The following is a 72,089-nucleotide window of genomic DNA, read 5'->3' as shown; positions in this document are numbered from 1 at the left end:
ATCTTTTGACTGTAAATTACTGTTGGATGGGAATTATTACTTTTTCAACTAACATAATTGTGTTTAAAGTCATTTCTGTGCCTGAATTTGGTCAAAATTGAAGCTTCTGAGCAAGCAAAACTCTGTAAAAATGGCAATTTTGGTCACTGTGAGGGTTTAAAAAGTGGTTGTTCAACATGAGGCACGATCCAAATTACATTTTGAATCATTTTTGGTACAGTCCAAAAAATCAATTTTCCGATGAAAAACAATGACCAGTCGAACGTTCCTAAAATGGTCAATTTTGATGACATTTTAACATTTAATCTTTTGACTGTTAATTATTGTTGGATGTGAATTATTACTTTTTCAACTAAAATCAGTGTGTTTAAAGTCATTTCTGTGCTTGAAATTGGTCAAAATTGAAGCTTCTGAGTAAGCAAAACTCTGTAAAAATGGCAATTTTGGTCACTGTGAGGGTTTAAAAAGTGGTTATTTAACATTAGGCACGATCCAATTGACATTTTGAATGATTTTTGGTACAGTCCAAAAAATCTATTTTCTGATGAAAAACGATGACCCCGGACCAGTCGAACTTTCCTAAAATGGTCAATTTGGATGAAATTTTAACATTTAATCTTTTGACTGTAAATTACTGTTGGATGGGAATTATTACTTTTTCAACTAACATAATTGTGTTTAAAGTCATTTCTGTGCCTGAATTTGGTCAAAATTGAAGCTTCTGAGCAAGCAAAACTCTGTAAAAATGGCAATTTTGGTCACTGTGAGGGTTTAAAAAGTGGTTGTTCAACATGAGGCACGATCCAAATTACATTTTGAATCATTTTGGGTACAGTCCAAAAAATCAATTTTCCGATGAAAAACAATGACCAGTCGAACGTTCCTAAAATGGTCAATTTTGATGACATTTTAACATTTAATCTTTTGACTGTTAATTATTGTTGGATGTGAATTATTACTTTTTCAACTAAAATCAGTGTGTTTAAAGTCATTTCTGTGCCTGAAATTGGTCAAAATTGAAGCTTCTGAGTGAGCAAAACTCTGTAAAAATAGCAATTTTGGTCACTGTGAGGGTTTAAAAAGTGGTTATTTAACATTAGGCACGATCCAATTGACATTTTGAATGATTTTTGGTACAGTCCAAAAAATCTATTTTCTGATGAAAAACGATGACCCCGGACCAGTCGAACTTTCCTAAAATGGTCAATTTGGATGAAATTTTAACATTTAATCTTTTGACTGTAAATTACTGTTGGATGGGAATTATTACTTTTTTAACTAACATAATTGTGTTTAAAGTCATTTCTGTGCCTGAATTTGGTCAAAATTGAAGCTTCTGAGCAAGCAAAACTCTGTAAAAATGGCAATTTTGGTCACTGTGAGGGTTTAAAAAGTGGTTATTCAACATGAGGCACGATCCAAATTACATTTTGAATCATTTTTGGTACAGTCCAAAAAATCAATTTCCTGATGAAAAACGATGACCAGTCGAACGTTCCTAAAATGGTCAACTTTGATGACATTTTAACATTTAATCTTTTGACTGTTAATTATTGTTGGATATGAAATATTACTTTTTCAACTAAAATCAGTGTGTTTAAAGTCATTTCTGTGCCTGAAATTGGTCAAAATTGAAGCTTCTGAGTAAGCAAAACTCTGTAAAAATGGCAATTTTGGTCACTGTGAGGGTTTAAAAAGTGGTTATTTAACATTAGGCACGATCCAATTGACATTTTGAATGATTTTTGGTACAGTCCAAAAAATCCATTTTCTGATGAAAAACAATGACCCGGACCAGTCGAACGTTCCTAAAATGGTCAATTTTGATGACATTTTAACATTTAATCTTTTGACTGGTAATTACTGTTGGATGTGAATTATTACTTTTTCAACTAAAATCAGTGTGTTTAAAGTTATTTCTGTGCCTGAAATTAGTCAAAATTGAAGCTTCTGAGTAAGCAAAACTCTGTAAAAATGGCAATTTTGGTCACTGTGAGGGTTTAAAAAGTGGTTATTTAACATGAGGCACGACCCAATTGACATTTAAAATAATTTTTGGTACAGTCCAAAAAATCAATTTTCTGATGAAAAACGATGACCCTGGACCAGTCGAACGTTCCTAAAATGGTCAATGTTGATGAGATTTTAACATTTAATCTTTTGACTGTAAATTACTGTTGGATGTGAATTATTACTTTTTCAACTAAAATCAGTGTGTTTAAAGTCATTTCTGTGCCTGAAGTTGGTCAAAATTGAAGCTTCTGAGTAAGCAAAACTCTGTAAAAATGGCAATTTTGGTCACTGTGAGGGTTTAAAAAGTGGTTATTTAACATTAGGCACGATCCAATTGACATTTTGAATGATTTTTGGTACAGTCCAAAAAATCAATTTTCTGATGAAAAACGATGACCCCGGACCAGTCGAACTTTCCTAAAATGGTCAATTTGGATGAAATTTTAATATTTAATCTTTTGACTGGTAATTACTGTTGGATGTGAATTATTACTTTTTCAACTAAAATCAGTGTGTTTAAAGTCATTTCTGTGCCTGAAGTTGGTCAAAATTGAAGCTTCTGAGTGAGCAAAACTCTGTAAAAATGGCAATTTTGGTCACTGTGAGGGTTTAAAAAGTGGTTATTTAACATTAGGCACGATCCAATTGACATTTTGAATGATTTTTGGTACAGTCCAAAAAATCAATTTTCTGATGAAAAACGATGACCCCGGACCAGTCGAACTTTCCTAAAATGGTCAATTTGGATGAAATTTTAATATTTAATCTTTTGACTGTAAATTACTGTTGGATGTGAATTATTACTTTTTCAACTAAAATCAGTGTGTTTAAAGTCATTTCTGTGCCTGAAGTTGGTCAAAATTGAAGCTTCTGAGTAAGCAAAACTCTGTAAAAATGGCAATTTTGGTCACTGTGAGGGTTTAAAAAGTGGTTATTTAACATTAGGCACGATCCAAATTACATTTTGAATCATTTTTGGTACAGTCCAAAAAATCAATTTTCTGATGAAAAACAATGACCAGTCGGACGTTCCTACAATGGTCAATTTTGATGACATTTTAACATTTAATCTTTTGACTGTTAATTATTGTTGGATGTGAATTATTACTTTTTCAACTAAAATCAGTGTGTTTAAAGTGGTTAATTAACATAAGACACGATCCAATTGACATTTTGAATGATTTTTGGTACAGACAAAAAAATCAATTTTCTGATGAAAAACGATGACCCCGGACCAGTCGAACGTTCCTAAAATGGTCAATTTTGATGAGATTTTGACATTTAATCTTTTGACTGTTAATTACTGTTGGGTGTGAATTATTACTTTTTCAACTAAAATCAGTGTGTTTAAAGTCATTTCTGTGCCTGAAATTGGTCAAATTGAAGCTTCTGAGTAAGCAAAACTCTGTAAAAATGGCAATTTTGGTCACTTTGAGGGTTTAAAAAGGGGTTATTCAACATGAGGCACGATCCAAATGACATTTTGAATCATTTTTGGTACAGTCCAAAAAATCTATTTTCTGATGAAAAACGATGACCCCGGACCAGTCGAACTTTCCTAAAATGGTCAATTTGGATGAAATTTTAACATTTAATCTTTTGACTGTAAATGACTGTTGGATGGGAATTATTACTTTTTTAACTAACATAATTGTGTTTAAAGTCATTTCTGTGCCTGAATTTGGTCAAAATTGAAGCTTCTGAGCAAGCAAAACTCTGTAAAAATGGCAATTTTGGTCACTGTGAGGGTTTAAAAAGTGGTTATTCAACATGAGGCACGATCCAAATTACATTTTGAATAATTTTTGGTACAGTCCAAAAAATCAATTTCCTGATGAAAAACGATGACCAGTCGAACGTTCCTAAAATGGTCAACTTTGATGACATTTTAACATTTAATCTTTTGACTGTTAATTATTGTTGGATGTGAAATATTACTTTTTCAACTAAAATCAGTGTGTTTAAAGTCATTTCTGTGCCTGAAATTGGTCAAAATTGAAGCTTCTGAGTAAGCAAAACTCTGTAAAAATGGCAATTTTGGTCACTGTGAGGGTTTAAAAAGTGGTTAATTAACATAAGACACGATCCAATTGACATTTTGAATCATTTTTGGTACAGTCCAAAAAATCAATTTTCTGATGAAAAACGATGACCCCGGACCAGTCGAACATTCCTAAAATGGTCAATTTTGATCACATTTTAACATTTAATCTTTTGACTGGTAATTACTGTTGGATGTGAATTATTACTTTTTCAACTAAAATCAGTGTGTTTAAAGTTATTTCTGTGCCTGAAATTAGTCAAAATTGAAGCTTCTGAGTAAGCAAAACTCTGTAAAAATTGCAATTTTGGTCACTATGAGGGTTTAAAAAGTGGTTATTTAACATGAGGCACGACCCAATTGACATTTAAAATAATTTTTGGTACAGTCCAAAAAATCAATTTTCTGATGAAAAACGATGACCCCGGACTAGTCGAACGTTCCTAAAATGGTTAATTTTGATGACATTTTAACATTTAATCTTTTGACTGTAAATTACTGTTGGATGTCAATTATTACTTTTTCAACTAAAATCAGTGTGTTTAAAGTCATTTCTGTGCCTGAAGTTGGTCAAAATTGAAGCTTCTGAGTAAGCAAAACTCTGTAAAAATGGCAATTTTGGTCACTGTGAGGGTTTAAAAAGTGGTTATTTAACATTAGGCACGATCCAATTGACATTTTGAATGATTTTTGGTACAGTCCAAAAAATCAATTTTCTGATGAAAAACGATGACCCCGGACCAGTCGAACTTTCCTAAAATGGTCAATTTGGATGAAATTTTAATACTTAATCTTTTGACTGTAAATTACTGTTGGATGGGAATTATTACTTTTTCAACTAACATAATTGTGTTTAAAGTCATTTCTGTGCCTGAATTTGGTCAAAATTGAAGCTTCTGAGCAAGCAAAACTCTGTAGAAATGGCAATTTTGGTCACTGTGAGGGTTTAAAAAGTGGTTATTCAACATGAGGCACGATCCAAATTACATTTTGAATCATTTTTGGTACAGTCCAAAAAATCAATTTTCTGATGAAAAACAATGACCAGTCGGACGTTCCTACAATGGTCAATTTTGATGACATTTTAACATTTAATCTTTTGACTGTTAATTATTGTTGGATGTGAATTATTACTTTTTCAACTAAAATCAGTGTGTTTAAAGTGGTTAATTAACATAAGACACGATCCAATTGACATTTTGAATGATTTTTGGTACAGACAAAAAAATCAATTTTCTGATGAAAAACGATGACCCCGGACCAGTCGAACGTTCCTAAAATGGTCAATTTTGATGAGATTTTGACATTTAATCTTTTGACTGTTAATTACTGTTGGATGTGAATTATTACTTTTTCAACTAAAATCAGTGTGTTTAAAGTCATTTCTGTGCCTGAAATTGGTCAAATTGAAGCTTCTGAGTAAGCAAAACTCTGTAAAAATGGCAATTTTGGTCACTTTGAGGGTTTAAAAAGGGGTTATTCAACATGAGGCACGATCCAAATGACATTTTGAATCATTTTTGGTACAGTCCAAAAAATCTATTTTCTGATGAAAAACGATGACCCCGGACCAGTCGAACTTTCCTAAAATGGTCAATTTGGATGAAATTTTAACATTTAATCTTTTGACTGTAAATTACTGTTGGATGGGAATTATTACTTTTTTAACTAACATAATTGTGTTTAAAGTCATTTCTGTGCCTGAATTTGGTCAAAATTGAAGCTTCTGAGAAAGCAAAACTCTGTAAAAATGGCAATTTTGGTCACTGTGAGGGTTTAAAAAGTGGTTATTCAACATGAGGCACGATCCAAATTACATTTTGAATCATTTTTGGTACAGTCCAAAAAATCAATTTCCTGATGAAAAACGATGACCAGTCGAACGTTCCTAAAATGGTCAACTTTGATGACATTTTAACATTTAATCTTTTGACTGTTAATTATTGTTGGATGTGAAATATTACTTTTTCAACTAAAATCAGTGTGTTTAAAGTCATTTCTGTGCCTGAAATTGGTCAAAATTGAAGCTTCTGAGTAAGCAAAACTCTGTAAAAATGGCAATTTTGGTCACTGTGAGTGTTTAAAAAGTGGTTAATTAACATAAGACACGATCCAATTGACATTTTGAATCATTTTTGGTACAGTCCAAAAAATCAATTTTCTGATGAAAAACGATGACCCCGGACCAGTTGAACGTTCCTAAAATGGTCAATTTTGATCACATTTTAACATTTAATCTTTTCACTGGTAATTACTGTTGGATGTGAATTATTACTTTTTCAACTAAAATCAGTGTGTTTAAAGTTATTTCTGTGCCTGAAATTAGTCAAAATTGAAGCTTCTGAGTAAGCAAAACTCTGTAAAAATAGCAATTTTGGTCACTATGAGGGTTTAAAATGTGGTTATTTAACATGAGGCACAACCCAATTGACATTTAAAATCATTTTTGGTACACTCCAAAAAATCAATTTTCTGATGAAAAACGATGACCCCGGACTAGTCGAACGTTCCTAAAATGGTTAATTTTGATGACATTTTAACATTTAATCTTTTGACTGTAAATTACTGTTGGATGTGAATTATTACTTTTTCAACTAAAATCAGTGTGTTTAAAGTCATTTCTGTGCCTGAAGTTGGTCAAAATTGAAGCTTCAGAGTAAGCAAAACTCTGTAAAAATGGCAATTTTGGTCACTGTGAGGGTTTAAAAAGTGGTTATTTAACATTAGGCACGATCCAATTGACATTTTGAATGATTTTTGGTACAGTCCAAAAAATCAATTTTCTGATGAAAAACAATGACCCGGACCAGACGAACGTTCCTAAAATGGTCAATTTTGATGAAATTTTAACATTCATTCTTTTGACTGTAAATTACTGTTGGATGTGAATTATTACTTTTTCAACTAAAATCAGTGTGTTTAAAGTTATTTCTGTGCCTGAAATTAGTCAAAATTGATGCTTCTGAGTAAGCAAAACTCTGTAAAAATAGCACTTTTGGTCACTATGAGGGTTTAAAAAGTGGTTATTTAACATGAGGCACGACCCAATTGACATTTAAAATCATTTTTGGTACAGTCCAAAAAATCAATTTTCTGATGAAAAACGATGACCCTGGACCAGTCGAACTTTCCTAAAATGGTCAATTTGGATGAAATTTTAACATTTAATCTTTTGACTGTAATTTACTGTTGGATGGGAATTATTACTTTTTCAACTAACATAATTGTGTTTAAAGTCATTTCTGTGCCTGAAGTTGGTCAAAATTGAAGCTTCTGAGTAAGCAAAACTCTGTAAAAATGGCAATTTTGGTCACTGTGAGGGTTTAAAAAGTGGTTATTCAACATGAGACACGATCCAAATTACATTTTGAATCATTTTTGGTACAGTCCAAAAAATCAATTTTCTGATGAAAAACGATGACCCCGGACCAGTCGAACGTTCCTAAAATGATCATTTTTGATGACATTTTAACATTTAATCTTTTGACTGGTAATTACTGTTGGATGTGAATTATTACTTTTCAACTAAAATCAGTGTGTTTAAAGGCATTTCTGTGCCTGAAGTTGGTCAAAATTGAAGCTTCTAAGTAAGCAAAACTCTGTAAAAATGGCAATTTTGGTCACTGTGAGGGTTTAAAAAGTGGTTATTTAACATTAGGCACGATCCAATTGACATTTTGAATGATTTTTGGTACCGTCCAAAAAATCAATTTTCTGATGAAAAACGATGACCCCGGACCAGTCGAACTTTCCTAAAATGGTCAATTTTGATGAAATTGTAATATTTAATCTTTTGACTGGTAATTACTGTTGGATGTGAATTATTACTTTTCAACTAAAATCAGTGTGTTTAAAGGCATTTCTGTGCCTGAAGTTGGTCAAAATTGAAGCTTCTAAGTAAGCAAAACTCTGTAAAAATGGCAATTTTGGTCACTGTGAGGGTTTAAAAAGTGGTTATTTAACATTAGGCACGATCCAATTGACATTTTGAATGATTTTTGGTACCGTCCAAAAAATCCATTTTCTGATGAAAAACGATGACCCCGGACCAGTCGAACTTTCCTAAAATGGTCAATTTTGATGAAATTGTAATATTTAATCTTTTGACTGTAAATTACTGTTGGATGGGAATTATTACTTTTTCAACTAACATAATTGTGTTTAAAGTCATTTCTGTGCCTGAATTTGGTCAAAATTGAAGCTTCTGAGCAAGCAAAACTCTGTAGAAATGGCAATTTTGGTCACTGTGAGGGTTTAAAAAGTGGTTATTCAACATGAGGCACGATCCAAATTACATTTTGAATCATTTTTGGTACAGTCCAAAAAATCAATTTTCTGATGAAAAACAATGACCAGTCGAACGTTCTTACAATAGTCAATTTTGATGACATTTCAACATTTAATCTTTTGACTGTTAATTATTGTTGGATGTGAATTATTACTTTTTCAACTAAAATCAGTGTGTTTAAAGTCATTTCTGTGCTTGAAATTGGTCAAAATTGAAGCTTCTGAGTAAGCAAAACTCTGTAAAAATGGCAATTTTGGTCACTGTGAGGGTTTAAAAAGTGGCTAATTAACATTAGGCACGATTCAATTGACATTTTGAATGATTTTTGGTACAGTCCAAAAAATCTATTTTCTGATGAAAAACGATGACCCCGGACCAGTCGAACTTTCCTAAGATGGTCAATTTGGATGAAATTTTAACATTTAATCTTTTGACTGTAAATTACTGTTGAATGGGAATTATTACTTTTTCAACTAACATAATTGTGTTTAAAGTCATTTCTGTGCCTGAATTTGGTCAAAATTGAAGCTTCTGAGCAAGCAAAACTCTGTAAAAATGGCAATTTTGGTCACTGTGAGGGTTTAAAAAGTGGTTGTTCAACATGAGGCACGATCCAAATTACATTTTGAATCATTTTTGGTACAGTCCAAAAAATCAATTTTCTGATGAAAAACAATGACCAGTCGAACGTTCTTACAATAGTCAATTTTGATGACATTTCAACATTTAATCATTTGACTGTTAATTATTGTTGGATGTGAATTATTACTTTTTCAACTAAAATCAGTGTGTTTAAAGTCATTTCTGTGCTTGAAATTGGTCAAAATTGAAGCTTCTGAGTAAGCAAAACTCTGTAAAAATGGCAATTTTGGTCACTGTGAGGGTTTAAAAAGTGGCTAATTAACATTAGGCACGATCCAATTGACATTTTGAATGATTTTTGGTACAGTCCAAAAAATCTATTTTCTGATGAAAAACGATGACCCCGGACCAGTCGAACTTTCCTAAAATGGTCAATTTGGATGAAATTTTAACATTTAATCTTTTGACTGTAAATTACTGTTGGATGGGAATTATTACTTTTTCAACTAACATAATTGTGTTTAAAGTCATTTCTGTGCCTGAATTTGGTCAAAATTGAAGCTTCTGAGCAAGCAAAACTCTGTAAAAATGGCAATTTTGGTCACTGTGAGGGTTTAAAAAGTGGTTGTTCAACATGAGGCACGATCCAAATTACATTTTGAATCATTTTTGGTACAGTCCAAAAAATCAATTTTCCGATGAAAAACAATGACCAGTCGAACGTTCCTAAAATGGTCAATTTTGATGACATTTTAACATTTAATCTTGTGACTGTTAATTATTGTTGGATGTGAATTATTACTTTTTCAACTAAAATCAGTGTGTTTAAAGTCATTTCTGTGCCTGAAATTGGTCAAAATTGAAGCTTCTGAGTAAGCAAAACTCTGTAAAAATAGCAATTTTGGTCACTATGAGGGTTTAAAATGTGGTTATTTAACATGAGGCACAACCCAATTGACATTTAAAATCATTTTTGGTACACTCCAAAAAATCAATTTTCTGATGAAAAACGATGACCCCGGACTAGTCGAACGTTCCTAAAATGGTTAATTTTGATGACATTTTAACATTTAATCTTTTGACTGTAAATTACTGTTGGATGTGAATTATTACTTTTTCAACTAAAATCAGTGTGTTTAAAGTCATTTCTGTGCCTGAAGTTGGTCAAAATTGAAGCTTCAGAGTAAGCAAAACTCTGTAAAAATGGCAATTTTGGTCACTGTGAGGGTTTAAAAAGTGGTTATTTAACATTAGGCACGATCCAATTGACATTTTGAATGATTTTTGGTACAGTCCAAAAAATCAATTTTCTGATGAAAAACAATGACCCGGACCAGACGAACGTTCCTAAAATGGTCAATTTTGATGAAATTTTAACATTTATTCTTTTGACTGTAAATTACTGTTGGATGTGAATTATTACTTTTTCAACTAAAATCAGTGTGTTTAAAGTTATTTCTGTGCCTGAAATTAGTCAAAATTGATGCTTCTGAGTAAGCAAAACTCTGTAAAAATAGCACTTTTGGTCACTATGAGGGTTTAAAAAGTGGTTATTTAACATGAGGCACGACCCAATTGACATTTAAAATCATTTTTGGTACAGTCCAAAAAATCAATTTTCTGATGAAAAACGATGACCCTGGACCAGTCGAACTTTCCTAAAATGGTCAATTTGGATGAAATTTTAACATTTAATCTTTTGACTGTAAATTACTGTTGGATGGGAATTATTACTTTTTCAACTAACATAATTGTGTTTAAAGTCATTTCTGTGCCTGAAGTTGGTCAAAATTGAAGCTTCTGAGTAAGCAAAACCCCAGACGAACGTTCCTAAAATGGTCAATTTTGATGAAATTTTAACATTCATTCTTTTGACTGTAAATTACTGGTGGATGTGAATTATTACTTTTTCAACTAAAATCAGTGTGTTTAAAGTCATTTCTGTGCCTGAAATTAGTCAAAATTGATGCTTCTGAGTAAGCAAAACTCTGTAAAAATAGCACTTTTGGTCACTATGAGGGTTTAAAAAGTGGTTATTTAACATTAGGCACGATCCAATTGACATTTTGAATGATTTTTGGTACCGTCCAAAAAATCAATTTTCTGATGAAAAACGATGACCCCGGACCAGTCGAACTTTCCTAAAATGGTCAATTTTGATGAAATTGTAATATTTAATCTTTTGACTGGTAATTACTGTTGGATGTGAATTATTACTTTTCAACTAAAATCAGTGTGTTTAAAGGCATTTCTGTGCCTGAAGTTGATCAAAATTGAAGCTTCTAAGTAAGCAAAACTCTGTAAAAATGGCAATTTTGGTCACTGTGAGGGTTTAAAAAGTGGTTATTTAACATTAGGCACGATCCAATTGACATTTTGAATGATTTTTGGTACCGTCCAAAAAATCAATTTTCTGATGAAAAACGATGACCCCGGACCAGTCGAACTTTCCTAAAATGGTCAATTTTGATGAAATTGTAATATTTAATCTTTTGACTGTAAATTACTGTTGGATGGGAATTATTACTTTTTCAACTAACATAATTGTGTTTAAAGTCATTTCTGTGCCTGAATTTGGTCAAAATTGAAGCTTCTGAGCAAGCAAAACTCTGTAGAAATGGCAATTTTGGTCACTGTGAGGGTTTAAAAAGTGGTTATTCAACATGAGGCACGATCCAAATTACATTTTGAATCATTTTTGGTACAGTCCAAAAAATCAATTTTCTGATGAAAAACAATGACCAGTCGAACGTTCTTACAATAGTCAATTTTGATGACATTTCAACATTTAATCTTTTGACTGTTAATTATTGTTGGATGTGAATTATTACTTTTTCAACTAAAATCAGTGTGTTTAAAGTCATTTCTGTGCTTGAAATTGGTCAAAATTGAAGCTTCTGAGTAAGCAAAACTCTGTAAAAATGGCAATTTTGGTCACTGTGAGGGTTTAAAAAGTGGCTAATTAACATTAGGCACGATCCAATTGACATTTTGAATGATTTTTGGTACAGTCCAAAAAATCTATTTTCTGATGAAAAACGATGACCCCGGACCAGTCGAACTTTCCTAAAATGGTCAATTTGGATGAAATTTTAACATTTAATCTTTTGACTGTAAATTACTGTTGGATGGGAATTATTACTTTTTCAACTAACATAATTGTGTTTAAAGTCATTTCTGTGCCTGAATTTGGTCAAAATTGAAGCTTCTGAGCAAGCAAAACTCTGTAAAAATTGCAATTTTGGTCACTGTGAGGGTTTAAAAAGTGGTTGTTCAACATGAGGCACGATCCAAATTACATTTTGAATCATTTTTGGTACAGTCCAAAAAATCAATTTTCTGATGAAAAACAATGACCAGTCGAACGTTCTTGCAATAGTCAATTTTTATGACATTTCAACATTTAATCTTTTGACTGTTAATTATTGTTGGATGTGAAATATTACTTTTTCAACTAAAATCAGTGTGTTTAAAGTTATTTCTGTGCTTGAAATTGGTCAAAATTGAAGCTTCTGAGTAAGCAAAACTCTGTAAAAATGGCAATTTTGGTCACTGTGAGGGTTTAAAAAGTGGTTATTTAACATTAGGCACGATCCAATTGACATTTTGAATGATTTTTGGTACCGTCCAAAAAATCAATTTTCTGATGAAAAACGATGACCCCGGACCAGTCGAACTTTCCTAAAATGGTCAATTTTGATGAAATTGTAATATTTAATCTTTTGACTGGTAATTACTGTTGGATGTGAATTATTACTTTTCAACTAAAATCAGTGTGTTTAAAGGCATTTCTGTGCCTGAAGTTGATCAAAATTGAAGCTTCTAAGTAAGCAAAACTCTGTAAAAATGGCAATTTTGGTCACTGTGAGGGTTTAAAAAGTGGTTATTTAACATTAGGCACGATCCAATTGACATTTTGAATGATTTTTGGTACCGTCCAAAAAATCAATTTTCTGATGAAAAACGATGACCCCGGACCAGTCGAACTTTCCTAAAATGGTCAATTTTGATGAAATTGTAATATTTAATCTTTTGACTGTAAATTACTGTTGGATGGGAATTATTACTTTTTCAACTAACATAATTGTGTTTAAAGTCATTTCTGTGCCTGAATTTGGTCAAAATTGAAGCTTCTGAGCAAGCAAAACTCTGTAGAAATGGCAATTTTGGTCACTGTGAGGGTTTAAAAAGTGGTTATTCAACATGAGGCACGATCCAAATTACATTTTGAATCATTTTTGGTACAGTCCAAAAAATCAATTTTCTGATGAAAAACAATGACCAGTCGAACGTTCTTACAATAGTCAATTTTGATGACATTTCAACATTTAATCTTTTGACTGTTAATTATTGTTGGATGTGAATTATTACTTTTTCAACTAAAATCAGTGTGTTTAAAGTCATTTCTGTGCTTGAAATTGGTCAAAATTGAAGCTTCTGAGTAAGCAAAACTCTGTAAAAATGGCAATTTTGGTCACTGTGAGGGTTTAAAAAGTGGCTAATTAACATTAGGCACGATCCAATTGACATTTTGAATGATTTTTGGTACAGTCCAAAAAATCTATTTTCTGATGAAAAACGATGACCCCGGACCAGTCGAACTTTCCTAAAATGGTCAATTTGGATGAAATTTTAACATTTAATCTTTTGACTGTAAATTACTGTTGGATGGGAATTATTACTTTTTCAACTAACATAATTGTGTTTAAAGTCATTTCTGTGCCTGAATTTGGTCAAAATTGAAGCTTCTGAGCAAGCAAAACTCTGTAAAAATTGCAATTTTGGTCACTGTGAGGGTTTAAAAAGTGGTTGTTCAACATGAGGCACGATCCAAATTACATTTTGAATCATTTTTGGTACAGTCCAAAAAATCAATTTTCTGATGAAAAACAATGACCAGTCGAACGTTCTTGCAATAGTCAATTTTTATGACATTTCAACATTTAATCTTTTGACTGTTAATTATTGTTGGATGTGAAATATTACTTTTTCAACTAAAATCAGTGTGTTTAAAGTTATTTCTGTGCTTGAAATTGGTCAAAATTGAAGCTTCTGAGTAAGCAAAACTCTGTAAAAATGGCAATTTTGGTCACTGTGAGGGTTTAAAAAGTGGCTAATTAACATTAGGCACGATCCAATTGACATTTTGAATGATTTTTGGTACAGTCCAAAAAATCTATTTTCTGATGAAAAACGATGACCCCGGACCAGTCGAACTTTCCTAAAATGGTCAATTTGGATGAAATTTTAACATTTAATCTTTTGACTGTAAATTACTGTTGGATGGGAATTATTACTTTTTCAACTAACATAATTGTGTTTAAAGTCATTTCTGTGCCTGAATTTGGTCAAAATTGAAGCTTCTGAGCAAGCAAAACTCTGTAAAAATGGCAATTTTGGTCACTGTGAGGGTTTAAAAAGTGGTTGTTCAACATGAGGCACGATCCAAATTACATTTTGAATCATTTTTGGTACAGTCCAAAAAATCAATTTTCCGATGAAAAACAATGACCAGTCGAACGTTCCTAAAATGGTCAATTTTGATGACATTTTAACATTTAATCTTTTGACTGTTAATTATTGTTGGATGTGAATTATTACTTTTTCAACTAAAATCAGTGTGTTTAAAGTCATTTCTGTGCTTGAAATTGGTCAAAATTGAAGCTTCTGAGTAAGCAAAACTCTGTAAAAATGGCAATTTTGGTCACTGTGAGGGTTTAAAAAGTGGTTATTTAACATTAGGCACGATCCAATTGACATTTTGAATGATTTTTGGTACAGTCCAAAAAATCTATTTTCTGATGAAAAACGATGACCCCGGACCAGTCGAACTTTCCTAAAATGGTCAATTTGGATGAAATTTTAACATTTAATCTTTTGACTGTAAATTACTGTTGGATGGGAATTATTACTTTTTCAACTAACATAATTGTGTTTAAAGTCATTTCTGTGCCTGAATTTGGTCAAAATTGAAGCTTCTGAGCAAGCAAAACTCTGTAAAAATGGCAATTTTGGTCACTGTGAGGGTTTAAAAAGTGGTTGTTCAACATGAGGCACGATCCAAATTACATTTTGAATCATTTTGGGTACAGTCCAAAAAATCAATTTTCCGATGAAAAACAATGACCAGTCGAACGTTCCTAAAATGGTCAATTTTGATGACATTTTAACATTTAATCTTTTGACTGTTAATTATTGTTGGATGTGAATTATTACTTTTTCAACTAAAATCAGTGTGTTTAAAGTCATTTCTGTGCCTGAAATTGGTCAAAATTGAAGCTTCTGAGTGAGCAAAACTCTGTAAAAATAGCAATTTTGGTCACTGTGAGGGTTTAAAAAGTGGTTATTTAACATTAGGCACGATCCAATTGACATTTTGAATGATTTTTGGTACAGTCCAAAAAATCTATTTTCTGATGAAAAACGATGACCCCGGACCAGTCGAACTTTCCTAAAATGGTCAATTTGGATGAAATTTTAACATTTAATCTTTTGACTGTAAATTACTGTTGGATGGGAATTATTACTTTTTTAACTAACATAATTGTGTTTAAAGTCATTTCTGTGCCTGAATTTGGTCAAAATTGAAGCTTCTGAGCAAGCAAAACTCTGTAAAAATGGCAATTTTGGTCACTGTGAGGGTTTAAAAAGTGGTTATTCAACATGAGGCACGATCCAAATTACATTTTGAATCATTTTTGGTACAGTCCAAAAAATCAATTTCCTGATGAAAAACGATGACCAGTCGAACGTTCCTAAAATGGTCAACTTTGATGACATTTTAACATTTAATCTTTTGACTGTTAATTATTGTTGGATATGAAATATTACTTTTTCAACTAAAATCAGTGTGTTTAAAGTCATTTCTGTGCCTGAAATTGGTCAAAATTGAAGCTTCTGAGTAGCAAAACTCTGTAAAAATGGCAATTTTGGTCACTGTGAGGGTTTAAAAAGTGGTTAATTAACATAAGACACGATCCAATTGACATTTTGAATCATTTTTGGTACAGTCCAAAAAATCAATTTTCTGATGAAAAACGATGACCCCGGACCAGTCGAACGTTCCTAAAATGGTCAATTTTGATCACATTTTAACATTTAATCTTTTGACTGGTAATTACTGTTGGATGTGAATTATTACTTTTTCAACTAAAATCAGTGTGTTTAAAGTTATTTCTGTGCCTGAAATTAGTCAAAATTGAAGCTTCTGAGTAAGCAAAACTCTGTAAAAATGGCAATTTTGGTCACTGTGAGGGTTTAAAAAGTGGTTATTTAACATTAGGCACGATCCAATTGACATTTTGAATGATTTTTGGTACAGTCCAAAAAATCCATTTTCTGATGAAAAACAATGACCCGGACCAGTCGAACGTTCCTAAAATGGTCAATTTTGATGACATTTTAACATTTAATCTTTTGACTGGTAATTACTGTTGGATGTGAATTATTACTTTTTCAACTAAAATCAGTGTGTTTAAAGTTATTTCTGTGCCTGAAATTAGTCAAAATTGAAGCTTCTGAGTAAGCAAAACTCTGTAAAAATGGCAATTTTGGTCACTGTGAGGGTTTAAAAAGTGGTTATTTAACATGAGGCACGACCCAATTGACATTTAAAATAATTTTTGGTACAGTCCAAAAAATCAATTTTCTGATGAAAAACGATGACCCTGGACCAGTCGAACGTTCCTAAAATGGTCAATGTTGATGAGATTTTAACATTTAATCTTTTGACTGTAAATTACTGTTGGATGTGAATTATTACTTTTTCAACTAAAATCAGTGTGTTTAAAGTCATTTCTGTGCCTGAAGTTGGTCAAAATTGAAGCTTCTGAGTAAGCAAAACTCTGTAAAAATGGCAATTTTGGTCACTGTGAGGGTTTAAAAAGTGGTTATTTAACATTAGGCACGATCCAATTGACATTTTGAATGATTTTTGGTACAGTCCAAAAAATCAATTTTCTGATGAAAAACGATGACCCCGGACCAGTCGAACTTTCCTAAAATGGTCAATTTGGATGAAATTTTAATATTTAATCTTTTGACTGGTAATTACTGTTGGATGTGAATTATTACTTTTTCAACTAAAATCAGTGTGTTTAAAGTCATTTCTGTGCCTGAAGTTGGTCAAAATTGAAGCTTCTGAGTGAGCAAAACTCTGTAAAAATGGCAATTTTGGTCACTGTGAGGGTTTAAAAAGTGGTTATTTAACATTAGGCACGATCCAATTGACATTTTGAATGATTTTTGGTACAGTCCAAAAAATCAATTTTCTGATGAAAAACGATGACCCCGGACCAGTCGAACTTTCCTAAAATGGTCAATTTGGATGAAATTTTAATATTTAATCTTTTGACTGTAAATTACTGTTGGATGTGAATTATTACTTTTTCAACTAAAATCAGTGTGTTTAAAGTCATTTCTGTGCCTGAAGTTGGTCAAAATTGAAGCTTCTGAGTAAGCAAAACTCTGTAAAAATGGCAATTTTGGTCACTGTGAGGGTTTAAAAAGTGGTTATTTAACATTAGGCACGATCCAAATTACATTTTGAATCATTTTTGGTACAGTCCAAAAAATCAATTTTCTGATGAAAAACAATGACCAGTCGGACGTTCCTACAATGGTCAATTTTGATGACATTTTAACATTTAATCTTTTGACTGTTAATTATTGTTGGATGTGAATTATTACTTTTTCAACTAAAATCAGTGTGTTTAAAGTGGTTAATTAACATAAGACACGATCCAATTGACATTTTGAATGATTTTTGGTACAGACAAAAAAATCAATTTTCTGATGAAAAACGATGACCCCGGACCAGTCGAACGTTCCTAAAATGGTCAATTTTGATGAGATTTTGACATTTAATCTTTTGACTGTTAATTACTGTTGGGTGTGAATTATTACTTTTTCAACTAAAATCAGTGTGTTTAAAGTCATTTCTGTGCCTGAAATTGGTCAAATTGAAGCTTCTGAGTAAGCAAAACTCTGTAAAAATGGCAATTTTGGTCACTTTGAGGGTTTAAAAAGGGGTTATTCAACATGAGGCACGATCCAAATGACATTTTGAATCATTTTTGGTACAGTCCAAAAAATCTATTTTCTGATGAAAAACGATGACCCCGGACCAGCCGAACTTTCCTAAAATGGTCAATTTGGATGAAATTTTAACATTTAATCTTTTGACTGTAAATGACTGTTGGATGGGAATTATTACTTTTTTAACTAACATAATTGTGTTTAAAGTCATTTCTGTGCCTGAATTTGGTCAAAATTGAAGCTTCTGAGCAAGCAAAACTCTGTAAAAATGGCAATTTTGGTCACTGTGAGGGTTTAAAAAGTGGTTATTCAACATGAGGCACGATCCAAATTACATTTTGAATAATTTTTGGTACAGTCCAAAAAATCAATTTCCTGATGAAAAACGATGACCAGTCGAACGTTCCTAAAATGGTCAACTTTGATGACATTTTAACATTTAATCTTTTGACTGTTAATTATTGTTGGATGTGAAATATTACTTTTTCAACTAAAATCAGTGTGTTTAAAGTCATTTCTGTGCCTGAAATTGGTCAAAATTGAAGCTTCTGAGTAAGCAAAACTCTGTAAAAATGGCAATTTTGGTCACTGTGAGGGTTTAAAAAGTGGTTAATTAACATAAGACACGATCCAATTGACATTTTGAATCATTTTTGGTACAGTCCAAAAAATCAATTTTCTGATGAAAAACGATGACCCCGGACCAGTCGAACATTCCTAAAATGGTCAATTTTGATCACATTTTAACATTTAATCTTTTGACTGGTAATTACTGTTGGATGTGAATTATTACTTTTTCAACTAAAATCAGTGTGTTTAAAGTTATTTCTGTGCCTGAAATTAGTCAAAATTGAAGCTTCTGAGTAAGCAAAACTCTGTAAAAATTGCAATTTTGGTCACTATGAGGGTTTAAAAAGTGGTTATTTAACATGAGGCACGACCCAATTGACATTTAAAATAATTTTTGGTACAGTCCAAAAAATCAATTTTCTGATGAAAAACGATGACCCCGGACTAGTCGAACGTTCCTAAAATGGTTAATTTTGATGACATTTTAACATTTAATCTTTTGACTGTAAATTACTGTTGGATGTCAATTATTACTTTTTCAACTAAAATCAGTGTGTTTAAAGTCATTTCTGTGCCTGAAGTTGGTCAAAATTGAAGCTTCTGAGTAAGCAAAACTCTGTAAAAATGGCAATTTTGGTCACTGTGAGGGTTTAAAAAGTGGTTATTTAACATTAGGCACGATCCAATTGACATTTTGAATGATTTTTGGTACAGTCCAAAAAATCAATTTTCTGATGAAAAACGATGACCCCGGACCAGTCGAACTTTCCTAAAATGGTCAATTTGGATGAAATTTTAATACTTAATCTTTTGACTGTAAATTACTGTTGGATGGGAATTATTACTTTTTCAACTAACATAATTGTGTTTAAAGTCATTTCTGTGCCTGAATTTGGTCAAAATTGAAGCTTCTGAGCAAGCAAAACTCTGTAGAAATGGCAATTTTGGTCACTGTGAGGGTTTAAAAAGTGGTTATTCAACATGAGGCACGATCCAAATTACATTTTGAATCATTTTTGGTACAGTCCAAAAAATCAATTTTCTGATGAAAAACAATGACCAGTCGGACGTTCCTACAATGGTCAATTTTGATGACATTTTAACATTTAATCTTTTGACTGTTAATTATTGTTGGATGTGAATTATTACTTTTTCAACTAAAATCAGTGTGTTTAAAGTGGTTAATTAACATAAGACACGATCCAATTGACATTTTGAATGATTTTTGGTACAGACAAAAAAATCAATTTTCTGATGAAAAACGATGACCCCGGACCAGTCGAACGTTCCTAAAATGGTCAATTTTGATGAGATTTTGACATTTAATCTTTTGACTGTTAATTACTGTTGGATGTGAATTATTACTTTTTCAACTAAAATCAGTGTGTTTAAAGTCATTTCTGTGCCTGAAATTGGTCAAATTGAAGCTTCTGAGTAAGCAAAACTCTGTAAAAATGGCAATTTTGGTCACTTTGAGGGTTTAAAAAGGGGTTATTCAACATGAGGCACGATCCAAATGACATTTTGAATCATTTTTGGTACAGTCCAAAAAATCTATTTTCTGATGAAAAACGATGACCCCGGACCAGTCGAACTTTCCTAAAATGGTCAATTTGGATGAAATTTTAACATTTAATCTTTTGACTGTAAATTACTGTTGGATGGGAATTATTACTTTTTTAACTAACATAATTGTGTTTAAAGTCATTTCTGTGCCTGAATTTGGTCAAAATTGAAGCTTCTGAGAAAGCAAAACTCTGTAAAAATGGCAATTTTGGTCACTGTGAGGGTTTAAAAAGTGGTTATTCAACATGAGGCACGATCCAAATTACATTTTGAATCATTTTTGGTACAGTCCAAAAAATCAATTTCCTGATGAAAAACGATGACCAGTCGAACGTTCCTAAAATGGTCAACTTTGATGACATTTTAACATTTAATCTTTTGACTGTTAATTATTGTTGGATGTGAAATATTACTTTTTCAACTAAAATCAGTGTGTTTAAAGTCATTTCTGTGCCTGAAATTGGTCAAAATTGAAGCTTCTGAGTAAGCAAAACTCTGTAAAAATGGCAATTTTGGTCACTGTGAGTGTTTAAAAAGTGGTTAATTAACATAAGACACGATCCAATTGACATTTTGAATCATTTTTGGTACAGTCCAAAAAATCAATTTTCTGATGAAAAACGATGACCCCGGACCAGTTGAACGTTCCTAAAATGGTCAATTTTGATCACATTTTAACATTTAATCTTTTCACTGGTAATTACTGTTGGATGTGAATTATTACTTTTTCAACTAAAATCAGTGTGTTTAAAGTTATTTCTGTGCCTGAAATTAGTCAAAATTGAAGCTTCTGAGTAAGCAAAACTCTGTAAAAATAGCAATTTTGGTCACTATGAGGGTTTAAAATGTGGTTATTTAACATGAGGCACAACCCAATTGACATTTAAAATCATTTTTGGTACACTCCAAAAAATCAATTTTCTGATGAAAAACGATGACCCCGGACTAGTCGAACGTTCCTAAAATGGTTAATTTTGATGACATTTTAACATTTAATCTTTTGACTGTAAATTACTGTTGGATGTGAATTATTACTTTTTCAACTAAAATCAGTGTGTTTAAAGTCATTTCTGTGCCTGAAGTTGGTCAAAATTGAAGCTTCAGAGTAAGCAAAACTCTGTAAAAATGGCAATTTTGGTCACTGTGAGGGTTTAAAAAGTGGTTATTTAACATTAGGCACGATCCAATTGACATTTTGAATGATTTTTGGTACAGTCCAAAAAATCAATTTTCTGATGAAAAACAATGACCCGGACCAGACGAACGTTCCTAAAATGGTCAATTTTGATGAAATTTTAACATTCATTCTTTTGACTGTAAATTACTGTTGGATGTGAATTATTACTTTTTCAACTAAAATCAGTGTGTTTAAAGTTATTTCTGTGCCTGAAATTAGTCAAAATTGATGCTTCTGAGTAAGCAAAACTCTGTAAAAATAGCACTTTTGGTCACTATGAGGGTTTAAAAAGTGGTTATTTAACATGAGGCACGACCCAATTGACATTTAAAATCATTTTTGGTACAGTCCAAAAAATCAATTTTCTGATGAAAAACGATGACCCTGGACCAGTCGAACTTTCCTAAAATGGTCAATTTGGATGAAATTTTAACATTTAATCTTTTGACTGTAATTTACTGTTGGATGGGAATTATTACTTTTTCAACTAACATAATTGTGTTTAAAGTCATTTCTGTGCCTGAAGTTGGTCAAAATTGAAGCTTCTGAGTAAGCAAAACTCTGTAAAAATGGCAATTTTGGTCACTGTGAGGGTTTAAAAAGTGGTTATTCAACATGAGACACGATCCAAATTACATTTTGAATCATTTTTGGTACAGTCCAAAAAATCAATTTTCTGATGAAAAACGATGACCCCGGACCAGTCGAACGTTCCTAAAATGATCATTTTTGATGACATTTTAACATTTAATCTTTTGACTGGTAATTACTGTTGGATGTGAATTATTACTTTTCAACTAAAATCAGTGTGTTTAAAGGCATTTCTGTGCCTGAAGTTGGTCAAAATTGAAGCTTCTAAGTAAGCAAAACTCTGTAAAAATGGCAATTTTGGTCACTGTGAGGGTTTAAAAAGTGGTTATTTAACATTAGGCACGATCCAATTGACATTTTGAATGATTTTTGGTACCGTCCAAAAAATCAATTTTCTGATGAAAAACGATGACCCCGGACCAGTCGAACTTTCCTAAAATGGTCAATTTTGATGAAATTGTAATATTTAATCTTTTGACTGGTAATTACTGTTGGATGTGAATTATTACTTTTCAACTAAAATCAGTGTGTTTAAAGGCATTTCTGTGCCTGAAGTTGGTCAAAATTGAAGCTTCTAAGTAAGCAAAACTCTGTAAAAATGGCAATTTTGGTCACTGTGAGGGTTTAAAAAGTGGTTATTTAACATTAGGCACGATCCAATTGACATTTTGAATGATTTTTGGTACCGTCCAAAAAATCCATTTTCTGATGAAAAACGATGACCCCGGACCAGTCGAACTTTCCTAAAATGGTCAATTTTGATGAAATTGTAATATTTAATCTTTTGACTGTAAATTACTGTTGGATGGGAATTATTACTTTTTCAACTAACATAATTGTGTTTAAAGTCATTTCTGTGCCTGAATTTGGTCAAAATTGAAGCTTCTGAGCAAGCAAAACTCTGTAGAAATGGCAATTTTGGTCACTGTGAGGGTTTAAAAAGTGGTTATTCAACATGAGGCACGATCCAAATTACATTTTGAATCATTTTTGGTACAGTCCAAAAAATCAATTTTCTGATGAAAAACAATGACCAGTCGAACGTTCTTACAATAGTCAATTTTGATGACATTTCAACATTTAATCTTTTGACTGTTAATTATTGTTGGATGTGAATTATTACTTTTTCAACTAAAATCAGTGTGTTTAAAGTCATTTCTGTGCTTGAAATTGGTCAAAATTGAAGCTTCTGAGTAAGCAAAACTCTGTAAAAATGGCAATTTTGGTCACTGTGAGGGTTTAAAAAGTGGCTAATTAACATTAGGCACGATTCAATTGACATTTTGAATGATTTTTGGTACAGTCCAAAAAATCTATTTTCTGATGAAAAACGATGACCCCGGACCAGTCGAACTTTCCTAAGATGGTCAATTTGGATGAAATTTTAACATTTAATCTTTTGACTGTAAATTACTGTTGAATGGGAATTATTACTTTTTCAACTAACATAATTGTGTTTAAAGTCATTTCTGTGCCTGAATTTGGTCAAAATTGAAGCTTCTGAGCAAGCAAAACTCTGTAAAAATGGCAATTTTGGTCACTGTGAGGGTTTAAAAAGTGGTTGTTCAACATGAGGCACGATCCAAATTACATTTTGAATCATTTTTGGTACAGTCCAAAAAATCAATTTTCTGATGAAAAACAATGACCAGTCGAACGTTCTTACAATAGTCAATTTTGATGACATTTCAACATTTAATCATTTGACTGTTAATTATTGTTGGATGTGAATTATTACTTTTTCAACTAAAATCAGTGTGTTTAAAGTCATTTCTGTGCTTGAAATTGGTCAAAATTGAAGCTTCTGAGTAAGCAAAACTCTGTAAAAATGGCAATTTTGGTCACTGTGAGGGTTTAAAAAGTGGCTAATTAACATTAGGCACGATCCAATTGACATTTTGAATGATTTTTGGTACAGTCCAAAAAATCTATTTTCTGATGAAAAACGATGACCCCGGACCAGTCGAACTTTCCTAAAATGGTCAATTTGGATGAAATTTTAACATTTAATCTTTTGACTGTAAATTACTGTTGGATGGGAATTATTACTTTTTCAACTAACATAATTGTGTTTAAAGTCATTTCTGTGCCTGAATTTGGTCAAAATTGAAGCTTCTGAGCAAGCAAAACTCTGTAAAAATGGCAATTTTGGTCACTGTGAGGGTTTAAAAAGTGGTTGTTCAACATGAGGCACGATCCAAATTACATTTTGAATCATTTTTGGTACAGTCCAAAAAATCAATTTTCCGATGAAAAACAATGACCAGTCGAACGTTCCTAAAATGGTCAATTTTGATGACATTTTAACATTTAATCTTGTGACTGTTAATTATTGTTGGATGTGAATTATTACTTTTTCAACTAAAATCAGTGTGTTTAAAGTCATTTCTGTGCCTGAAATTGGTCAAAATTGAAGCTTCTGAGTAAGCAAAACTCTGTAAAAATAGCAATTTTGGTCACTATGAGGGTTTAAAATGTGGTTATTTAACATGAGGCACAACCCAATTGACATTTAAAATCATTTTTGGTACACTCCAAAAAATCAATTTTCTGATGAAAAACGATGACCCCGGACTAGTCGAACGTTCCTAAAATGGTTAATTTTGATGACATTTTAACATTTAATCTTTTGACTGTAAATTACTGTTGGATGTGAATTATTACTTTTTCAACTAAAATCAGTGTGTTTAAAGTCATTTCTGTGCCTGAAGTTGGTCAAAATTGAAGCTTCAGAGTAAGCAAAACTCTGTAAAAATGGCAATTTTGGTCACTGTGAGGGTTTAAAAAGTGGTTATTTAACATTAGGCACGATCCAATTGACATTTTGAATGATTTTTGGTACAGTCCAAAAAATCAATTTTCTGATGAAAAACAATGACCCGGACCAGACGAACGTTCCTAAAATGGTCAATTTTGATGAAATTTTAACATTTATTCTTTTGACTGTAAATTACTGTTGGATGTGAATTATTACTTTTTCAACTAAAATCAGTGTGTTTAAAGTTATTTCTGTGCCTGAAATTAGTCAAAATTGATGCTTCTGAGTAAGCAAAACTCTGTAAAAATAGCACTTTTGGTCACTATGAGGGTTTAAAAAGTGGTTATTTAACATGAGGCACAACCCAATTGACATTTAAAATCATTTTTGGTACACTCCAAAAAATCAATTTTCTGATGAAAAACGATGACCCCGGACTAGTCGAACGTTCCTAAAATGGTTAATTTTGATGACATTTTAACATTTAATCTTTTGACTGTAAATTACTGTTGGATGTGAATTATTACTTTTTCAACTAAAATCAGTGTGTTTAAAGTCATTTCTGTGCCTGAAGTTGGTCAAAATTGAAGCTTCAGAGTAAGCAAAACTCTGTAAAAATGGCAATTTTGGTCACTGTGAGGGTTTAAAAAGTGGTTATTTAACATTAGGCACGATCCAATTGACATTTTGAATGATTTTTGGTACAGTCCAAAAAATCAATTTTCTGATGAAAAACAATGACCCGGACCAGACGAACGTTCCTAAAATGGTCAATTTTGATGAAATTTTAACATTTATTCTTTTGACTGTAAATTACTGTTGGATGTGAATTATTACTTTTTCAACTAAAATCAGTGTGTTTAAAGTTATTTCTGTGCCTGAAATTAGTCAAAATTGATGCTTCTGAGTAAGCAAAACTCTGTAAAAATAGCACTTTTGGTCACTATGAGGGTTTAAAAAGTGGTTATTTAACATGAGGCACGACCCAATTGACATTTAAAATCATTTTTGGTACAGTCCAAAAAATCAATTTTCTGATGAAAAACGATGACCCTGGACCAGTCGAACTTTCCTAAAATGGTCAATTTGGATGAAATTTTAACATTTAATCTTTTGACTGTAAATTACTGTTGGATGGGAATTATTACTTTTTCAACTAACATAATTGTGTTTAAAGTCATTTCTGTGCCTGAAGTTGGTCAAAATTGAAGCTTCTGAGTAAGCAAAACCCCAGACGAACGTTCCTAAAATGGTCAATTTTGATGAAATTTTAACATTTAATCTTTTGACTGTAAATTACTGTTGAATGGGAATTATTACTTTTTCAACTAACATAATTGTGTTTAAAGTCATTTCTGTGCCTGAATTTGGTCAAAATTGAAGCTTCTGAGCAAGCAAAACTCTGTAAAAATGGCAATTTTGGTCACTGTGAGGGTTTAAAAAGTGGTTGTTCAACATGAGGCACGATCCAAATTACATTTTGAATCATTTTTGGTACAGTCCAAAAAATCAATTTTCTGATGAAAAACAATGACCAGTCGAACGTTCTTACAATAGTCAATTTTGATGACATTTCAACATTTAATCATTTGACTGTTAATTATTGTTGGATGTGAATTATTACTTTTTCAACTAAAATCAGTGTGTTTAAAGTCATTTCTGTGCTTGAAATTGGTCAAAATTGAAGCTTCTGAGTAAGCAAAACTCTGTAAAAATGGCAATTTTGGTCACTGTGAGGGTTTAAAAAGTGGCTAATTAACATTAGGCACGATCCAATTGACATTTTGAATGATTTTTGGTACAGTCCAAAAAATCTATTTTCTGATGAAAAACGATGACCCCGGACCAGTCGAACTTTCCTAAAATGGTCAATTTGGATGAAATTTTAACATTTAATCTTTTGACTGTAAATTACTGTTGGATGGGAATTATTACTTTTTCAACTAACATAATTGTGTTTAAAGTCATTTCTGTGCCTGAATTTGGTCAAAATTGAAGCTTCTGAGCAAGCAAAACTCTGTAAAAATGGCAATTTTGGTCACTGTGAGGGTTTAAAAAGTGGTTGTTCAACATGAGGCACGATCCAAATTACATTTTGAATCATTTTTGGTACAGTCCAAAAAATCAATTTTCCGATGAAAAACAATGACCAGTCGAACGTTCCTAAAATGGTCAATTTTGATGACATTTTAACATTTAATCTTTTGACTGTTAATTATTGTTGGATGTGAATTATTACTTTTTCAACTAAAATCAGTGTGTTTAAAGTCATTTCTGTGCCTGAAATTGGTCAAAATTGAAGCTTCTGAGTAAGCAAAACTCTGTAAAAATAGCAATTTTGGTCACTATGAGGGTTTAAAATGTGGTTATTTAACATGAGGCACAACCCAATTGACATTTAAAATCATTTTTGGTACACTCCAAAAAATCAATTTTCTGATGAAAAACGATGACCCCGGACTAGTCGAACGTTCCTAAAATGGTTAATTTTGATGACATTTTAACATTTAATCTTTTGACTGTAAATTACTGTTGGATGTGAATTATTACTTTTTCAACTAAAATCAGTGTGTTTAAAGTCATTTCTGTGCCTGAAGTTGGTCAAAATTGAAGCTTCAGAGTAAGCAAAACTCTGTAAAAATGGCAATTTTGGTCACTGTGAGGGTTTAAAAAGTGGTTATTTAACATTAGACACGATCCAAATTACATTTTGAATCATTTTTGGTACAGTCCAAAAAATCAATTTTCTGATGAAAAACAATGACCCGGACCAGACGAACGTTCCTAAAATGGTCAATTTTGATGAAATTTTAACATTTATTCTTTTGACTGTAAATTACTGTTGGATGTGAATTATTACTTTTTCAACTAAAATCAGTGTGTTTAAAGTTATTTCTGTGCCTGAAATTAGTCAAAATTGATGCTTCTGAGTAAGCAAAACTCTGTAAAAATAGCACTTTTGGTCACTATGAGGGTTTAAAAAGTGGTTATTTAACATGAGGCACGACCCAATTGACATTTAAAATCATTTTTGGTACAGTCCAAAAAATCAATTTTCTGATGAAAAACGATGACCCTGGACCAGTCGAACTTTCCTAAAATGGTCAATTTGGATGAAATTTTAACATTTAATCTTTTGACTGTAAATTACTGTTGGATGGGAATTATTACTTTTTCAACTAACATAATTGTGTTTAAAGTCATTTCTGTGCCTGAATTTGGTCAAAATTGAAGCTTCTGAGTAAGCAAAACTCTGTAAAAATGGCAATTTTGGTCACTGTGAGGGTTTAAAAAGTGGTTATTTAACATTAGGCACGATCCAAATTACATTTTGAATCATTTTTGGTACAGTCCAAAAAATCTATTTTCTGATGAAAAACAATGACCAGTCGGACGTTCCTACAATGGTCAATTTTGATGACATTTTAACATTTAATCTTTTGACTGTTAATTATTGTTGGATGTGAATTATTACTTTTTCAACTAAAATCAGTGTGTTTAAAGTGGTTAATTAACATAAGACACGATCCAATTGACATTTTGAATGATTTTTGGTACAGACAAAAAAATCAATTTTCTGATGAAAAACGATGACCCCGGACCAGTCGAACGTTCCTAAAATGGTCAATTTTGATGAGATTTTGACATTTAATCTTTTGACTGTTAATTACTGTTGGGTGTGAATTATTACTTTTTCAACTAAAATCAGTGTGTTTAAAGTCATTTCTGTGCCTGAAATTGGTCAAATTGAAGCTTCTGAGTAAGCAAAACTCTGTAAAAATGGCAATTTTGGTCACTTTGAGGGTTTAAAAAGGGGTTATTCAACATGAGGCACGATCCAAATGACATTTTGAATCATTTTTGGTACAGTCCAAAAAATCTATTTTCTGATGAAAAACGATGACCCCGGACCAGTCGAACTTTCCTAAAATGGTCAATTTGGATGAAATTTTAACATTTAATCTTTTGACTGTAAATGACTGTTGGATGGGAATTATTACTTTTTTAACTAACATAATTGTGTTTAAAGTCATTTCTGTGCCTGAATTTGGTCAAAATTGAAGCTTCTGAGCAAGCAAAACTCTGTAAAAATGGCAATTTTGGTCACTGTGAGGGTTTAAAAAGTGGTTATTCAACATGAGGCACGATCCAAATTACATTTTGAATCATTTTTGGTACAGTCCAAAAAATCAATTTCCTGATGAAAAACGATGACCAGTCGAACGTTCCTAAAATGGTCAACTTTGATGACATTTTAGCATTTAATCTTTTGACTGTTAATTATTGTTGGATGTGAAATATTACTTTTTCAACTAAAATCAGTGTGTTTAAAGTCATTTCTGTGCCTGAAATTGGTCAAAATTGAAGCTTCTGAGTAAGCAAAACTCTGTAAAAATGGCAATTTTGGTCACTGTGAGGGTTTAAAAAGTGGTTAATTAACATAAGACACGATCCAATTGACATTTTGAATCATTTTTGGTACAGTCCAAAAAATCAATTTTCTGATGAAAAACGATGACCCCGGACCAGTCGAACATTCCTAAAATGGTCAATTTTGATCACATTTTAACATTTAATCTTTTGACTGGTAATTACTGTTGGATGTGAATTATTACTTTTTCAACTAAAATCAGTGTGTTTAAAGTTATTTCTGTGCCTGAAATTAGTCAAAATTGAAGCTTCTGAGTAAGCAAAACTCTGTAAAAATAGCAATTTTGGTCACTATGAGGGTTTAAAAAGTGGTTATTTAACATGAGGCACGACCCAATTGACATTTAAAATAATTTTTGGTACAGTCCAAAAAATCAATTTTCTGATGAAAAACGATGACCCCGGACTAGTCGAACGTTCCTAAAATGGTTAATTTTGATGACATTTTAACATTTAATCTTTTGACTGTAAATTACTGTTGGATGTCAATTATTACTTTTTCAACTAAAATCAGTGTGTTTAAAGTCATTTCTGTGCCTGAAGTTGGTCAAAATTGAAGCTTCTGAGTAAGCAAAACTCTGTAAAAATGGCAATTTTGGTCACTGTGAGGGTTTAAAAAGTGGTTATTTAACATTAGGCACGATCCAATTGACATTTTGAATGATTTTTGGTACAGTCCAAAAAATCAATTTTCTGATGAAAAACGATGACCCCGGACCAGTCGAACTTTCCTAAAATGGTCAATTTGGATGAAATTTTAATACTTAATCTTTTGACTGTAAATTACTGTTGGATGGGAATTATTACTTTTTCAACTAACATAATTGTGTTTAAAGTCATTTCTGTGCCTGAATTTGGTCAAAATTGAAGCTTCTGAGCAAGCAAAACTCTGTAGAAATGGCAATTTTGGTCACTGTGAGGGTTTAAAAAGTGGTTATTCAACATGAGGCACGATCCAAATTACATTTTGAATCATTTTTGGTACAGTCCAAAAAATCAATTTTCTGATGAAAAACAATGACCAGTCGGACGTTCCTACAATGGTCAATTTTGATGACATTTTAACATTTAATCTTTTGACTGTTAATTATTGTTGGATGTGAATTATTACTTTTTCAACTAAAATCAGTGTGTTTAAAGTGGTTAATTAACATAAGACACGATCCAATTGACATTTTGAATGATTTTTGGTACAGACAAAAAAATCAATTTTCTGATGAAAAACGATGACCCCGGACCAGTCGAACGTTCCTAAAATGGTCAATTTTGATGAGATTTTGACATTTAATCTTTTGACTGTTAATTACTGTTGGATGTGAATTATTACTTTTTCAACTAAAATCAGTGTGTTTAAAGTCATTTCTGTGCCTGAAATTGGTCAAATTGAAGCTTCTGAGTAAGCAAAACTCTGTAAAAATGGCAATTTTGGTCACTTTGAGGGTTTAAAAAGGGGTTATTCAACATGAGGCACGATCCAAATGACATTTTGAATCATTTTTGGTACAGTCCAAAAAATCTATTTTCTGATGAAAAACGATGACCCCGGACCAGTCGAACTTTCCTAAAATGGTCAATTTGGATGAAATTTTAACATTTAATCTTTTGACTGTAAATTACTGTTGGATGGGAATTATTACTTTTTTAACTAACATAATTGTGTTTAAAGTCATTTCTGTGCCTGAATTTGGTCAAAATTGAAGCTTCTGAGCAAGCAAAACTCTGTAAAAATGGCAATTTTGGTCACTGTGAGGGTTTAAAAAGTGGTTATTCAACATGAGGCACGATCCAAATTACATTTTGAATCATTTTTGGTACAGTCCAAAAAATCAATTTCCTGATGAAAAACGATGACCAGTCGAACGTTCCTAAAATGGTCAACTTTGATGACATTTTAACATTTAATCTTTTGACTGTTAATTATTGTTGGATGTGAAATATTACTTTTTCAACTAAAATCAGTGTGTTTAAAGTCATTTCTGTGCCTGAAATTGGTCAAAATTGAAGCTTCTGAGTAAGCAAAACTCTGTAAAAATGGCAATTTTGGTCACTGTGAGTGTTTAAAAAGTGGTTAATTAACATAAGACACGATCCAATTGACATTTTGAATCATTTTTGGTACAGTCCAAAAAATCAATTTTCTGATGAAAAACGATGACCCCGGACCAGTTGAACGTTCCTAAAATGGTCAATTTTGATCACATTTTAACATTTAATCTTTTGACTGGTAATTACTGTTGGATGTGAATTATTACTTTTTCAACTAAAATCAGTGTGTTTAAAGTTATTTCTGTGCCTGAAATTAGTCAAAATTGAAGCTTCTGAGTAAGCAAAACTCTGTAAAAATAGCAATTTTGGTCACTATGAGGGTTTAAAATGTGGTTATTTAACATGAGGCACAACCCAATTGACATTTAAAATCATTTTTGGTACACTCCAAAAAATCAATTTTCTGATGAAAAACGATGACCCCGGACTAGTCGAACGTTCCTAAAATGGTTAATTTTGATGACATTTTAACATTTAATCTTTTGACTGTAAATTACTGTTGGATGTGAATTATTACTTTTTCAACTAAAATCAGTGTGTTTAAAGTCATTTCTGTGCCTGAAGTTGGTCAAAATTGAAGCTTCAGAGTAAGCAAAACTCTGTAAAAATGGCAATTTTGGTCACTGTGAGGGTTTAAAAAGTGGTTATTTAACATTAGGCACGATCCAATTGACATTTTGAATGATTTTTGGTACAGTCCAAAAAATCAATTTTCTGATGAAAAACAATGACCCGGACCAGACGAACGTTCCTAAAATGGTCAATTTTGATGAAATTTTAACATTTATTCTTTTGACTGTATATTACTGTTGGATGTGAATTATTACTTTTTCAACTAAAATCAGTGTGTTTAAAGTTATTTCTGTGCCTGAAATTAGTCAAAATTGATGCTTCTGAGTAAGCAAAACTCTGTAAAAATAGCACTTTTGGTCACTATGAGGGTTTAAAAAGTGGTTATTTAACATGAGGCACGACCCAATTGACATTTAAAATCATTTTTGGTACAGTCCAAAAAATCAATTTTCTGATGAAAAACGATGACCCTGGACCAGTCGAACTTTCCTAAAATGGTCAATTTGGATGAAATTTTAACATTTAATCTTTTGACTGTAAATTACTGTTGGATGGGAATTATTACTTTTTCAACTAACATAATTGTGTTTAAAGTCATTTCTGTGCCTGAATTTGGTCAAAATTGAAGCTTCTGAGCAAGCAAAACTCTGTAAAAATGGCAATTTTGGTCACTGTGAGGGTTTAAAAAGTGGTTATTCAACATGAGACACGATCCAAATTACATTTTGAATCATTTTTGGTACAGTCCAAAAAATCAATTTTCTGATGAAAAACGATGACCCCGGACCAGTCGAACGTTCCTAAAATGATCAATTTTGATGACATTTTAACATTTAATCTTTTGACTGGTAATTACTGTTGGATGTGAATTATTACTTTTCAACTAAAATCAGTGTGTTTAAAGGCATTTCTGTGCCTGAAGTTGGTCAAAATTGAAGCTTCTAAGTAAGCAAAACTCTGTAAAAATGGCAATTTTGGTCACTGTGAGGGTTTAAAAAGTGGTTATTTAACATTAGGCATGATCCAATTGACATTTTGAATGATTTTTGGTACCGTCCAAAAAATCAATTTTCTGATGAAAAACGATGACCCCGGACCAGTCGAACTTTCCTAAAATGGTCAATTTTGATGAAATTGTAATATTTAATCTTTTGACTGGTAATTACTGTTGGATGTGAATTATTACTTTTCAACTAAAATCAGTGTGTTTAAAGGCATTTCTGTGCCTGAAGTTGGTCAAAATTGAAGCTTCTAAGTAAGCAAAACTCTGTAAAAATGGCAATTTTGGTCACTGTGAGGGTTTAAAAAGTGGTTATTTAACATTAGGCACGATCCAATTGACATTTTGAATGATTTTTGGTACCGTCCAAAAAATCCATTTTCTGATGAAAAACGATGACCCCGGACCAGTCGAACTTTCCTAAAATGGTCAATTTTGATGAAATTGTAATATTTAATCTTTTGACTGTAAATTACTGTTGGATGGGAATTATTACTTTTTCAACTAACATAATTGTGTTTAAAGTCATTTCTGTGCCTGAATTTGGTCAAAATTGAAGCTTCTGAGCAAGCAAAACTCTGTAGAAATGGCAATTTTGGTCACTGTGAGGGTTTAAAAAGTGGTTATTCAACATGAGGCACGATCCAAATTACATTTTGAATCATTTTTGGTACAGTCCAAAAAATCAATTTTCTGATGAAAAACAATGACCAGTCGAACGTTCTTACAATAGTCAATTTTGATGACATTTCAACATTTAATCTTTTGACTGTTAATTATTGTTGGATGTGAATTATTACTTTTTCAACTAAAATCAGTGTGTTTAAAGTCATTTCTGTGCTTGAAATTGGTCAAAATTGAAGCTTCTGAGTAAGCAAAACTCTGTAAAAATGGCAATTTTGGTCACTGTGAGGGTTTAAAAAGTGGCTAATTAACATTAGGCACGATCCAATTGACATTTTGAATGATTTTTGGTACAGTCCAAAAAATCTATTTTCTGATGAAAAACGATGACCCCGGACCAGTCGAACTTTCCTAAGATGGTCAATTTGGATGAAATTTTAACATTTAATCTTTTGACTGTAAATTACTGTTGAATGGGAATTATTACTTTTTCAACTAACATAATTGTGTTTAAAGTCATTTCTGTGCCTGAATATGGTCAAAATTGAAGCTTCTGAGCAAGCAAAACTCTGTAAAAATGGCAATTGTGGTCACTGTGAGGGTTTAAAAAGTGGTTGTTCAACATGAGGCACGATCCAAATTACATTTTGAATCATTTTTGGTACAGTCCCAAAAATCAATTTTCTGATGAAAAACAATGACCAGTCGAACGTTCTTACAATAGTCAATTTTGATGACATTTCAACATTTAATCATTTGACTGTTAATTATTGTTGGATGTGAATTATTACTTTTTCAACTAAAATCAGTGTGTTTAAAGTCATTTCTGTGCTTGAAATTGGTCAAAATTGAAGCTTCTGAGTAAGCAAAACTCTGTAAAAATGGCAATTTTGGTCACTGTGAGGGTTTAAAAAGTGGCTAATTAACATTAGGCACGATCCAATTGACATTTTGAATGATTTTTGGTACAGTCCAAAAAATCTATTTTCTGATGAAAAACGATGACCCCGGACCAGTCGAACTTTCCTAAAATGGTCAATTTGGATGAAATTTTAACATTTAATCTTTTGACTGTAAATTACTGTTGGATGGGAATTATTACTTTTTCAACTAACATAATTGTGTTTAAAGTCATTTCTGTGCCTGAATTTGGTCAAAATTGAAGCTTCTGAGCAAGCAAAACTCTGTACAAATGGCAATTTTGGTCACTGTGAGGGTTTAAAAAGTGGTTGTTCAACATGAGGCACGATCCAAATTACATTTTGAATCATTTTTGGTACAGTCCAAAAAATCAATTTTCCGATGAAAAACAATGACCAGTCGAACGTTCCTAAAATGGTCAATTTTGATGACATTTTAACATTTAATCTTTTGACTGTTAATTATTGTTGGATGTGAATTATTACTTTTTCAACTAAAATCATTGTGTTTAAAGTCATTTCTGTGCCTGAAATTGGTCAAAATTGAAGCTTCTGAGTAAGCAAAACTCTGTAAAAATAGCAATTTTGGTCACTATGAGGGTTTAAAATGTGGTTATTTAACATGAGGCACAACCCAATTGACATTTAAAATCATTTTTGGTACACTCCAAAAAATCAATTTTCTGATGAAAAACGATGACCCCGGACTAGTCGAACGTTCCTAAAATGGTTAATTTTTATGACATTTTAACATTTAATCTTTTGACTGTAAATTACTGTTGGATGTGAATTATTACTTTTTCAACTAAAATCAGTGTGTTTAAAGTCATTTCTGTGCCTGAAGTTGGTCAAAATTGAAGCTTCAGAGTAAGCAAAACTCTGTAAAAATGGCAATTTTGGTCACTGTGAGGGTTTAAAAAGTGGTTATTTAACATTAGGCACGATCCAATTGACATTTTGAATGATTTTTGGTACAGTCCAAAAAATCAATTTTCTGATGAAAAACAATGACCCGGACCAGACGAACGTTCCTAAAATGGTCAATTTTGATGAAATTTTAACATTTATTCTTTTGACTGTAAATTACTGTTGGATGTGAATTATTACTTTTTCAACTAAAATCAGTGTGTTTAAAGTTATTTCTGTGCCTGAAATTAGTCAAAATTGATGCTTCTGAGTAAGCAAAACTCTGTAAAAATAGCACTTTTGGTCACTATGAGGGTTTAAAAAGTGGTTATTTAACATGAGGCACGACCCAATTGACATTTAAAATCATTTTTGGTACAGTCCAAAAAATCAATTTTCTGATGAAAAACGATGACCCTGGACCAGTCGAACTTTCCTAAAATGGTCAATTTTGATGAAATTTTAACATTTAATCTTTTGACTGTAAATTACTGTTGGATGGGAATTATTACTTCTTCAACTAACATAATTGTGTTTAAAGTCATTTCTGTGCCTGAATTTGGTCAAAATTGAAGCTTCTGAGCAAGCAAAACTCTGTAGAAATGGCAATTTTGGTCACTGTGAGGGTTTAAAAAGTGGTTATTCAACATGAGGCACGATCCAAATTACATTTTGAATCATTTTTGGTACAGTCCAAAAAATCAATTTTCTGATGAAAAACAATGACCAGTCGAACGTTCTTACAATAGTCAATTTTGATGACATTTCAACATTTAATCTTTTGACTGTTAATTATTGTTGGATGTGAATTATTACTTTTTCAACTAAAATCAGTGTGTTTAAAGTCATTTCTGTGCTTGAAATTGGTCAAAATTGAAGCTTCTGAGTAAGCAAAACTCTGTAAAAATGGCAATTTTGGTCACTGTGAGGGTTTAAAAAGTGGCTAATTAACATTAGGCACGATCCAATTGACATTTTGAATGATTTTTGGTACAGTCCAAAAAATCTATTTTCTGATGAAAAACGATGACCCCGGACCAGTCGAACTTTCCTAAGATGGTCAATTTGGATGAAATTTTAACATTTAATCTTTTGACTGTAAATTACTGTTGAATGGGAATTATTACTTTTTCAACTAACATAATTGTGTTTAAAGTCATTTCTGTGCCTGAATATGGTCAAAATTGAAGCTTCTGAGCAAGCAAAACTCTGTAAAAATGGCAATTTTGGTCACTGTGAGGGTTTAAAAAGTGGTTGTTCAACATGAGGCACGATCCAAATTACATTTTGAATCATTTTTGGTACAGTCCCAAAAATCAATTTTCTGATGAAAAACAATGACCAGTCGAACGTTCTTACAATAGTCAATTTTGATGACATTTCAACATTTAATCATTTGACTGTTAATTATTGTTGGATGTGAATTATTACTTTTTCAACTAAAATCAGTGTGTTTAAAGTCATTTCTGTGCTTGAAATTGGTCAAAATTGAAGCTTCTGAGTAAGCAAAACTCTGTAAAAATGGCAATTTTGGTCACTGTGAGGGTTTAAAAAGTGGCTAATTAACATTAGGCACGATCCAATTGACATTTTGAATGATTTTTGGTACAGTCCAAAAAATCTATTTTCTGATGAAAAACGATGACCCCGGACCAGTCGAACTTTCCTAAAATGGTCAATTTGGATGAAATTTTAACATTTAATCTTTTGACTGTAAATTACTGTTGGATGGGAATTATTACTTTTTCAACTAACATAATTGTGTTTAAAGTCATTTCTGTGCCTGAATTTGGTCAAAATTGAAGCTTCTGAGCAAGCAAAACTCTGTACAAATGGCAATTTTGGTCACTGTGAGGGTTTAAAAAGTGGTTGTTCAACATGAGGCACGATCCAAATTACATTTTGAATCATTTTTGGTACAGTCCAAAAAATCAATTTTCCGATGAAAAACAATGACCAGTCGAACGTTCCTAAAATGGTCAATTTTGATGACATTTTAACATTTAATCTTTTGACTGTTAATTATTGTTGGATGTGAATTATTACTTTTTCAACTAAAATCATTGTGTTTAAAGTCATTTCTGTGCCTGAAATTGGTCAAAATTGAAGCTTCTGAGTAAGCAAAACTCTGTAAAAATAGCAATTTTGGTCACTATGAGGGTTTAAAATGTGGTTATTTAACATGAGGCACAACCCAATTGACATTTAAAATCATTTTTGGTACACTCCAAAAAATCAATTTTCTGATGAAAAACGATGACCCCGGACTAGTCGAACGTTCCTAAAATGGTTAATTTTTATGACATTTTAACATTTAATCTTTTGACTGTAAATTACTGTTGGATGTGAATTATTACTTTTTCAACTAAAATCAGTGTGTTTAAAGTCATTTCTGTGCCTGAAGTTGGTCAAAATTGAAGCTTCAGAGTAAGCAAAACTCTGTAAAAATGGCAATTTTGGTCACTGTGAGGGTTTAAAAAGTGGTTATTTAACATTAGGCACGATCCAATTGACATTTTGAATGATTTTTGGTACAGTCCAAAAAATCAATTTTCTGATGAAAAACAATGACCCGGACCAGACGAACGTTCCTAAAATGGTCAATTTTGATGAAATTTTAACATTTATTCTTTTGACTGTAAATTACTGTTGGATGTGAATTATTACTTTTTCAACTAAAATCAGTGTGTTTAAAGTTATTTCTGTGCCTGAAATTAGTCAAAATTGATGCTTCTGAGTAAGCAAAACTCTGTAAAAATAGCACTTTTGGTCACTATGAGGGTTTAAAAAGTGGTTATTTAACATGAGGCACGACCCAATTGACATTTAAAATCATTTTTGGTACAGTCCAAAAAATCAATTTTCTGATGAAAAACGATGACCCTGGACCAGTCGAACTTTCCTAAAATGGTCAATTTGGATGAAATTTTAACATTTAATCTTTTGACTGTAAATTACTGTTGGATGGGAATTATTACTTCTTCAACTAACATAATTGTGTTTAAAGTCATTTCTGTGCCTGAATTTGGTCAAAATTGAAGCTTCTGAGCAAGCAAAACTCTGTAAAAATGGCAATTTTGGTCACTGTGAGGGTTTAAAAAGTGGTTATTTAACATGAGGCACGACCCAATTGACATTTAAAATCATTTTTGGTACAGTCCAAAAAATCAATTTTCTGATGAAAAACGATGACCCCGGACCAGTCGAACGTTCCTAAAATGATCAATTTTGATGACATTTTAACATTTAATCTTTTGACTGGTAATTACTGTTGGATGTGAATTATTACTTTTCAACTAAAATCAGTGTGTTTAAAGGCATTTCTGTGCCTGAAGTTGGTCAAAATTGAAGCTTCTAAGTAAGCAAAACTCTGTAAAAATGGCAATTTTGGTCACTGTGAGGGTTTAAAAAGTGGTTATTTAACATTAGGCACGATCCAATTGACATTTTGAATGATTTTTGGTACCGTCCAAAAAATCAATTTTCTGATGAAAAACGATGACCCCGGACCAGTCGAACTTTCCTAAAATGGTCAATTTTGATGAAATTGTAATATTTAATCTTTTGACTGGTAATTACTGTTGGATGTGAATTATTACTTTTCAACTAAAATCAGTGTGTTTAAAGGCATTTCTGTGCCTGAAGTTGGTCAAAATTGAAGCTTCTAAGTAAGCAAAACTCTGTAAAAATGGCAATTTTGGTCACTGTGAGGGTTTAAAAAGTGGTTATTTAACATTAGGCACGATCCAATTGACATTTTGAATGATTTTTGGTACCGTCCAAAAAATCCATTTTCTGATGAAAAACGATGACCCCGGACCAGTCGAACTTTCCTAAAATGGTCAATTTTGATGAAATTGTAATATTTAATCTTTTGACTGTAAATTACTGTTGGATGGGAATTATTACTTTTTCAACTAACATAATTGTGTTTAAAGTCATTTCTGTGCCTGAATTTGGTCAAAATTGAAGCTTCTGAGCAAGCAAAACTCTGTAGAAATGGCAATTTTGGTCACTGTGAGGGTTTAAAAAGTGGTTATTCAACATGAGGCACGATCCAAATTACATTTTGAATCATTTTTGGTACAGTCCAAAAAATCAATTTTCTGATGAAAAACAATGACCAGTCGAACGTTCTTACAATAGTCAATTTTGATGACATTTCAACATTTAATCTTTTGACTGTTAATTATTGTTGGATGTGAATTATTACTTTTTCAACTAAAATCAGTGTGTTTAAAGTCATTTCTGTGCTTGAAATTGGTCAAAATTGAAGCTTCTGAGTAAGCAAAACTCTGTAAAAATGGCAATTTTGGTCACTGTGAGGGTTTAAAAAGTGGCTAATTAACATTAGGCACGATCCAATTGACATTTTGAATGATTTTTGGTACAGTCCAAAAAATCTATTTTCTGATGAAAAACGATGACCCCGGACCAGTCGAACTTTCCTAAGATGGTCAATTTGGATGAAATTTTAACATTTAATCTTTTGACTGTAAATTACTGTTGAATGGGAATTATTACTTTTCTTTTTCAACTAACATAATTGTGTTTAAAGTCATTTCTGTGCCTGAATTTGGTCAAAATTGAAGCTTCTGAGCAAGCAAAACTCTGTAAAAATGGCAATTTTGGTCACTGTGAGGGTTTAAAAAGTGGTTGTTCAACATGAGGCACGATCCAAATTACATTTTGAATCATTTTTGGTACAGTCCAAAAAATCAATTTTCTGATGAAAAACAATGACCAGTCGAACGTTCTTACAATAGTCAATTTTGATGACATTTCAACATTTAATCATTTGACTGTTAATTATTGTTGGATGTGAATTATTACTTTTTCAACTAAAATCAGTGTGTTTAAAGTCATTTCTGTGCTTGAAATTGGTCAAAATTGAAGCTTCTGAGTAAGCAAAACTCTGTAAAAATGGCAATTTTGGTCACTGTGAGGGTTTAAAAAGTGGCTAATTAACATTAGGCACGATCCAATTGACATTTTGAATGATTTTTGGTACAGTCCAAAAAATCTATTTTCTGATGAAAAACGATGACCCCGGACCAGTCGAACTTTCCTAAAATGGTCAATTTGGATGAAATTTTAACATTTAATCTTTTGACTGTAAATTACTGTTGGATGGGAATTATTACTTTTTCAACTAACATAATTGTGTTTAAAGTCATTTCTGTGCCTGAATTTGGTCAAAATTGAAGCTTCTGAGCAAGCAAAACTCTGTAAAAATGGCAATTTTGGTCACTGTGAGGGTTTAAAAAGTGGTTGTTCAACATGAGGCACGATCCAAATTACATTTTGAATCATTTTTGGTACAGTCCAAAAAATCAATTTTCCGATGAAAAACAATGACCAGTCGAACGTTCCTAAAATGGTCAATTTTGATGACATTTTAACATTTAATCTTTTGACTGTTAATTATTGTTGGATGTGAATTATTACTTTTTCAACTAAAATCAGTGTGTTTAAAGTCATTTCTGTGCCTGAAATTGGTCAAAATTGAAGCTTCTGAGTGAGCAAAACTCTGTAAAAATGGCAATTTTGGTCACTGTGAGGGTTTAAAAAGTGGTTATTTAACATTAGGCACGATCCAATTGACATTTTGAATGATTTTTGGTACAGTCCAAAAAATCAATTTTCTGATGAAAAACAATGACCCGGACCAGACGAACGTTCCTAAAATGGTCAATTTTGATGAAATTTTAACATTTATTCTTTTGACTGTAAATTACTGTTGGATGTGAATTATTACTTTTTCAACTAAAATCAGTGTGTTTAAAGTTATTTCTGTGCCTGAAATTAGTCAAAATTGATGCTTCTGAGTAAGCAAAACTCTGTAAAAATGGCAATTTTGGTCACTGTGAGGGTTTAAAAAGTGGTTATTTAACATTAGGCACGATCCAATTGACATTTTGAATGATTTTTGGTACCGTCCAAAAAATCCATTTTCTGATGAAAAACGATGACCCCGGACCAGTCGAACTTTCCTAAAATGGTCAATTTTGATGAAATTGTAATATTTAATCTTTTGACTGTAAATTACTGTTGGATGGGAATTATTACTTTTTCAACTAACATAATTGTGTTTAAAGTCATTTCTGTGCCTGAATTTGGTCAAAATTGAAGCTTCTGAGCAAGCAAAACTCTGTAGAAATGGCAATTTTGGTCACTGTGAGGGTTTAAAAAGTGGTTATTCAACATGAGGCACGATCCAAATTACATTTTGAATCATTTTTGGTACAGTCCAAAAAATCAATTTTCTGATGAAAAACAATGACCAGTCGAACGTTCTTACAATAGTCAATTTTGATGACATTTCAACATTTAATCTTTTGACTGTTAATTATTGTTGGATGTGAATTATTACTTTTTCAACTAAAATCAGTGTGTTTAAAGTCATTTCTGTGCTTGAAATTGGTCAAAATTGAAGCTTCTGAGTAAGCAAAACTCTGTAAAAATGGCAATTTTGGTCACTGTGAGGGTTTAAAAAGTGGCTAATTAACATTAGGCACGATCCAATTGACATTTTGAATGATTTTTGGTACAGTCCAAAAAATCTATTTTCTGATGAAAAACGATGACCCCGGACCAGTCGAACTTTCCTAAGATGGTCAATTTGGATGAAATTTTAACATTTAATCTTTTGACTGTAAATTACTGTTGAATGGGAATTATTACTTTTTCAACTAACATAATTGTGTTTAAAGTCATTTCTGTGCCTGAATATGGTCAAAATTGAAGCTTCTGAGCAAGCAAAACTCTGTAAAAATGGCAATTGTGGTCACTGTGAGGGTTTAAAAAGTGGTTGTTCAACATGAGGCACGATCCAAATTACATTTTGAATCATTTTTGGTACAGTCCCAAAAATCAATTTTCTGATGAAAAACAATGACCAGTCGAACGTTCTTACAATAGTCAATTTTGATGACATTTCAACATTTAATCATTTGACTGTTAATTATTGTTGGATGTGAATTATTACTTTTTCAACTAAAATCAGTGTGTTTAAAGTCATTTCTGTGCTTGAAATTGGTCAAAATTGAAGCTTCTGAGTAAGCAAAACTCTGTAAAAATGGCAATTTTGGTCACTGTGAGGGTTTAAAAAGTGGCTAATTAACATTAGGCACGATCCAATTGACATTTTGAATGATTTTTGGTACAGTCCAAAAAATCTATTTTCTGATGAAAAACGATGACCCCGGACCAGTCGAACTTTCCTAAAATGGTCAATTTGGATGAAATTTTAACATTTAATCTTTTGACTGTAAATTACTGTTGGATGGGAATTATTACTTTTTCAACTAACATAATTGTGTTTAAAGTCATTTCTGTGCCTGAATTTGGTCAAAATTGAAGCTTCTGAGCAAGCAAAACTCTGTACAAATGGCAATTTTGGTCACTGTGAGGGTTTAAAAAGTGGTTGTTCAACATGAGGCACGATCCAAATTACATTTTGAATCATTTTTGGTACAGTCCAAAAAATCAATTTTCCGATGAAAAACAATGACCAGTCGAACGTTCCTAAAATGGTCAATTTTGATGACATTTTAACATTTAATCTTTTGACTGTTAATTATTGTTGGATGTGAATTATTACTTTTTCAACTAAAATCATTGTGTTTAAAGTCATTTCTGTGCCTGAAATTGGTCAAAATTGAAGCTTCTGAGTAAGCAAAACTCTGTAAAAATAGCAATTTTGGTCACTATGAGGGTTTAAAATGTGGTTATTTAACATGAGGCACAACCCAATTGACATTTAAAATCATTTTTGGTACACTCCAAAAAATCAATTTTCTGATGAAAAACGATGACCCCGGACTAGTCGAACGTTCCTAAAATGGTTAATTTTTATGACATTTTAACATTTAATCTTTTGACTGTAAATTACTGTTGGATGTGAATTATTACTTTTTCAACTAAAATCAGTGTGTTTAAAGTCATTTCTGTGCCTGAAGTTGGTCAAAATTGAAGCTTCAGAGTAAGCAAAACTCTGTAAAAATGGCAATTTTGGTCACTGTGAGGGTTTAAAAAGTGGTTATTTAACATTAGGCACGATCCAATTGACATTTTGAATGATTTTTGGTACAGTCCAAAAAATCAATTTTCTGATGAAAAACAATGACCCGGACCAGACGAACGTTCCTAAAATGGTCAATTTTGATGAAATTTTAACATTTATTCTTTTGACTGTAAATTACTGTTGGATGTGAATTATTACTTTTTCAACTAAAATCAGTGTGTTTAAAGTTATTTCTGTGCCTGAAATTAGTCAAAATTGATGCTTCTGAGTAAGCAAAACTCTGTAAAAATAGCACTTTTGGTCACTATGAGGGTTTAAAAAGTGGTTATTTAACATGAGGCACGACCCAATTGACATTTAAAATCATTTTTGGTACAGTCCAAAAAATCAATTTTCTGATGAAAAACGATGACCCTGGACCAGTCGAACTTTCCTAAAATGGTCAATTTGGATGAAATTTTAACATTTAATCTTTTGACTGTAAATTACTGTTGGATGGGAATTATTACTTCTTCAACTAACATAATTGTGTTTAAAGTCATTTCTGTGCCTGAATTTGGTCAAAATTGAAGCTTCTGAGCAAGCAAAACTCTGTAAAAATGGCAATTTTGGTCACTGTGAGGGTTTAAAAAGTGGTTATTCAACATGAGACACGATCCAAATTACATTTTGAATCATTTTTGGTACAGTCCAAAAAATCAATTTTCTGATGAAAAACGATGACCCCGGACCAGTCGAACGTTCCTAAAATGATCAATTTTGATGACATTTTAACATTTAATCTTTTGACTGGTAATTACTGTTGGATGTGAATTATTACTTTTCAACTAAAATCAGTGTGTTTAAAGGCATTTCTGTGCCTGAAGTTGGTCAAAATTGAAGCTTCTAAGTAAGCAAAACTCTGTAAAAATGGCAATTTTGGTCACTGTGAGGGTTTAAAAAGTGGTTATTTAACATTAGGCACAATCCAATTGACATTTTGAATGATTTTTGGTACCGTCCAAAAAATCAATTTTCTGATGAAAAACGATGACCCCGGACCAGTCGAACTTTCCTAAAATGGTCAATTTTGATGAAATTGTAATATTTAATCTTTTGACTGGTAATTACTGTTGGATGTGAATTATTACTTTTCAACTAAAATCAGTGTGTTTAAAGGCATTTCTGTGCCTGAAGTTGGTCAAAATTGAAGCTTCTAAGTAAGCAAAACTCTGTAAAAATGGCAATTTTGGTCACTGTGAGGGTTTAAAAAGTGGTTATTTAACATTAGGCACGATCCAATTGACATTTTGAATGATTTTTGGTACCGTCCAAAAAATCCATTTTCTGATGAAAAACGATGACCCCGGACCAGTCGAACTTTCCTAAAATGGTCAATTTTGATGAAATTGTAATATTTAATCTTTTGACTGTAAATTACTGTTGGATGGGAATTATTACTTTTTCAACTAACATAATTGTGTTTAAAGTCATTTCTGTGCCTGAATTTGGTCAAAATTGAAGCTTCTGAGCAAGCAAAACTCTGTAGAAATGGCAATTTTGGTCACTGTGAGGGTTTAAAAAGTGGTTATTCAACATGAGGCACGATCCAAATTACATTTTGAATCATTTTTGGTACAGTCCAAAAAATCAATTTTCTGATGAAAAACAATGACCAGTCGAACGTTCTTACAATAGTCAATTTTGATGACATTTCAACATTTAATCTTTTGACTGTTAATTATTGTTGGATGTGAATTATTACTTTTTCAACTAAAATCAGTGTGTTTAAAGTCATTTCTGTGCTTGAAATTGGTCAAAATTGAAGCTTCTGAGTAAGCAAAACTCTGTAAAAATGGCAATTTTGGTCACTGTGAGGGTTTAAAAAGTGGCTAATTAACATTAGGCACGATCCAATTGACATTTTGAATGATTTTTGGTACAGTCCAAAAAATCTATTTTCTGATGAAAAACGATGACCCCGGACCAGTCGAACTTTCCTAAGATGGTCAATTTGGATGAAATTTTAACATTTAATCTTTTGACTGTAAATTACTGTTGAATGGGAATTATTACTTTTTCAACTAACATAATTGTGTTTAAAGTCATTTCTGTGCCTGAATATGGTCAAAATTGAAGCTTCTGAGCAAGCAAAACTCTGTAAAAATGGCAATTTTGGTCACTGTGAGGGTTTAAAAAGTGGTTGTTCAACATGAGGCACGATCCAAATTACATTTTGAATCATTTTTGGTACAGTCCCAAAAATCAATTTTCTGATGAAAAACAATGACCAGTCGAACGTTCTTACAATAGTCAATTTTGATGACATTTCAACATTTAATCATTTGACTGTTAATTATTGTTGGATGTGAATTATTACTTTTTCAACTAAAATCAGTGTGTTTAAAGTCATTTCTGTGCTTGAAATTGGTCAAAATTGAAGCTTCTGAGTAAGCAAAACTCTGTAAAAATGGCAATTTTGGTCACTGTGAGGGTTTAAAAAGTGGCTAATTAACATTAGGCACGATCCAATTGACATTTTGAATGATTTTTGGTACAGTCCAAAAAATCTATTTTCTGATGAAAAACGATGACCCCGGACCAGTCGAACTTTCCTAAAATGGTCAATTTGGATGAAATTTTAACATTTAATCTTTTGACTGTAAATTACTGTTGGATGGGAATTATTACTTTTTCAACTAACATAATTGTGTTTAAAGTCATTTCTGTGCCTGAATTTGGTCAAAATTGAAGCTTCTGAGCAAGCAAAACTCTGTACAAATGGCAATTTTGGTCACTGTGAGGGTTTAAAAAGTGGTTGTTCAACATGAGGCACGATCCAAATTACATTTTGAATCATTTTTGGTACAGTCCAAAAAATCAATTTTCCGATGAAAAACAATGACCAGTCGAACGTTCCTAAAATGGTCAATTTTGATGACATTTTAACATTTAATCTTTTGACTGTTAATTATTGTTGGATGTGAATTATTACTTTTTCAACTAAAATCATTGTGTTTAAAGTCATTTCTGTGCCTGAAATTGGTCAAAATTGAAGCTTCTGAGTAAGCAAAACTCTGTAAAAATAGCAATTTTGGTCACTATGAGGGTTTAAAATGTGGTTATTTAACATGAGGCACAACCCAATTGACATTTAAAATCATTTTTGGTACACTCCAAAAAATCAATTTTCTGATGAAAAACGATGACCCCGGACTAGTCGAACGTTCCTAAAATGGTTAATTTTTATGACATTTTAACATTTAATCTTTTGACTGTAAATTACTGTTGGATGTGAATTATTACTTTTTCAACTAAAATCAGTGTGTTTAAAGTCATTTCTGTGCCTGAAGTTGGTCAAAATTGAAGCTTCAGAGTAAGCAAAACTCTGTAAAAATGGCAATTTTGGTCACTGTGAGGGTTTAAAAAGTGGTTATTTAACATTAGGCACGATCCAATTGACATTTTGAATGATTTTTGGTACAGTCCAAAAAATCAATTTTCTGATGAAAAACAATGACCCGGACCAGACGAACGTTCCTAAAATGGTCAATTTTGATGAAATTTTAACATTTATTCTTTTGACTGTAAATTACTGTTGGATGTGAATTATTACTTTTTCAACTAAAATCAGTGTGTTTAAAGTTATTTCTGTGCCTGAAATTAGTCAAAATTGATGCTTCTGAGTAAGCAAAACTCTGTAAAAATAGCACTTTTGGTCACTATGAGGGTTTAAAAAGTGGTTATTTAACATGAGGCACGACCCAATTGACATTTAAAATCATTTTTGGTACAGTCCAAAAAATCAATTTTCTGATGAAAAACGATGACCCTGGACCAGTCGAACTTTCCTAAAATGGTCAATTTGGATGAAATTTTAACATTTAATCTTTTGACTGTAAATTACTGTTGGATGGGAATTATTACTTCTTCAACTAACATAATTGTGTTTAAAGTCATTTCTGTGCCTGAATTTGGTCAAAATTGAAGCTTCTGAGCAAGCAAAACTCTGTAAAAATGGCAATTTTGGTCACTGTGAGGGTTTAAAAAGTGGTTATTTAACATGAGGCACGACCCAATTGACATTTAAAATCATTTTTGGTACAGTCCAAAAAATCAATTTTCTGATGAAAAACGATGACCCCGGACCAGTCGAACGTTCCTAAAATGATCAATTTTGATGACATTTTAACATTTAATCTTTTGACTGGTAATTACTGTTGGATGTGAATTATTACTTTTCAACTAAAATCAGTGTGTTTAAAGGCATTTCTGTGCCTGAAGTTGGTCAAAATTGAAGCTTCTAAGTAAGCAAAACTCTGTAAAAATGGCAATTTTGGTCACTGTGAGGGTTTAAAAAGTGGTTATTTAACATTAGGCACGATCCAATTGACATTTTGAATGATTTTTGGTACCGTCCAAAAAATCAATTTTCTGATGAAAAACGATGACCCCGGACCAGTCGAACTTTCCTAAAATGGTCAATTTTGATGAAATTGTAATATTTAATCTTTTGACTGGTAATTACTGTTGGATGTGAATTATTACTTTTCAACTAAAATCAGTGTGTTTAAAGGCATTTCTGTGCCTGAAGTTGGTCAAAATTGAAGCTTCTAAGTAAGCAAAACTCTGTAAAAATGGCAATTTTGGTCACTGTGAGGGTTTAAAAAGTGGTTATTTAACATTAGGCACGATCCAATTGACATTTTGAATGATTTTTGGTACCGTCCAAAAAATCCATTTTCTGATGAAAAACGATGACCCCGGACCAGTCGAACTTTCCTAAAATGGTCAATTTTGATGAAATTGTAATATTTAATCTTTTGACTGTAAATTACTGTTGGATGGGAATTATTACTTTTTCAACTAACATAATTGTGTTTAAAGTCATTTCTGTGCCTGAATTTGGTCAAAATTGAAGCTTCTGAGCAAGCAAAACTCTGTAGAAATGGCAATTTTGGTCACTGTGAGGGTTTAAAAAGTGGTTATTCAACATGAGGCACGATCCAAATTACATTTTGAATCATTTTTGGTACAGTCCAAAAAATCAATTTTCTGATGAAAAACAATGACCAGTCGAACGTTCTTACAATAGTCAATTTTGATGACATTTCAACATTTAATCTTTTGACTGTTAATTATTGTTGGATGTGAATTATTACTTTTTCAACTAAAATCAGTGTGTTTAAAGTCATTTCTGTGCTTGAAATTGGTCAAAATTGAAGCTTCTGAGTAAGCAAAACTCTGTAAAAATGGCAATTTTGGTCACTGTGAGGGTTTAAAAAGTGGCTAATTAACATTAGGCACGATCCAATTGACATTTTGAATGATTTTTGGTACAGTCCAAAAAATCTATTTTCTGATGAAAAACGATGACCCCGGACCAGTCGAACTTTCCTAAGATGGTCAATTTGGATGAAATTTTAACATTTAATCTTTTGACTGTAAATTACTGTTGAATGGGAATTATTACTTTTCTTTTTCAACTAACATAATTGTGTTTAAAGTCATTTCTGTGCCTGAATTTGGTCAAAATTGAAGCTTCTGAGCAAGCAAAACTCTGTAAAAATGGCAATTTTGGTCACTGTGAGGGTTTAAAAAGTGGTTGTTCAACATGAGGCACGATCCAAATTACATTTTGAATCATTTTTGGTACAGTCCAAAAAATCAATTTTCTGATGAAAAACAATGACCAGTCGAACGTTCTTACAATAGTCAATTTTGATGACATTTCAACATTTAATCATTTGACTGTTAATTATTGTTGGATGTGAATTATTACTTTTTCAACTAAAATCAGTGTGTTTAAAGTCATTTCTGTGCTTGAAATTGGTCAAAATTGAAGCTTCTGAGTAAGCAAAACTCTGTAAAAATGGCAATTTTGGTCACTGTGAGGGTTTAAAAAGTGGCTAATTAACATTAGGCACGATCCAATTGACATTTTGAATGATTTTTGGTACAGTCCAAAAAATCTATTTTCTGATGAAAAACGATGACCCCGGACCAGTCGAACTTTCCTAAAATGGTCAATTTGGATGAAATTTTAACATTTAATCTTTTGACTGTAAATTACTGTTGGATGGGAATTATTACTTTTTCAACTAACATAATTGTGTTTAAAGTCATTTCTGTGCCTGAATTTGGTCAAAATTGAAGCTTCTGAGCAAGCAAAACTCTGTAAAAATGGCAATTTTGGTCACTGTGAGGGTTTAAAAAGTGGTTGTTCAACATGAGGCACGATCCAAATTACATTTTGAATCATTTTTGGTACAGTCCAAAAAATCAATTTTCCGATGAAAAACAATGACCAGTCGAACGTTCCTAAAATGGTCAATTTTGATGACATTTTAACATTTAATCTTTTGACTGTTAATTATTGTTGGATGTGAATTATTACTTTTTCAACTAAAATCAGTGTGTTTAAAGTCATTTCTGTGCCTGAAATTGGTCAAAATTGAAGCTTCTGAGTGAGCAAAACTCTGTAAAAATGGCAATTTTGGTCACTGTGAGGGTTTAAAAAGTGGTTATTTAACATTAGGCACGATCCAATTGACATTTTGAATGATTTTTGGTACAGTCCAAAAAATCAATTTTCTGATGAAAAACGATGACCCCGGACCAGTCGAACTTTCCTAAAATGGTCAATTTGGATGAAATTTTAATATTTAATCTTTTGACTGGTAATTACTGTTGGATGTGAATTATTACTTTTTCAACTAAAATCAGTGTGTTTAAAGTCATTTCTGTGCCTGAAGTTGGTCAAAATTGAAGCTTCTGAGTGAGCAAAACTCTGTAAAAATGGCAATTTTGGTCACTGTGAGGGTTTAAAAAGTGGTTATTTAACATTAGGCACGATCCAATTTACATTTTGAATGATTTTTGGTACAGTCCAAAAAATCAATTTTCTGATGAAAAACGATGACCCCGGACCAGTCGAACTTTCCTAAAATGGTCAATTTGGATGAAATTTTAATATTTAATCTTTTGACTGGTAATTACTGTTGGATGTGAATTATTACTTTTTCAACTAAAATCAGTGTGTTTAAAGTCATTTCTGTGCCTGAAGTTGGTCAAAATTGAAGCTTCTGAGTAAGCAAAACTCTGTAAAAATGGCAATTTTGGTCACTGTGAGGGTTTAAAAAGTGGTTATTTAACATTAGGCACGATCCAAATTACATTTTGAATCATTTTTGGTACAGTCCAAAAAATCAATTTTCTGATGAAAAACAATGACCAGTCGGACGTTCCTACAATGGTCAATTTTGATGACATTTTAACATTTAATCTTTTGACTGTTAATTATTGTTGGATGTGAATTATTACCTTTTCAACTAAAATCAGTGTGTTTAAAGTGGTTAATTAACATAAGACACGATCCAATTGACATTTTGAATGATTTTTGGTACAGACAAAAAAATCAATTTTCTGATGAAAAACGATGACCCCGGACCAGTCGAACGTTCCTAAAATGGTCAATTTTGATGAGATTTTGACATTTAATCTTATGACTGTTAATTACTGTTGGATGTGAATTATTACTTTTTCAACTAAAATAAGTGTGTTTAAAGTCATTTCTGTGCCTGAAATTGGTCAAATTGAAGCTTCTGAGTAAGCAAAACTCTGTAAAAATGGCAATTTTGGTCACTTTGAGGGTTTAAAAAGGGGTTATTCAACATGAGGCACGATCCAAATGACATTTTGAATCATTTTTGGTACAGTCCAAAAAATCTTTTTTCTGATGAAAAACGATGACCCCGGACCAGTCGAACTTTCCTAAAATGGTCAATTTGGATGAAATTTTAACATTTAATCTTTTGACTGTAAATTACTGTTGGATGGGAATTATTACTTTTTTAACTAACATAATTGTGTTTAAAGTCATTTCTGTGCCTGAATTTGGTCAAAATTGAAGCTTCTGAGCAAGCAAAACTCTGTAAAAATGGCAATTTTGGTCACTGTGAGGGTTTAAAAAGTGGTTATTCAACATGAGGCACGATCCAAACTACATTTTGAATCATTTTTGGTACAGTCCAAAAAATCAATTTCCTGATGAAAAACGATGACCAGTCGAACGTTCCTAAAATGGTCAACTTTGATGACATTTTAACATTTAATCTTTTGACTGTTAATTATTGTTGGATGTGAAATATTACTTTTTCAACTAAAATCAGTGTGTTTAAAGTCATTTCTGTGCCTGAAATTGGTCAAAATTGAAGCTTCTGAGTAAGCAAAACTCTGTAAAAATGGCAATTTTGGTCACTGTGAGGGTTTAAAAAGTGGTTAATTAACATAAGACACGATCCAATTGACATTTTGAATCATTTTTGGTATAGTCCAAAAAATCAATTTTCTGATGAAAAACGATGACCCCGGACCAGTCGAACTTTCCTAAAATGGTCAATTTGGATGAAATTTTAATATTTAATCTTTTGACTGTAAATTACTGTTGGATGTGAATTATTACTTTTTCAACTAAAATCAGTGTGTTTAAAGTCATTTCTGTGCCTGAAGTTGGTCAAAATTGAAGCTTCTGAGTAAGCAAAACTCTGTAAAAATGGCAATTTTGGTCACTGTGAGGGTTTAAAAAGTGGTTATTTAACATTAGGCACGATCCAAATTACATTTTGAATCATTTTTGGTACAGTCCAAAAAATCAATTTTCTGATGAAAAACAATGACCAGTCGGACGTTCCTACAATGGTCAATTTTGATGACATTTTAACATTTAATCTTTTGACTGTTAATTATTGTTGGATGTGAATTATTACCTTTTCAACTAAAATCAGTGTGTTTAAAGTGGTTAATTAACATAAGACACGATCCAATTGACATTTTGAATGATTTTTGGTACAGACAAAAAAATCAATTTTCTGATGAAAAACGATGACCCCGGACCAGTCGAACGTTCCTAAAATGGTCAATTTTGATGAGATTTTGACATTTAATCTTATGACTGTTAATTACTGTTGGATGTGAATTATTACTTTTTCAACTAAAATAAGTGTGTTTAAAGTCATTTCTGTGCCTGAAATTGGTCAAATTGAAGCTTCTGAGTAAGCAAAACTCTGTAAAAATGGCAATTTTGGTCACTTTGAGGGTTTAGAAAGGGGTTATTCAACATGAGGCACGATCCAAATGACATTTTGAATCATTTTTGGTACAGTCCAAAAAATCTATTTTCTGATGAAAAACGATGACCCCGGACCAGTCGAACTTTCCTAAAATGGTCAATTTGGATGAAATTTTAACATTTAATCTTTTGACTGTAAATTACTGTTGGATGGGAATTATTACTTTTTTAACTAACATAATTGTGTTTAAAGTCATTTCTGTGCCTGAATTTGGTCAAAATTGAAGCTTCTGAGCAAGCAAAACTCTGTAAAAATGGCAATTTTGGTCACTGTGAGGGTTTAAAAAGTGGTTATTCAACATGAGGCACGATCCAAACTACATTTTGAATCATTTTTGGTACAGTCCAAAAAATCAATTTCCTGATGAAAAACGATGACCAGTCGAACGTTCCTAAAATGGTCAACTTTGATGACATTTTAACATTTAATCTTTTGACTGTTAATTATTGTTGGATGTGAAATATTACTTTTTCAACTAAAATCAGTGTGTTTAAAGTCATTTCTGTGCCTGAAATTGGTCAAAATTGAAGCTTCTGAGTAAGCAAAACTCTGTAAAAATGGCAATTTTGGTCACTGTGAGGGTTTAAAAAGTGGTTAATTAACATAAGACACGATCCAATTGACATTTTGAATCATTTTTGGTATAGTCCAAAAAATCAATTTTCTGATGAAAAACGATGACCCCGGACCAGTCGAACGTTCCTAAAATGGTCAATTTTGATCACATTTTAACATTTAATCTTTTGACTGTAAATTACTGTTGGATGTGAATTATTACTTTTTCAACTAAAATCAGTGTGTTTAAAGTTATTTCTGTGCCTGAAATTAGTCAAAATTGAAGCTTCTGAGTAAGCAAAACTCTGTAAAAATGGCAATTTTGGTCACTGTGAGGGTTTAAAAAGTGGTTATTTAACATGAGGCACGACCCAATTGACATTTAAAATCATTTTTGGTACAGTCCAAAAAATCAATTTTCTGATGAAAAACGATGACCCTGGACCAGTCGAACGTTCCTAAAATGGTCAATGTTGATGAGATTTTAACATTTAATCTTTTGACTGTAAATTACTGTTGGATGTGAATTATTACTTTTTCAACTAAAATCAGTGTGTTTAAAGTCATTTCTGTGCCTGAAGTTGGTCAAAATTGAAGCTTCTGAGTAAGCAAAACTCTGTAAAAATGGCAATTTTGGTCACTGTGAGGGTTTAAAAAGTGGTTATTTAACATTAGGCACGATCCAATTGACATTTTGAATGATTTTTAGTACAGTCCAAAAAATCAATTTTCTGATTAAAAACAATGACCCCGGACCAGTCGAACGTTCCTAAAATGGTCAATTTTGATGACATTTTAGCATTTAATCTTTTGACTGTTAATTACTGTTGGATGTGAATTATTACTTTTTCAACTAAAATCTTTGTGTTTAAAGTAATTTCTGTGCCTGAAGTTGGTCAAAATTGAAGCTTCTGAGTAAGCAAAACTCTGTAAAAATGGCAATTTTGGTCACTGTGAGGGTTTAAAAAGTGGTTATTTAACATTAGGCACGATCCAATTGACATTTTGAATGATTTTTGGTACAGTCCAAAAAATCAATTTTCTGATGAAAAACGATGACCCCGGACCAGTCGAACTTTCCTAAAATGGTCAATTTGGATGAAATTTTAATATTTAATCTTTTGACTGGTAATTACTGTTGGATGTGAATTATTACTTTTTCAACTAAAATCAGTGTGTTTAAAGTCATTTCTGTGCCTGAAGTTGGTCAAAATTGAAGCTTCTGAGTGAGCAAAACTCTGTAAAAATGGCAATTTTGGTCACTGTGAGGGTTTAAAAAGTGGTTATTTAACATTAGGCACGATCCAATTGACATTTTGAATGATTTTTGGTACAGTCCAAAAAATCAATTTTCTGATGAAAAACGATGACCCTGGACCAGTCGAACTTTCCTAAAATGGTCAATTTGGATGAAATTTTAATATTTATTCTTTTGACTGTAAATTACTGTTGGATGTGAATTATTACTTTTTCAACTAAAATCAGTGTGTTTAAAGTCATTTCTGTGCCTGAAGTTGGTCAAAATTGAAGCTTCTGAGTAAGCAAAACTCTGTAAAAATGGCAATTTTGGTCACTGTGAGGGTTTAAAAAGTGGTTATTTAACATTAGGCACGATCCAAATTACATTTTGAATCATTTTTGGTACAGTCCAAAAAATCAATTTTCTGATGAAAAACAATGACCAGTCGGACGTTCCTACAATGGTCAATTTTGATGACATTTTAACATTTAATCTTTTGACTGTTAATTATTGTTGGATGTGAATTATTACTTTTTCAACTAAAATCAGTGTGTTTAAAGTGGTTAATTAACATAAGACACGATCCAATTGACATTTTGAATGATTTTTGGTACAGACAAAAAAATCAATTTTCTGATGAAAAACGATGACCCCGGACCAGTCGAACGTTCCTAAAATGGTCAATTTTGATGAGATTTTGACATTTAATCTTTTGACTGTTAATTACTGTTGGATGTGAATTATTACTTTTTCAACTAAAATCAGTGTGTTTAAAGTCATTTCTGTGCCTGAAATTGGTCAAATTGAAGCTTCTGAGTAAGCAAAACTCTGTAAAAATGGCAATTTTGGTCACTTTGAGGGTTTAAAAAGGGGTTATTCAACATGAGGCACGATCCAAATGACATTTTGAATCATTTTTGGTACAGTCCAAAAAATCTATTTTCTGATCAAAAACGATGACCCCGGACCAGTCGAACTTTCCTAAAATGGTCAATTTGGATGAAATTTTAACATTTAATCTTTTGACTGTAAATTACTGTTGGATGGGAATTATTACTTTTTTAACTAACATAATTGTGTTTAAAGTCATTTCTGTGCCTGAATTTGGTCAAAATTGAAGCTTCTGAGCAAGCAAAACTCTGTAAAAATGGCAATTTTGGTCACTGTGAGGGTTTAAAAAGTGGTTATTCAACATGAGGCACGATCCAAATTACATTTTGAATCATTTTTGGTACAGTCCAAAAAATCAATTTCCTGATGAAAAACGATGACCAGTCGAACGTTCCTAAAATGGTCAACTTTGATGACATTTTAACATTTAATCTTTTGACTGTTAATTATTGTTGGATGTGAAATATTACTTTTTCAACTAAAATCAGTGTGTTTAAAGTCATTTCTGTGCCTGAAATTGGTCAAAATTGAAGCTTCTGAGTAAGCAAAACTCTGTAAAAATGGCAATTTTGGTCACTGTGAGGGTTTAAAAAGTGGTTAATTAACATAAGACACGATCCAATTGACATTTTGAATCATTTTTGGTACAGTCCAAAAAATCAATTTTCTGATGAAAAACGATGACCCCGGACCAGTCGAACGTTCCTAAAATGGACCATTTTGATCACATTTTAACATTTAATCTTTTGACTGGTAATTACTGTTGGATGTGAATTATTACTTTTTCAACTAAAATCAGTGTGTTTAAAGTGGTTAATTAACATAAGACACGATCCAATTGACATTTTGAATGATTTTTGGTACAGACAAAAAAATCAATTTTCTGATGAAAAACGATGACCCCGGACCAGTCGAACGTTCCTAAAATGGTCAATTTTGATGAGATTTTGACATTTAATCTTTTGACTGTTAATTACTGTTGGATGTGAATTATTACTTTTTCAACTAAAATCAGTGTGTTTAAAGTCATTTCTGTGCCTGAAATTGGTCAAATTGAAGCTTCTGAGTAAGCAAAACTCTGTAAAAATGGCAATTTTGGTCACTTTGAGGGTTTAAAAAGGGGTTATTCAACATGAGGCACGATCCAAATGACATTTTGAATCATTTTTGGTACAGTCCAAAAAATCTATTTTCTGATGAAAAACGATGACCCCGGACCAGTCGAACTTTCCTAAAATGGTCAATTTGGATGAAATTTTAACATTTAATCTTTTGACTGTAAATTACTGTTGGATGGGAATTATTACTTTTTTAACTAACATAATTGTGTTTAAAGTCATTTCTGTGCCTGAATTTGGTCAAAATTGAAGCTTCTGAGCAAGCAAAACTCTGTAAAAATGGCAATTTTGGTCACTGTGAGGGTTTAAAAAGTGGTTATTCAACATGAGGCACGATCCAAATTACATTTTGAATCATTTTTGGTACAGTCCAAAAAATCAATTTCCTGATGAAAAACGATGACCAGTCGAACGTTCCTAAAATGGTCAACTTTGATGACATTTTAACATTTAATCTTTTGACTGTTAATTATTGTTGGATGTGAAATATTACTTTTTCAACTAAAATCAGTGTGTTTAAAGTCATTTCTGTGCCTGAAATTGGTCAAAATTGAAGCTTCTGAGTAAGCAAAACTCTGTAAAAATGGCAATTTTGGTCACTGTGAGGGTTTAAAAAGTGGTTAATTAACATAAGACACGATCCAATTGACATTTTGAATCATTTTTGGTACAGTCCAAAAAATCAATTTTCTGATGAAAAACGATGACCCCGGACCAGTCGAACGTTCCTAAAATGGTCCATTTTGATCACATTTTAACATTTAATCTTTTGACTGGTAATTACTGTTGGATGTGAATTATTACTTTTTCAACTAAAATCAGTGTGTTTAAAGTTATTTCTGTGCCTGAAATTAGTCAAAATTGAAGCTTCTGAGTAAGCAAAACTCTGTAAAAATACCAATATTGGTCACTATGAGGGTTTAAAAAGTGGTTATTTAACATGAGGCACGACCCAATTGACATTTAAAATCATTTTTGGTACAGTCCAAAAAATCAATTTTCTGATGAAAAACGATGACCCCGGACTAATCGAACGTTCCTAAAATGGTTAATTTTGATGACATTTTAACATTTAATCTTTTGACTGTAAATTACTGTTGGATGTGAATTATTACTTTTTCAACTAAAATCAGTGTGTTTAAAGTCATTTCTGTGCCTGAAATTAGTCAAAATTGAAGCTTCTGAGTAAGCAAAACTCTGTAAAAATGGCAATTTTGGTCACTGTGAGGGTTTAAAAAGTGGTTATTTAACATGAGGCACGACCCAATTGACATTTAAAATCATTTTTGGTACAGTCCAAAAAATCAATTTTCTGATGAAAAACGATGACCCTGGACCAGTCGAACGTTCCTAAAATGGTCATTGTTGATGAGATTTTAACATTTAATCTTTTGACTGTAAATTACTGTTGGATGGGAATTATTACTTTTTCAACTAACATAATTGTGTTTAAAGTCATTTCTGTGCCTGAATTTGGTCGAAATTGAATCTTCTGAGTAAGCAAAACTCTGTAAAAATGGCAATTTTGGTCACTTTGAGGGTTTAAAAAGTGGTTATTTAACATGAGGCACGATCCAATTGACATTTTGAATCATTTTTGGTACAGTCCAAAAAATCAATTTTCTGATTAAAAACGATGACCCCGGACCAGTCGAACGTTCCTAAAATGGTCAATTTTGATGACATTTTAACATTTAATCTTTTGACTGGTAATTACTGTTGGATGTGAATTATTACTTTTTCAACTAAAATCAGTGTGTTTAAAGGCATTTCTGTGCCTGAAGTTGGTCAAAATTGAAGCTTCTAAGTAAGCAAAACTCTGTAAAAATGGCAATTTTGGTCACTGTGAGGGTTTAAAAAGTGGTTATTTAACATTAGGCACGATCCAATTGACATTTTGAATGATTTTTGGTACAGTCCAAAAAATCAATTTTCTGATGAAAAACGATGACCCCGGACCAGTAGAACGTTCCTAAAATGGTCAATTTTGATGAAATTTTAACATTTAATCTTTTGACTGTAAATTACTGTTGGATGTGAATTATTACTTTTTCAACTAAAATCAGTGTGTTTAAAGTTATTTCTGTGCCTGAAATTAGTCAAAATTGAAGCTTCTGAGTAAGCAAAACTCTGTAAAAATAGCAATTTTGGTCACTATGAGGGTTTAAAAAGTGGTTATTTAACATGAGGCACGACCCAATTGACATTTAAAATCATTTTTGGTACAGTCCAAAAAATCAATTTTCTGATGAAAAACGATGACCCCGGACTAGTCGAACGTTCCTAAAATGGTTAATTTTGATGACATTTTAACATTTAATCTTTTGACTGTAAATTACTGTTGGATGTGAATTATTACTTTTTCAACTAAAATCAGTGTGTTTAAAGTCATTTCTGTGCCTGAAGTTGGTCAAAATTGAAGCTTCTGAGTAAGCAAAACTCTGTAAAAATGGCAATTTTGGTCACTGTGAGGGTTTAAAAAGTGGTTATTTAACATTAGGCACGATCCAATTGACATTTTGAATGATTTTTGGTACAGTCCAAAAAATCAATTTTCTGATGAAAAACAATGACCCGGACCAGTCGAACGTTCCTAAAATGGTCAATTTTGATGACATTTTAACATTTAATCTTTTGACTGGTAATTACTGTTGGATGTGAATTATTACTTTTTCAACTAAAATCAGTGTGTTTAAAGGCATTTCTGTGCCTGAAGTTGGTCAAAATTGAAGCTTCTAAGTAAGCAAAACTCTGTAAAAAATGGCAATTTTGGTCACTGTGAGGGTTTAAAAAGTGGTTATTTAACATTAGGCACGATCCAATTGACATTTTGAATGACTTTTGGTACAGTCCAAAAAATCAATTTTCTGATGAAAAACGATGACCCCGGACCAGTAGAACGTTCCTAAAATGGTCAATTTTGATGAAATTTTAACATTTAATCTTTTGACTGTAAATTACTGTTGGATGTGAATTATTACTTTTTCAACTAAAATCAGTGTGTTTAAAGTCATTTCTGTGCCTGAAGTTGGTCAAAATTGAAGCTTCTGAGTAAGCAAAACTCTGAAAAAATTGCAATTTTGGTCACTGTGAGGGTTTAAAAAGTGGTTATTTAACATTAGGCACGATCCAATTGACATTTTGAATGATTTTTAGTACAGTCCAAAAAAACAATTTTCTGAATAAAAACAATGACCCCGGACCAGTCGAACGTTCCTAAAATGGTCAATTTTGATGACATTTTAGCATTTAATCTTTTGACTGTTAATTACTGTTGGATGTGAATTATTACTTTTTCAACTAAAATCTTTGTGTTTAAAGTAATTTCTGTGCCTGAAGTTGGTCAAAATTGAAGCTTCTGAGTAAGCAAAACTCTGTAAAAATGGCAATTTTGGTAACTGTGAGGGTTTAAAAAGTGGTTATTTAACATTAGGCACGATCCAATTGACATTTTGAATGATTTTTGGTACAGACAAAAAAATCAATTTTCTGATGAAAAACGATGACCCCGGACCAGTCGAACTTTCCTAAAATGGTCAATTTGGATGAAATTTTAACATTTAATCTTTTGACTGTAAATTACTGTTGGATGGGAATTATTACTTTTTCAACTAATATAATTGTGTTTAAAGTCATTTCTGTGCCTGAATTTGGTCAAAATTGAAGCTTCTGAGCAAGCAAAACTCTGTAAAAATGGCAATTTTGGTCACTGTGAGGGTTTAAAAAGTGGTTATTCAACATGAGGCACGATCCAAATTACATTTTGAATCATTTTTGGTACAGTCCAAAAAATAAATTTTCTGATGAAAAACGATGACCCCGGACCAGTCGAACGTTCCTAAAATGATCAATTTTGATGATATTTTAACATTTAATCTTTTGACTGGTAATTACTGTTGGATGTGAATTATTACTTTTTCAACTAAAATCAGTGTGTTTAAAGGCATTTCTGTGCCTGAAGTTGGTCAAAATTGAAGCTTCTAAGTAAGCAAAACTCTGTAAAAATGGCAATTTTGGTCACTGTGAGGGTTTAAAAAGTGGTTATTTAACATTAGGCACGATCCAATTGACATTTTGAATGATTTTTGGTACAGTCCAAAAAATCAATTTTCTGATGAAAAACGATGACCCCGGACCAGTCGAACTTTCCTAAAATGGTCAATTTTGATGAAATTGTAATATTTAATCTTTTGACTGTAAATTACTGTTGGATGGGAATTATTACTTTTTCAACTAACATAATTGTGTTTAAAGTCATTTCTGTGCCTGAATTTGGTCAAAATTGAAGCTTCTGAGCAAGCAAAACTCTGTAGAAATGGCAATTTTGGTCACTGTGAGGGTTTAAAAAGTGGTTATTCAACATGAGGCACGATCCAAATTACATTTTGAATCATTTTTGGTACAGTCCAAAAAATCAATTTTCTGATGAAAAACAATGACCAGTCGAACGTTCCTACAATGGTCAATTTTGATGACATTTCAACATTTAATCTTTTGACTGTTAATTATTGTTGGATGTGAATTATTACTTTTTCAACTAAAATCAGTGTGTTTAAAGTCATTTCTGTGCTTGAAATTGGTCAAAATTGAAGCTTCTGAGTAAGCAAAACTCTGTAAAAATGGCAATTTTGGTCACTGTGAGGGTTTAAAAAGTGGCTAATTAACATTAGGCACGATCCAATTGACATTTTGAATGATTTTTGGTACAGTCCAAAAAATCTATTTTCTGATGAAAAACGATGACCCCGGACCAGTCGAACTTTCCTAAAATGGTCAATTTGGATGAAATTTTAATATTTAATCTTTTGACTGTAAATTACTGTTGGATGGGAATTATTACTTTTTCAACTAACATAATTGTGTTTAAAGTCATTTCTGTGCCTGAATTTGGTCAAAATTGAAGCTTCTGAGCAAGCAAAACTCTGTAGAAATGGCAATTTTGGTCACTGTGAGGGTTTAAAAAGTGGTTATTCAACATGAGGCACGATCCAAATTACATTTTGAATCATTTTTGGTACAGTCCAAAAAATCAATTTTCTGATGAAAAACAATGACCAGTCGGACGTTCCTACAATGGTCAATTTTGATGACATTTTAACATTTAATCTTTTGACTGTTAATTATTGTTGGATGTGAATTATTACTTTTTCAACTAAAATCAGTGTGTTTAAAGTGGTTAATTAACATAAGACACGATCCAATTGACATTTTGAATGATTTTTGGTACAGACAAAAAAATCAATTTTCTGATGAAAAACGATGACCCCGGACCAGTCGAACGTTCCTAAAATGGTCAATTTTGATGAGATTTTGACATTTCATCTTTTGACTGTTAATTACTGTTGGATGTGAATTATTACTTTTTCAACTAAAATCAGTGTGTTTAAAGTCATTTCTGTGCCTGAAATTGGTCAAATTGAAGCTTCTGAGTAAGCAAAACTCTGTAAAAATGGCAATTTTGGTCACTTTGAGGGTTTAAAAAGGGGTTATTCAACATGAGGCACGATCCAAATGACATTTTGAATCATTTTTGGTACAGTCCAAAAAATCTATTTTCTGATGAAAAACGATGACCCCGGACCAGTCGAACTTTCCTAAAATGGTCAATTTGGATGAAATTTTAACATTTAATCTTTTGACTGTAAATTACTGTTGGATGGGAATTATTACTTTTTTAACTAACATAATTGTGTTTAAAGTCATTTCTGTGCCTGAATTTGGTGAAAAATTGAAGCTTCTGAGCAAGCAAAACTCTGTAAAAATGGCAATTTTGGTCACTGTGAGGGTTTAAAAAGTGGTTATTCAACATGAGGCACGATCCAAATTACATTTTGAATCATTTTTGGTACAGTCCAAAAAATCAATTTCCTGATGAAAAACGATGACCAGTCGAACGTTCCTAAAATGGTCAACTTTGATGACATTTTAAGATTTAATCTTTTGACTGTTAATTATTGTTGGATGTGAAATATTACTTTTTCAACTAAAATCAGTGTGTTTAAAGTCATTTCTGTGCCTGAAATTGGTCAAAATTGAAGCTTCTGAGTAAGCAAAACTCTGTAAAAATGGCAATTTTGGTCACTGTGAGGGTTTAAAAAGTGGTTAATTAACATAAGACACGATCCAATTGACATTTTGAATCATTTTTGGTACTGTCCAAAAAATCAATTTTCTGATGAAAAACGATGACCCCGGACCAGTCGAACGTTCCTAAAATGGTCCATTTTGATCACATTTTAACATTTAATCTTTTGACTGGTAATTACTGTTGGATGTGAATTATTACTTTTTCAACTAAAATCAGTGTGTTTAAAGTTATTTCTGTGCCTGAAATTAGTCAAAATTGAAGCTTCTGAGTAAGCAAAACTCTGTAAAAATACCAATATTGGTCACTATGAGGGTTTAAAAAGTGGTTATTTAACATGAGGCACGACCCAATTGACATTTAAAATCATTTTTGGTACAGTCCAAAAAATCAATTTTCTGATGAAAAACGATGACCCCGGACTAATCGAACGTTCCTAAAATGGTTAATTTTGATGACATTTTAACATTTAATCTTTTGACTGTAAATTACTGTTGGATGTGAATTATTACTTTTTCAACTAAAATCAGTGTGTTTAAAGTCATTTCTGTGCCTGAAGTTGGTCAAAATTGAAGCTTCTGAGTAAGCAAAACTCTGTAAAAATGGCAATTTTGGTCACTGTGAGGGTTTAAAAAGTGGTTATTTAACATTAGGCACGATCCAATTGACATTTTGAATGATTTTTGGTACAGTCCAAAAAATCAATTTTCTGATGAAAAACAATGACCCGGACCAGTCGAACGTTCCTAAAATGGTCAATTTTGATGACATTTTAACATTTAATCTTTTGACTGGTAATTACTGTTGGATGTGAATTATTACTTTTTCAACTAAAATCAGTGTGTTTAAAGTTATTTCTGTGCCTGAAATTAGTCAAAATTGAAGCTTCTGAGTAAGCAAAACTCTGTAAAAATGGCAATTTTGGTCACTGTGAGGGTTTAAAAAGTGGTTATTTAACATGAGGCACGACCCAATTGACATTTAAAATCATTTTTGGTACAGTCCAAAAAATCAATTTTCTGATGAAAAACGATGACCCTGGACCAGTCGAACGTTCCTAAAATGGTCATTGTTCATGAGATTTTAACATTTAATCTTTTGACTGTAAATTACTGTTGGATGGGAATTATTACTTTTTCAACTAACATAATTGTGTTTAAAGTCATTTCTGTGCCTGAATTTGGTCGAAATTGAATCTTCTGAGTAAGCAAAACTCTGTAAAAATGGCAATTTTGGTCACTTTGAGGGTTTAAAAAGTGGTTATTTAACATGAGGCACGATCCAATTGACATTTTGAATCATTTTTGGTACAGTCCAAAAAATCAATTTTCTGATTAAAAACGATGACCCCGGACCAGTCGAACGTTCCTAAAATGGTCAATTTTGATGACATTTTAACATTTAATCTTTTGACTGGTAATTACTGTTGGATGTGAATTATTACTTTTTCAACTAAAATCAGTGTGTTTAAAGGCATTTCTGTGCCTGAAGTTGGTCAAAATTGAAGCTTCTAAGTAAGCAAAACTCTGTAAAAATGGCAATTTTGGTCACTGTGAGGGTTTAAAAAGTGGTTATTTAACATTAGGCACGATCCAATTGACATTTTGAATGATTTTTGGTACAGTCCAAAAAATCAATTTTCTGATGAAAAACGATGACCCCGGACCAGTAGAACGTTCCTAAAATGGTCAATTTTGATGAAATTTTAACATTTAATCTTTTGACTGTAAATTACTGTTGGATGTGAATTATTACTTTTTCAACTAAAATCAGTGTGTTTAAAGTTATTTCTGTGCCTGAAATTAGTCAAAATTGAAGCTTCTGAGTAAGCAAAACTCTGTAAAAATAGCAATTTTGGTCACTATGAGGGTTTAAAAAGTGGTTATTTAACATGAGGCACGACCCAATTGACATTTAAAATCATTTTTGGTACAGTCCAAAAAATCAATTTTCTGATGAAAAACGATGACCCCGGACTAGTCGAACGTTCCTAAAATGGTTAATTTTGATGACATTTTAACATTTAATCTTTTGACTGTAAATTACTGTTGGATGTGAATTATTACTTTTTCAACTAAAATCAGTGTGTTTAAAGTCATTTCTGTGCCTGAAGTTGGTCAAAATTGAAGCTTCTGAGTAAGCAAAACTCTGTAAAAATGGCAATTTTGGTCACTGTGAGGGTTTAAAAAGTGGTTATTTAACATTAGGCACGATCCAATTGACATTTTGAATGATTTTTGGTACAGTCCAAAAAATCAATTTTCTGATGAAAAACAATGACCCGGACCAGTCGAACGTTCCTAAAATGGTCAATTTTGATGACATTTTAACATTTAATCTTTTGACTGGTAATTACTGTTGGATGTGAATTATTACTTTTTCAACTAAAATCAGTGTGTTTAAAGGCATTTCTGTGCCTGAAGTTGGTCAAAATTGAAGCTTCTAAGTAAGCAAAACTCTGTAAAAAATGGCAATTTTGGTCACTGTGAGGGTTTAAAAAGTGGTTATTTAACATTAGGCACGATCCAATTGACATTTTGAATGACTTTTGGTACAGTCCAAAAAATCAATTTTCTGATGAAAAACGATGACCCCGGACCAGTAGAACGTTCCTAAAATGGTCAATTTTGATGAAATTTTAACATTTAATCTTTTGACTGTAAATTACTGTTGGATGTGAATTATTACTTTTTCAACTAAAATCAGTGTGTTTAAAGTCATTTCTGTGCCTGAAGTTGGTCAAAATTGAAGCTTCTGAGTAAGCAAAACTCTGAAAAAATTGCAATTTTGGTCACTGTGAGGGTTTAAAAAGTGGTTATTTAACATTAGGCACGATCCAATTGACATTTTGAATGATTTTTAGTACAGTCCAAAAAATCAATTTTCTGAATAAAAACAATGACCCCGGACCAGTCGAACGTTCCTAAAATGGTCAATTTTGATGACATTTTAGCATTTAATCTTTTGACTGTTAATTACTGTTGGATGTGAATTATTACTTTTTCAACTAAAATCTTTGTGTTTAAAGTAATTTCTGTGCCTGAAGTTGGTCAAAATTGAAGCTTCTGAGTAAGCAAAACTCTGTAAAAATGGCAATTTTGGTAACTGTGAGGGTTTAAAAAGTGGTTATTTAACATTAGGCACGATCCAATTGACATTTTGAATGATTTTTGGTACAGACAAAAAAATCAATTTTCTGATGAAAAACGATGACCCCGGACCAGTCGAACTTTCCTAAAATGGTCAATTTGGATGAAATTTTAACATTTAATCTTTTGACTGTAAATTACTGTTGGATGGGAATTATTACTTTTTCAACTAATATAATTGTGTTTAAAGTCATTTCTGTGCCTGAATTTGGTCAAAATTGAAGCTTCTGAGCAAGCAAAACTCTGTAAAAATGGCAATTTTGGTCACTGTGAGGGTTTAAAAAGTGGTTATTCAACATGAGGCACGATCCAAATTACATTTTGAATCATTTTTGGTACAGTCCAAAAAATAAATTTTCTGATGAAAAACGATGACCCCGGACCAGTCGAACGTTCCTAAAATGATCAATTTTGATGATATTTTAACATTTAATCTTTTGACTGGTAATTACTGTTGGATGTGAATTATTACTTTTTCAACTAAAATCAGTGTGTTTAAAGGCATTTCTGTGCCTGAAGTTGGTCAAAATTGAAGCTTCTAAGTAAGCAAAACTCTGTAAAAATGGCAATTTTGGTCACTGTGAGGGTTTAAAAAGTGGTTATTTAACATTAGGCACGATCCAATTGACATTTTGAATGATTTTTGGTACAGTCCAAAAAATCAATTTTCTGATGAAAAACGATGACCCCGGACCAGTCGAACTTTCCTAAAATGGTCAATTTTGATGAAATTGTAATATTTAATCTTTTGACTGTAAATTACTGTTGGATGGGAATTATTACTTTTTCAACTAACATAATTGTGTTTAAAGTCATTTCTGTGCCTGAATTTGGTCAAAATTGAAGCTTCTGAGCAAGCAAAACTCTGTAGAAATGGCAATTTTGGTCACTGTGAGGGTTTAAAAAGTGGTTATTCAACATGAGGCACGATCCAAATTACATTTTGAATCATTTTTGGTACAGTCCAAAAAATCAATTTTCTGATGAAAAACAATGACCAGTCGAACGTTCCTACAATGGTCAATTTTGATGACATTTCAACATTTAATCTTTTGACTGTTAATTATTGTTGGATGTGAATTATTACTTTTTCAACTAAAATCAGTGTGTTTAAAGTCATTTCTGTGCTTGAAATTGGTCAAAATTGAAGCTTCTGAGTAAGCAAAACTCTGTAAAAATGGCAATTTTGGTCACTGTGAGGGTTTAAAAAGTGGCTAATTAACATTAGGCACGATCCAATTGACATTTTGAATGATTTTTGGTACAGTCCAAAAAATCTATTTTCTGATGAAAAACGATGACCCCGGACCAGTCGAACTTTCCTAAAATGGTCAATTTGGATGAAATTTTAATATTTAATCTTTTGACTGTAAATTACTGTTGGATGGGAATTATTACTTTTTCAACTAACATAATTGTGTTTAAAGTCATTTCTGTGCCTGAATTTGGTCAAAATTGAAGCTTCTGAGCAAGCAAAACTCTGTAGAAATGGCAATTTTGGTCACTGTGAGGGTTTAAAAAGTGGTTATTCAACATGAGGCACGATCCAAATTACATTTTGAATCATTTTTGGTACAGTCCAAAAAATCAATTTTCTGATGAAAAACAATGACCAGTCGGACGTTCCTACAATGGTCAATTTTGATGACATTTTAACATTTAATCTTTTGACTGTTAATTATTGTTGGATGTGAATTATTACTTTTTCAACTAAAATCAGTGTGTTTAAAGTGGTTAATTAACATAAGACACGATCCAATTGACATTTTGAATGATTTTTGGTACAGACAAAAAAATCAATTTTCTGATGAAAAACGATGACCCCGGACCAGTCGAACGTTCCTAAAATGGTCAATTTTGATGAGATTTTGACATTTCATCTTTTGACTGTTAATTACTGTTGGATGTGAATTATTACTTTTTCAACTAAAATCAGTGTGTTTAAAGTCATTTCTGTGCCTGAAATTGGTCAAATTGAAGCTTCTGAGTAAGCAAAACTCTGTAAAAATGGCAATTTTGGTCACTTTGAGGGTTTAAAAAGGGGTTATTCAACATGAGGCACGATCCAAATGACATTTTGAATCATTTTTGGTACAGTCCAAAAAATCTATTTTCTGATGAAAAACGATGACCCCGGACCAGTCGAACTTTCCTAAAATGGTCAATTTGGATGAAATTTTAACATTTAATCTTTTGACTGTAAATTACTGTTGGATGGGAATTATTACTTTTTTAACTAACATAATTGTGTTTAAAGTCATTTCTGTGCCTGAATTTGGTGAAAAATTGAAGCTTCTGAGCAAGCAAAACTCTGTAAAAATGGCAATTTTGGTCACTGTGAGGGTTTAAAAAGTGGTTATTCAACATGAGGCACGATCCAAATTACATTTTGAATCATTTTTGGTACAGTCCAAAAAATCAATTTCCTGATGAAAAACGATGACCAGTCGAACGTTCCTAAAATGGTCAACTTTGATGACATTTTAAGATTTAATCTTTTGACTGTTAATTATTGTTGGATGTGAAATATTACTTTTTCAACTAAAATCAGTGTGTTTAAAGTCATTTCTGTGCCTGAAATTGGTCAAAATTGAAGCTTCTGAGTAAGCAAAACTCTGTAAAAATGGCAATTTTGGTCACTGTGAGGGTTTAAAAAGTGGTTAATTAACATAAGACACGATCCAATTGACATTTTGAATCATTTTTGGTACTGTCCAAAAAATCAATTTTCTGATGAAAAACGATGACCCCGGACCAGTCGAACGTTCCTAAAATGGTCAATTTTGATCACATTTTAACATTTAATCTTTTGACTGGTAATTACTGTTGGATGTGAATTATTACTTTTTCAACTAAAATCAGTGTGTTTAAAGTTATTTCTGTGCCAGAAATTAGTCAAAATTGAAGCTTCTGAGTAAGCAAAACTCTGTAAAAATAGCAATTTTGGTCACTATGAGGGTTTAAAAAGTGGTTATTTAACATGAGGCACGACCCAATTGACATTTAAAATCATTTTTGGTACAGTCCAAAAAATCAATTTTCTGATGAAAAACGATGACCCCGGACTAGTCGAACGTTCCTAAAATGGTTAATTTTGATGACATTTTAACATTTAATCTTTTGACTGTAAATTACTGTTGGATGTGAATTATTACTTTTTCAACTAAAATCAGTGTGTTTAAAGTCATTTCTGTGCCTGAAGTTGGTCAAAATTGAAGCTTCTGAGTAAGCAAAACTCTGTAAAAATGGCAATTTTGGTCACTGTGAGGGTTTAAAAAGTGGTTATTTAACATTAGGCACGATCCAATTGACATTTTGAATGATTTTTGGTACAGTCCAAAAAATCAATTTTCTGATGAAAAACAATGACCCGGACCAGTAGAACGTTCCTAAAATGGTCAATTTTGATGAAATTTTAACATTTAATCTTTTGACTGTAAATTACTGTTGGATGTGAATTATTACTTTTTCAACTAAAATCAGTGTGTTTAAAGTTATTTCTGTGCCTGAAATTAGTCAAAATTGAAGCTTCTGAGTAAGCAAAACTCTGTAAAAATAGCACTTTTGGTCACTATGAGGGTTTAAAAAGTGGTTATTTAACATGAGGCACGACCCAATTGACATTTAAAATCATTTTTGGTACAGTCCAAAAAATCAATTTTCTGATGAAAAACGATGACCCTGGACCAGTCGAACGTTCCTAAAATGGTCAATTTTGATGACATTTTAACATTTAATCTTTTGACTGGTAATTACTGTTGGATGTGAATTATTACTTTTTCAACTAAAATCAGTGTGTTTAAAGTTATTTCTGTGCCTGAAATTAGTCAAAATTGAAGCTTCTGAGTAAGCAAAAACTCTGTAAAAATAGCAATTTTGGTCACTATGAGGGTTTAAAAAGTGGTTATTTAACATGAGGCACGACCCAATTGACATTTAAAATCATTTTTGGTACAGTCCAAAAAATCAATTTTCTGATGAAAAACGATGACCCCGGACCAGTAGAACGTTCCTAAAATGGTCAATTTTGATGAAATTTTAACATTTAATCTTTTGACTGTAAATTACTGTTGGATGTGAATTATTACTTTTTCAACTAAAATCAGTGTGTTTAAAGTTATTTCTGTGCCTGAAATTAGTCAAAATTGAAGCTTCTGAGTAAGCAAAACTCTGTAAAAATAGCCCTTTTGGTCACTATGAGGGTTTAAAAAGTGGTAATTTAACATGAGGCACGACCCAATTGACATTTAAAATCATTTTTGGTACAGTCCAAAAAATCCATTTTCTGATGAAAAACGATGACCCTGGACCAGTCGAACGTTCCTAAAATGGTCAATGTTGATGAGATTTTAACATTTAATCTTTTGACTGTAAATTACTGTTGGATGTGAATTATTACTTTTTCAACTAAAATCAGTGTGTTTAAAGTCATTTCTGTGCCTGAAGTTGGTCAAAATTGAAGCTTCTGAGTAAGCAAAACTCTGTAAAAATGGCAATTTTGGTCACTGTGAGGGTTTAAAAAGTGGTTAATTAACATAAGACACGATCCAATTGACATTTTGGATCATTTTTGGTACAGTCCAAAAAATCAATTTTCTGATGAAAAACGATGACCCCGGACCAGTCGAACGTTCCTAAAATGGTCAATTTTGATCACATTTTAACATTTAATCTTTTGACTGGTAATTACTGTTGGATGTGAATTATTACTTTTTCAACTAAAATCAGTGTGTTTAAAGTTATTTCTGTGCCAGAAATTAGTCAAAATTGAAGCTTCTGAGTAAGCAAAACTCTGTAAAAATAGCAATTTTGGTCACTGTGAGGGTTTAAAAAGTGGTTAATTAACATAAGACACGATCCAATTGACATTTTGAATCATTTTTGGTACAGTCCAAAAAATCAATTTTCTGATGAAAAACGATGACCCCGGACCAGTCGAACGTTCCTAAAATGGTCAATTTTGATCACATTTTAACATTTAATCTTTTGACTGGTAATTCCTGTTGGATGTGAATTATTACTTTTTCAACTAAAATCAGTGTGTTTAAAGTTATTTCTGTGCAAGAAATTAGTCAAAATTGAAGCTTCTGAGTAAGCAAAACTCTGTAAAAATAGCAATTTTGGTCACTATGAGGGTTTAAAAAGTGGTTATTTAACATGAGGCACGACCCAATTGACATTTAAAATCATTTTTGGTACAGTCCAAAAAATCAATTTTCTGATGAAAAACGATGACCCCGGACTAGTCGAACGTTCCTAAAATGGTTAATTTTGATGACATTTTAACATTTAATCTTTTGACTGTAAATTACTGTTGGATGTGAATTATTACTTTTTCAACTAAAATCAGTGTGTTTAAAGTCATTTCTGTGCCTGAAGTTGGTCAAAATTGAAGCTTCTGAGTAAGCAAAACTCTGTAAAAATGGCAATTTTGGTCACTGTGAGGGTTTAAAAAGTGGTTATTTAACATTAGGCACGATCCAATTGACATTTTGAATGATTTTTGGTACAGTCCAAAAAATCAATTTTCTGATGAAAAACAATGACCCGGACCAGTAGAACGTTCCTAAAATGGTCAATTTTGATGAAATTTTAACATTTAATCTTTTGACTGTAAATTACTGTTGGATGTGAATTATTACTTTTTCAACTAAAATCAGTGTGTTTAAAGTTATTTCTGTGCCTGAAATTAGTCAAAATTGAAGCTTCTGAGTAAGCAAAACTCTGTAAAAATAGCACTTTTGGTCACTATGAGGGTTTAAAAAGTGGTTATTTAACATGAGGCACGACCCAATTGACATTTAAAATCATTTTTGGTACAGTCCAAAAAATCAATTTTCTGATGAAAAACGATGACCCTGGACCAGTCGAACGTTCCTAAAATGGTCAATTTTGATGACATTTTAACATTTAATCTTTTGACTGGTAATTACTGTTGGATGTGAATTATTACTTTTTCAACTAAAATCAGTGTGTTTAAAGTTATTTCTGTGCCTGAAATTAGTCAAAATTGAAGCTTCTGAGTAAGCAAAAACTCTGTAAAAATAGCAATTTTGGTCACTATGAGGGTTTAAAAAGTGGTTATTTAACATGAGGCACGACCCAATTGACATTTAAAATCATTTTTGGTACAGTCCAAAAAATCAATTTTCTGATGAAAAACGATGACCCCGGACCAGTAGAACGTTCCTAAAATGGTCAATTTTGATGAAATTTTAACATTTAATCTTTTGACTGTAAATTACTGTTGGATGTGAATTATTACTTTTTCAACTAAAATCAGTGTGTTTAAAGTTATTTCTGTGCCTGAAATTAGTCAAAATTGAAGCTTCTGAGTAAGCAAAACTCTGTAAAAATAGCACTTTTGGTCACTATGAGGGTTTAAAAAGTGGTAATTTAACATGAGGCACGACCCAATTGACATTTTGAATGATTTTTAGTACAGTCCAAAAAATCAATTTTCTGATTAAAAACAATGACCCCGGACCAGTCGAACGTTCCTAAAATGGTCAATTTTGATGACATTTTAGCATTTAATCTTTTGACTGTTAATTACTGTTGGATGTGAATTATTACTTTTTCAACTAAAATCTTTGTGTTTAAAGTAATTTCTGTGCCTGAATTTGGTCAAAATTGAAGCTTCTGAGTAAGCAAAACTCTGTAAAAATGGCAATTTCGGTCACTGTGAGGGTTTAAAAAGTGGTTATTTAACATTAGGCACGATCCAATTGACATTTTGAATGATTTTTGGTACAGACAAAAAAAATCAATTTTCTGATGAAAAACGATGACC

Source organism: Lissotriton helveticus, chromosome 10 (genome assembly GCF_964261635.1).
Source record: "Lissotriton helveticus chromosome 10, aLisHel1.1, whole genome shotgun sequence".
Lineage (NCBI taxonomy): Eukaryota > Metazoa > Chordata > Amphibia > Caudata > Salamandridae > Lissotriton > Lissotriton helveticus.
Note: the sequence above shows the minus strand (reverse complement) of the source record.